Source organism: Ambystoma mexicanum, chromosome 4p, assembly GCF_040938575.1.
Source record: "Ambystoma mexicanum isolate Mex_15411 chromosome 4p, UKY_AmexF1_1, whole genome shotgun sequence".
NCBI classification, from domain to species: Eukaryota; Metazoa; Chordata; class Amphibia; order Caudata; family Ambystomatidae; genus Ambystoma; species Ambystoma mexicanum.
The window spans coordinates 1,191,321,581-1,191,393,669 of NC_090927.1; positions in this window are offsets into that span (position 1 = coordinate 1,191,321,581).

Here is a 72,089-nt window from a genome sequence, read left to right on the forward strand (position 1 = left end):
CAGTCACACTTCTACCGTTGTTTCCTTGCTTTGAGTTTAATGAGTTCTGTCTGGATATTCAGACTCTTGCCATGGCAATGTACTTTTTCACTAACTCACCAATTCCTCTGGACTGCCTCTGTTTGGCAGGCTTAACCGTACTCTACTTTGGACCTCCCTTATACTCAGCTGTGGCCTCCTTTGCCTCTTCTGTAGCGACACCACTGGTGCTGAAACAATCAATAGAGAGTCCACTATCATTCTTGTTTGGAGCACAAGGAGGGCACACTCTCACCTGACCGCAACCACTAGCATGAGTTTCATAGCTATGAATGATATTCCGTTGCTTAATGTAAAGATTTGGCCCATGGTTATGCTTCAGCCACATTTCCACACTATTTGTGGACTTCTCTTTCGCTTGATATTTTCTCACTGGCAGGGCAGCCACTTCCTTTCAATGGGTGCTTCCTTCATGAGATATTGAACACCGTTCGTGCTCATCCTTGCTGGTAGATCTTCTGGATGCTCTTTCACAATGAGTCGCATTGCCATCTTGTATAGCAATGTCAGTTATAGGATGCTTGAAAAATTGATAATCAGACGGTGACAACCTACAAAGCTGCGTTCATGATCAGAGGTGTTTCTGTTTGCTCTACAGTTATTTCGGTGTGAAATGTAGAGCTTTATGTCCTTCATTTGATGTGGCAAAGGATAACGTTGGGTGTGGTTCCACAGATAATGTTTGAATTGTAGTTGACATGACCAAATCTTTAATCTTATCTTCTGAATGATGTGGCTTTTTTTTAAATTACCCCTTTCTCATTTTACTTATAACACATTGCTTCTACCTTGAGTTAAATATAGCTATTCTCTATTAAAACCCATGTACTTCTCATTACCCTTCTCTGCTATCAAATCCATTTGTAGGTTATTATGTGTGATTATCCCATGTCCCTCTCCAAAAACCTGCTCCAAATGTCCTCAAATAGTTTGTTTCTTTTGCTGTTTCAGTATCACCGTCTCAATCTGGAACAGTCTATACAGTTCTTGAATCCAGACTTCTGAACAGGGGTATGTGTCAGATTTTCAATCCTTAAAATACATTTTTTAGCCATTAAAGTTGCTTGCAATGGCTCGTTTTGTTTGTTGGCGAGTCAGCTCCTCCAATTTAGCATTTTCACCCAGTATCAATGTTTCAAAGTTATACTCCATATCCAGCCTTTACACCTCATTTAGTAACTCTGCTACTTTGTCCCAAAACGAGCATAAACTACATTCTCATAACATAGGTTCTAATGTGCCTTCTCTGTTTCTACATCCCCAACATGCTCCAGAATCACTGAGTCCCTCCCTTTATATTATCCCAGGAGTCTAATAAACTCTATTTTCTGATTTAATTTTCCTAGCCCTTTCACTTCAATTAAAAGACATCAGCTGTATGTTCCTGCATATGGCCTCCCCTCTCTCTTCGGTCATTCCAGATCTAGAAATGTTAGTCCAAATCTCCAATAAGACAGCATTCCCCCTTTTAGCTCTCATCAGGGGATTGTATGCCACCAAGGCCATATGATCTTGCCAAAATAACTGAAATATAGTTTTCCCTATGATGGCTCAAATAGTCGGTCTTGTAGAGTTTATAGCATGTTTCAGTCCTCGGTATTCACTGTCTATAGAGTCCTTGAGGATCCTGACTACTTTAATTTTACTAAAGGGGATCCAGGTCCCATTTTCGATCAGATCACCCATCCATTTCACACTCTCTAAATACCTGGGAGACCAAAAAAGCATTTTCCTCTAACCTTTACCTCAGAATTAAGCAAACTAGAAGTATCTCTGTCACAAAATGAATCCTGTTCTAGTACCTTGGATATGGGCCATTCACATTTGTCACAGCTCTTGTCTATTCACCAGGAGAATTTTCCAGAAATGGTTGTAAATGTTGTGCCGTGAAAGCAAGATGTAAGTGGCGAAGTTAGGCAGATTCGCCACACCTATATAAAATGGTAGCTGTAGTTTCCAAAGTTTAATCCTTGGGAGTTTATGTTCAGATAAATTCCTGAATTAACTAGCCTATACCTTCAAATGAGCCTTCAACAGGAGTGAGGGGGAGAATGCTCAGTATTTAGTTATGACGTGGTACGGCTGCCGCTTCAGAGCATTAACTTTGACTGTAATGATAGCTTCAATTAATTACATTTTGTTTCCAAATGTAGTTTCAGACTCCCAACGGCTGTCTTCATGTTACCTTCAGTATTTGGCTCATGTCGCTGGTTAAACAATCTCCCAGCTATTTCATTTTAGATGGACACAATCATAATCCATGTGTCACAATTTCTGCTTTCATACAAGCTAATAAACATGGCACAGCTTCAGATTTTAGACAGTTTATTTTGAATATGGAAATCCTTCCAAAATCTTCAATCAGAACCGGGACATAACTAGACAAAACCCGAAAGGATCAATAACAAATCATCTGCATATAGCCATAATTTCCATTCTGCACCACTGAACGTGACCCCAAGGATCCTTTCATTATTCCTTATTGCAATTTCCAGGGTTCCAAAGTTGAAACAAATATTAGTGGTGAAAGAGGGCACCCCTGTCTGGCTCCTCATTCCAAATTGAAGCCTTCTGAACAGACTCCATTCGTCATTATAGATGACGTAGTGATTGAATAGAATAACTTGATCTAACAGAAAAAACAGACTCAAAATCCATCTCTTCAAGCGTCGGAAATAGGAACCTCCAAACAATATGGCCAAATGAATTTTCGGTGTCCAACGAAACGGCTGCAATCCCACTGACCAATTCTTTCGCCTTTCAACGATGTCAGCATAAATCTCCTCATGTTCACTCTTGAGTATTTATTATTTATTCACACTGGTAGAGTGCACAGCAGCCCTTGGGCATCGTGGCGCTTGTTACAGGAGGAGAGCTTTGCTTAGTAACAGTAGCAGAAGGTATACATTTTGACAGTTTTTGATATTTTGATAATATACAACATTTATACAATATATACAGCAATTAAGGGCGAGAGGTGGGGTAGATGGCAGGTTGTAGGTGAGGAGATATGAAGGAGAGTGTTAGTTGAAGAGTGAGGTTTTCAGATTTCTCCGAAAGGCATAAAGCGAAGTTTCAGCTCGGAGAGAAGTAGGGAGAGCGTTCCAGAGCTTTGGAGCTATGTAGGGGAAAACTAACCCTCCTGCTTTGGCCCTGTTGATGCGAGGCATAGTGAGTTGATTGGTGTAGCATGTTCTAGTTAGTCTTGCTGAGGTGGCTCTAAGGTGAGTTTCTGATAGATAGGAAGGTGCTGTGGATTTGATGCATTTGTGGGCTGTAGTAAGAATTTTAAATGTAATGCAGTATTTGACTGGAAGCCAGTGAGCTGACTATCTGGCTTGAAAGATGTGGTCTCTACTCGGGATGCTTAGTGCTGCTCTTTTAGCGCATTGTTCTGGGTGATCTGGAGTCTATTTACATTTTTGAGGAGGTGCCTGCTAAAAGTGAGTTACATTAGTCTAACTTAGCACCTACGATGGCTTTGGCAATTGCGAGGCAGACTTGGTTAGGAAGGGTTTGATGGCATTGATGAGTTTGCTGCTTAAGGCGGAAGCTGAGGCTATGGCATTGACTTGCTCATTCATGGATAGCGTGGCATCAATGTGAACACCTACAGTCTTGATGGATTTAAGGACGGGGATGATGGAGCTATCTACGTTAAAGTTAGAATAGAGACCATCTAGATTAGCTAAAGTAGTCTTTTGCCCCAAGATGAGAGTCTTGGTCTTATCTCCATTTAGGCATAGACCATTTTACGCCATTGAAGCCTGGATGGTGGCGTAGATTTGGCATAGTGCAACTGCATCAAGGTCGTATGAGCCAGTTAGCAGTAGAAGCACTTGGGTATCGTCCGCATAGTTGGTATATGCGATCTCAAGGGCATCAAGCTTATCAAAAAGGGGCTTTGTAAAAAGATTATACTGTATTGGCGCGGTACACGATCCCTGTGGGTCTCGACAGTGAATTGTGGTAGGTGCTGCACTGGCTGTGTTTGAAAAAACTTTCATTACTCTTCCTTCTAAGATTGAGGTAATCCACGAGGTTGCTTGTTTGGAGAATTGTGCTGCTTGAGTGAGGTGAGTGGTGAGAGTATTGTGGTCAACAAAGTCGAAGGTACTATCCTTTTCCGAAACCCTCCTTGTTTGGATTCACTAGCCTCAGCAAATCTTCCTCCAGTCGTCTTGCCATTATCTTTGCCAATATTTTGCAGTCTGAGTTAATAAGACTAATATGCCTAAAGCTCTTCAGCGCTGTCGGCATGTTGCCCTTCTTCAGCAGGACTCATACTGTTGTGTGTTGTAGCATTGTCGGGAGCAGACCCAAGTCACAGCAAGAGTTGTACATATCTGCTAGGAGGCTGAATACAAGATCAGCAAAGGTACTCCATTCTGGAATGCTGAAAAATCTCCATTATTGTGCATGTTCCCAGCCATGTATATGCCTTTGAAGTATGCCTGAAATTCTTTGTTGATCACATTAGAGCCATAGATTACTCCCCCAGACCGCTTCTCTATGGCACATATCTCTGTCTTTATTCATATTGAACAATTACATATTTCTCCCCCTTAAAAGTATTTATATTTTGTTCAAAATAGTGAATATTTTGCCTTTTCAGTTGACCATTTGTTTAGATCATATTTTTTCCAAAGCAGCTCTCTTCTTAATTCTTCATTAGGATGTTTAATCACGTCATTTTACAATTCTTTAAGTTTAACCTCCAAGGATTTCAACCCATGTTCTTGAGTCTTTCTTTATTTTCTACACAGGCACTTCAGTTGACCGCTGCATGGTACATTGACATGCTTCCCAAACCGTTCCGTCCTCAACTACGCCATTGCTGTTCATCTTCACAAACTGTTTTGCTTTTTGTACGTTTTGGTATGCATCCCTTCATCTTCCAGAATGGAGGTAACCATCTTCCAAGAGCAAGTCATTTTAATGGAGTAATTACAAGATAATTCTATCCTGATTGGAGCATGGCCTGACATGTGCATGGTGCCAATTTTGCACTTCAGAACATTTTGGGTGATTTCCTCTGTTAGTATAAAGTCCAACTCTGAGTAAGCGTCATGTGGCGAGAGTAGGAACTATAATCCCTATCAGTCGGATGCTCAAATCCCTAAACCTCTATCAAGTTAAATTCGTCCAATAATGCCTTGACAGCTTCACAGTGCCCACTCCTCTCTCCATGGATAATTCAATGAGTTCTGTCCAAAATTGGGTCTAGCGCCTGGTTAAAGTCTTCCCCTAATGAAAGGTCCTTCGCCCCATTGCCATGCAAGTGTTTTACAGTTTTGCTGAAAAATTTCCTATTTTGTGATGTGGGGTATAAATGTTTCCATTACCACAAAAATAATTCTTCCTTCTCTGTCCTTTCTATATAACACTAACCCCAGCAGGTTCTCCCTGATTAAAATAATTTCCCCCTAGATTTTGAGTTGTATGAGGAGTTAAATACCTCAGCCACCCAGCCTTTGCACATTTTTTGCAGCTGTGCATCTGTCAAGTGAGTCTCTTGTAATAACACCACATCAGCATGCCATTTCCTTAAATGGGATAATATATGTTTCCTTTTGGCTGGCATGTTAATACCATTCAAATTCCACGAGACAGGCTGTATTGTCCCTGTTGTAAATACGGTTTCATTCACATTGGTAACCATCATGTCATACGCATTCCCGTAAAGAGATAGGAGATGGAAATGAGAGATGAGAACAAAACGCCCCAAAAACACCCAATCGGTGTCCGATCTGACTTGCTGCAATAGTGAACATATCTTTTGACATTCCCAATGCCATCTTCCCCCTCCCTGATCCTTAGTGAACTTTGTAAATTATTATAATTCTAATCCTTTATTAATCCATTCTTATCCACATTGCTGTTATATATCATTACAAACGTGCCTAGTGTTATCACTATTGTTAATGTTAAGCATCCCCCATATTTGGTCCCTAGCCCCATATACTCCATACCCCTTTGTATTCTTATGCATCCCCCAGCTCATATTCTGTCCAGTCCGGCCCGCCTTCCTCTGTGCGCCATTGCCAGGGTGCCTTGGCTGCCAGGGACTGGATACCTGGCTTGCAGTACAGGGTTACGCAGCATATGCGGTGTAACTGGTGTAGAGGAAGCTGTATCTGCTTCCGGCTCTTTTGTGCTTCGTCGCGTGGCCCTGTGTTTGAGCTCTTGTGCGAATGTAATCCGTTTAACTGCCAATTTCTAAGGCGTACTATCAATATACTTTGTAAAATTCAAAATGTAAAAAAGGCTCAAAGCACAAAGAAGAAATCCAAAATAGAAAAGAAAGTCTGAAAAGAGGAATTGTTTGGGCACGAGAAGGGGGTTGGTTACCGCTTCTGATTGACGAAGCAGGTCCAGCCCTATCTGCCAGTCCAAGGCCAGGGTCATCAGTATTCATAACTCCATCAGACATGAACATTTTAATTATTGCTGATTTGGCCAGTATTACTCTGATGTTCTTTCCTGCAGCCAATGACTTGGCTTCTCCAAATGCTTTCCTTTTTTCTACTACATCTTTTGGAAAGTCCAGAAACAGTCAAAGGCTCCCTGACATATAGTACCAGCCCCTTTCCTCTGGCAGCCTTAAGTCCTTTTCGTTGGCGCTAATTCCTGTGAAAACTAATATGATTTGGTGAGGCTTGGTCAGATTCCCAGATCTGTAGGCGAAATCCACATCAGATGCTTGCACAAGCCCTTAACCGTACACCTCTCTCAAACCTCTTATCACATATTTGTTCCAGCTCAGTATTTCTGGCCGTAGTTCTTGCTAGTTCACATTGCATATCATTATAATTCCCGGCAGCCACCTGACATTTCGGGCACCAGTTGTCCGGTTTGGTTCTCCACCTAGTGACTCTGTTTTCAAAGTGGTTTGTCCTCATGGACTGGTTTGTCTGCATAGATTTCATATCCACCATGTCATGTGTCACTTTCAATAAAAGGCTGTGCATTTCTTTGGAGGCAGGTACCTCCTCCATGTATGGTTTAGGCTTCTTTGGGGTGCGATTCTCTGCCATTTCAATCTTTTTCTCACTAATGGAAGTGTTCATTATCTTTGTATTATCTGTAGGCTTGGAAGGGAAGGAGCTTTTGGCTTAAGCTGCCGCCTGGTCAGCTGAAATTCCGGAACCTCGTGTGACATGTGTCTTACAAGTGCACCAATTTCCAGTTAACCCTTTAAAGGTTGTATTTGGGTATAACCCCAAAAATCGCCCTTTGAAGTGATGTCAGCCAGTGCTACAGATAACCTGCTTTAACACCGGTCGACCTGCTAGCCATTTTTCAATAGTTTCATGGGATGCGATTCCTCTCTCATTCCCACAATCCTAACAGCCCTTCGCAGCTGCCACTCTCGACTCACATTGTGCAGACTTTACTTTTCTTTAAAATACATAATTTACAATTATATTTCTAAAAAACTTTTGAGAATAATTGTTGGGGTAATTAATGTACAGGAGCTTTTTATACAAGTGTGTCATGGTTTCAGTGTACATCAATGTAGCATTCAGTCAAACTTCAGAACATTCCAATTGTCCCTCCAAAATGTTTATGATGACACCAAATTAAAGGCAGCAAACAATCCCCGGTGCTGCAGTGTATGCTTTGTGAACAACTTAAGGATGGTTAAGGTACTACCTGGAAGTGCAAGAGAGGATTTCCTCAGTTTTTACCACACATTTTTCACTGCATTTTCTTACTTCATATTTTCTACTGATTTATTTTTGCAGCAAAATATGGGAGGAGGCCCCTATACCTCCCTTGTCCCCCACTTGCCCCTCAACCTCTGTTGCTTCTTTTAAACCTACCTCATTCCGTTTGCAGGAAAATGAAATTCGCGGTAAAAAGACTGGATCCCTTAGAGTGGGGGTTGGTATTTGTTAGCACACTGTACGTCATAATTGTTTTTCTCACAGCTCACATAACGATCTCTTGCTGTTTACTCTTCGTCTGGTCACGCGACTGTACAATACGTGGACCTGAATGGCACCTTTGACACCCTAACCTTCTAGTGTAAAGTGACCCTCAGACGCCTGTCAGTATCACATGAGTTGTTACATGAGCATTATCCAATTTTGTACTCCATTTGTTTTGTTTAGGTCATGAAGGATTTCATTACGGCCTGGCAGACTGGGCCATTGTTTATTCATGATGTGTTTACTCATTTGCTTCTTGTCGTTGGTCTCTGAAACGCTTAGCTTGTCTTTTGATTTTCTGGGCCGTGCAGTGTCATGTGACCAGAGAAGCCGTGTGTGTCTGGAAGGAAAGCTTGGCGTGACACTGCTTCTGTACGGAGTTTTACTAATCGATGAAACGGCTAATGACTCATTGGATCCCATGACCTTCAGCTGAGGAGTAGTTGTCACTGTTACATTCTTTCACGTTCATATAGTCCATGAGTTCACTGGTAGACGGTCTACATGAGAGACAGATATCCCTGTGGCGCACTGTGCAGCCTTATTGTTATATTACAACTCGGTGCACCCTGTAGGTCTTCCATTTCATTGTTGCTGGTTACTGGATGGCCTAGTCGAGTAAACAAACGTTACCCTTTGTCACTCTTCCTCGTCCCAGTCCTTACTTAATGTGGACTCCAGCATGCAGAGCAAGTGGTATTTGTATTTTATTAATTTATATAGCTCTTGCCTGAAAGCACTGAACATGGTACACATTACAAGATAAGCAGCTTTCTGGCATACTTAGCGAGCAGAAGAGAGGAGAATGTGTTTTAGATTCATGAGGAATTGTGAAAGAGTACCAGAGGATCTAATTTCAAGGGGTACAGAGCTTAAGTTCACCCTGTGCCAGGCAACCATCAGAATGGCTATGATTTCTAACAACTATTTACAGGGTGCCACAAGCCTCCTGAACCAAAGGCTGCCCTGGCACTTGGGGGTGTAGGATACTTTACACCCTCCAGATGTTACGGAGGACCACTGGTGAGAATGTAGAGGTTGTTATTGCAGGAACACGGGAAGACACTGGCAACTAACATTGCAGAGGCAACACCAGCTGTTCAAAAATGCTATTGTTGAACAGATGTTATTTTGCCTGTGACTCTACATTGTGGCACAAGTGCACAATGCCGTTCTTTGATTTGGTAATTATATTTTGTAAGCATGTCCCACAATGTCATGTTCCACAATGTGAAAGTACTTAGCTCAGACTGGAGCCTGAATTCATCAAGCTCCTCTTCTCTTCACTTGGGTTCATGTTTCCTAAAAGGGACGTAAACATTGTATATGTACAATGCGCTGCATCTGTGAATGCAGCAAACATTGTGTGTCCTTCCCTCTGTGAGTGCAGTAAAAATATTGTGGGTATAACCCCTTCCGTGTAGGAGTGCAACAATAATTGTGTATGTGTATCCCCTTCCCTGTGGGGAGTACTGCAAACAAATGTGTGTGTACACCTTTTCCCTGCAGGGGTGCAGCAATAATTGGTGTGTGCATCTCTGATGAAATGATTACTGCGCCATAATTAATACTAGGATGGGTAGGACTTCTAAGCTCTTACTCAACCCCACCCTACTACTAGAACAGCAGTGATCTCAATAATAAAGGTGAAACAGGCACAGCGTGAATGGTATACCTCCTTTGTCTCTTACAGTAGTATGGACCCATCGGTTATACTGTCCAGGAGGGCGTGAGGCAGCATGGAAGCATTCAAAACAACGATGCAATGGTAAAGTGCCAAAATAAAAGAAATGTCCAATGAAGGTTTTATAAAAAGTAAGACTTTTTTAAACTAATAGGACGGACACACTATTTAAATCACTAACAACCCTCCTGTGTAATCATAAACCCAGGCAATATAGACTTTGGGAGAAATGGGTACTCTGGGCATAGAAGAACAGGGGTCAGTAGGTAAAAAATCTATTCATATAAGTTCAAGAATATTTCTTAATAAGGCATAAAGTGGGAAACAAAACTTCCCTAGTATTCAAAAGACAAGGCCCGGTGGACAGAACCACTGATTAATAGCTGCTCCTTTTCTTTCAGTGTCTCAACAGATACAATCTGGGTATCTGGACGTTTTCAGTTCGGGTCGAATTGGGTTTCAGTTGGCAAGCTTGTTCAACGAAATTTCACAGTGTGGTGCAGTTCGACATGCTGCACAACTTCAGGTTTGAAGAAGGTTGGGACGGACAACCAGGCGATGTTTGAGTCGTCATAGCTTGAAGACCCGAATGAGATCTCAGTGCAAGGAAAGCAGAAATTCGGTTTTACATTGAGCTAGCGCGACAGGATTCAACAAAGCAGTGTGGTTTGCCAATTGGCATCTCTCATAGTGGATTGTCTGCAGGAAGTTTAGGAGTTCTTAGTGAAGTGGGAGAATGGGAGAAAAAGCTCCCCCCAGTGTCCTCGCGACCATGGCCTAGAGGATCGCGGCCCAGACACCCACCACAAGATGAATTTGTCTATCTACCAGACGACCAAATACCCTGGTTCAAGAAAATAAGGATATGCCCAACAGCCTGCCCTACTCAAGCCGACACCTGCGGCATGGATGAACTTGACTAATACCCAACAACAAGCACCCACATCGTTAGAGATGCCATAGCGACCTAGCTAACTGCCAAGAACACACGTGTCACCATGCACATTGGTCACTCACGCACCAACCCACACGAAGAATATATTCAGTGCTATGACGTAGGTGACGGATACACCCACTGACGCGCATCTTTATTATTTTTCACATAGGGTTTTCTAGTAATGCAGAAACGCAAGACGCATAAAGCACTCGCGTATACGCTTGCTGACGCTTCTCCCACCACTCGCATCGTGATGAGAATATAACGACGTAATACTGCCTATGAAGCCATGTCAAACCGCAACACAGGTGCCGTGCATTACACATCCAGGGTATTTGGTTGTCTGGTAGATAGACAAATTCATATCATGGTGGGTGTCTGGGCCGCTATCCTCTAGGCCATGGTTGCGAGGAGACTGGGGGGTGCTTTTTCTCCCATTCTCCCACTTCAGTCCCCCCTCTGGTCGACTTGTCGACCACAAACATATCTTTTTCTTTATCTCCTCTTACTCTCCATATTTTGGTCACTCCTCCCAGGTGTCCATAGTGGTTGACATGGTCTTCAAATGACCAGTACATATATACACAGCTCCCTCCTGGTTTGCAGTATACCCATCTTCCGATATAGCTCCTCGGGTTTCTTGGGTTCTCAAGCTTTACGGATGGTGGGTCTAATTGATTGGTGATAATCTGTTTGCGCAGTTTCTCTCTTTCCTTTATTATCATGTCGGTGTGCTGGTCATCGTCAGTTGGCATCAAGGGGTGCATGCCAACCATTTTCGATCATTTCGTCTGTAGTGCGTGCCTTCCTGGCCTTCCAAAACCTTATTACAATCAATACAGCTGCAGCCAGTATTATACATCCAACTATTATCTTCAGCCCGTCCGACAGCCATGATGGCATCCATGACCATAACAATGAAAACCAGATATCATCCTTCTTTACTCCTTTACTTTCTTCCATCATCTTGGAGTGCATCTGGGCCAGTTGTGATACTGCTTCAGTAAGTGTACCATTATCTGCATCGTTAGCAGGAATAAATGTGCAGCATGATTGTCCTATTTTTGCACAAACTCCTCCTTCCATTGCTGTGAGAAGATCCAGTACATATCTATTCTGTAGTGCTACCATTCTTACCGCTCGCAGCTCCTCTTTTATGGCATTGAATCCGTTTACTGTTGAATTAATCGTCATCATTAGTTCCCATCGGGTTATCTGGAGCCATTTAGCGTTTGCATAAGCTTGCAGTCCTGGGTGTATTATTGATGAGAAGAACATTGCAGCCCTGCTGAATAATCTATGTTCTGGTGGAATAGAAGTGAGTGCTGTTTCAGACCTTCCCCACAGGTAGTTTCCTGTCAGGGGTTCTCCTTGTCTCTTTATCCTTGTTAGGACATTATTGTTGTTGTGGTTCTCTCCCTCCTGTGATTGTACGGATCTCCTCTTCCTCTTGTTTCCTTCATCCATTTTGGGGAAATTGGCCATGTTCACATGTTTTTGGGGCACCACTAGTGATGGTACGTTGATGTGTACCATTGTGCATATACCATTCCACAACGGAGGCAGGGTGTGATATGCCTTATCACCGCAGGCCCAATAGTGATCCATTATCACTGCCGTTCCAGCACCCCCCTCTGGTAATTCTAACACACTTCCACAGTTGGTGTTATATCCCACCTCCACATCTCCTCTGTGTTGGTAGCATAACTTGGGCGCGGTCATCGGTAATATGCTTATTGGGTCTTCATCCTTCTCCATCCATGTCAGCATGGGTACGTATTTGCCCCATGTCGTCCAACATCTGTCGTTGTGTTCCTGTATGGTGGTAATATTTTCTCTTGTTATCATGTTGCTACCGACCACTCCTATTTCCCATTCATTGTTCATGTATACCTTCCCTGTTATTGTTATCAGTGGCCTTTCCCAACATCCTTGTATACCAGGAACTTCAGTGGCATACCAATCACATGGTAGGTATTGTAGTGTTATTTTCTTCGTTTCTCCCTTTTCAGGGCCACTCGTCATGTATCTAAACGCTTCAGCGTGTAAACTGCTCTTATGGTAACTCAAATATGACTTGAGGAAATTGTTTTCGTATGGGTATGTGTCTCTTGTTTCCCACTGCATTCTCACCACCGTTCCTTGAAAACGTCCTCTCGTTTGAAATAGCGCCAGATATACTATACATTGCGCCGTTTTTTCCTGTATTTCTGTGGCGAAAAATGTCTGTGATGCGCTCATGGCGTATGGGATCAATGAGCACACATAACAGCTATCTTCTATTGTCTGCTTACCAATTTGGGTCATGTGCTGGTACCACATGTTGTTTGAGACGTGTGCTGAATCTGTTATGTAATTATCAATACCCTTGTTATCAGTATAGGTGCTGCGTTTAACTCAACTTCCCTTATCCGCAGGGTTGCTAGTACCACCTGACGTCATACCTGTTGCAGCCGTGGGAGGGGGCATGTTAGTTTTGGGTGCAGCCATAATATTGATAGCATAACTTTTCTGCCATACAGAGGCAGCCAGCAGACCAGTGATGACCAATGCTCCTATCATTTTTATTACAAGAGCTAGTCTCACCGGCATTTTGCTCTTACCTTGCTGCAGTCCAGCAGCTTATTCTTGCGACGTTAAAGGTGCCCACCTGAAAATCCTCAATACGCTTATTATTATTGTTAGTCGTTGTTATTAAGCTCTCCCTATCAAGTAATTGTTCAGTGCCCAGGCGAAGAGCTGTTCCCACACTAATCTTAGTGATCTATCTCTTAGAGCCGGTAAGTGCTCGTGGAGATGGGGAAATGATTGTTCTATGGCCAAAACAAATGCGGTGTAATATACGCGTACCCTCCTTCTTTTTAGGTACTTTGGTCTTCTTATATGATATACAAATTGGTGTGATAGGGCTTCAGGGGTGTTATCATCCGTGGGCAGCATCTACTCCTGGGCAGAGTACACTGTTAGTTACTTATAGTCTTGACAATACAATTATACACAGTACCTGCATGTGCGAGAGAAGAAAAAAGAGAAAACATACAAGTGTTTTATATGTGTGTGTGTGTGCACTACCCAAGTTTGTTATACAACGTCCTTCAATCGGGGGTGACCTTAGAGGGGAGGGGGCTGGGGCTCAATTGGGCGGAAGTTTGTTTACTTTGTGATCTCGTGACCATGGAATGGGCTGTGGGCAAGCGTCCAATGTCTATCTCAGTAGTTGCCTCTGGGGAATCTGGGGGGTGATCAGGCGTAGTGACACTACTGTCATCAGCTGTGGTCGATGTCACCTTCTCTGTAGCCGATGCTGTTGATGTTGTTGCTCTTCCAATGGCCCTGTCGTTAACGCTAGGGCGGGTCTGGAGTTTGTAGATCTTTACGTCATGTAGGTGATTCCAGGCACGCTTATCCTGCAATTTCACCGCTCTGGTAGCTACCTCCTCCACCAAATGAGGACCAGTAAAGCGTGGGCCGTTCCACTTTCTATTAAAGTTGCGGAGTAGCACATGGTCACCTTTAGCAATAGTGCATAGTCCTTCCTTTTCCAGTTCCTTGTTGGTGTCTTCTTGTTGAGAACTCTTCGACCCGCCCCGCGTGCGCTCGAGCTGTTGAGATACAAACGCTACACTCGATCCACCTGGAGAATGGGCAATCCAATACAATCATATACCTATGTCCTTGACATACATTGATCATATCAACGTAGTCAATATGAATGTGTAGGAAGGGTCCCTCGGGCCGGGGTATAGTACCTTTTATCACTTGCAGCGTGTGACCGGCCGTGAACTGTTGGCATGTGAGGCAATTGCTGATGGAATTTGTTACATGATAATTTAACTCGGGGCAGAACCAATCTTCCCTAATTCGTGCTTCAATTACTTCCTTTCCTGTATGTGCTGGATGATGGAGCTGGGCCAGGGCGGTGTTCAACAGTGCCAACGGCATGACCACCTTTCCAGTGTTATTTTGACGCCACAGTGCGTCAGTTGGGGACATCGTACATCCTCTTTTTACCCATAGTTCCTTTTCTGTCATCTCCCTCCCCCTCCCTCTCTCTGACTCTGGGGGGTTCCATGTTTCACCAAAGTATGCCGCATGCTTGGCATGTGCGTCTGCTGTTTCATTCCCTTTCGAGATATGGTCGTCTCCATTAGTGTGTGCCGGGCATTTAACCAAAGCTATCTCTTGGGGATCATTAATCACTTCAATTAATTCTGCTAATAAAAGAGCATGTTGCACTGGGGTGCCATCAGCTCTCCTAAACCCTCTCCTCTGCCATTTTATCAGCCCCGAGTGGACGGTTGACGTGACATTTGCACTATCAGAATATATAATAACTCTTTTGTCAACGCTTTCCTTCAACGCCAAAATCAGTGCAACCAATTCCGCTGCTTGAGCCGAATAATGCTGTGGTAACTGTACGCATTTCACCGGGACATACATCAAATCTTCTGTCATTTTTACGACTGCTGCCCCAGTTCTTCTTATCCCATCACTTTGGTCTATTGTCGATGACCCATCAATGTACAAAATCTCCCCACCCTTAACTGCATCCTCTTCAACTTTTCTAGAGCATGAGTACGTTTCGATAGTCTGTGTACAATCGTGAGCATAATCACCTTCCTCAATAACTTCCGCTATAAATCTGACTGGGTTAACTGTACTGCATCTGACAATTGACAATTCGGGTCTAGACAAGATGATCTCATAATCTGACACCCTCTGGGTGGTTAGTGTGGACTTAGGCTTATTCAATATTGCAAATAGCGCATGCTCCACAAATAGTGTGGTTGGGCACCCCATTGTAATCGATGATGATTTCTCCACCGCAAATGCAGCTGCGGCGAGACTCTGTTCACAAGGGAAATGTCCTAGCATGACAGGGTCTAAGTGACCGCTGTAGAACGCTATTGGCTTGTGTCCCATGCTGGTTTTCTGAGTCAATACTGCTTTCATTACTGCTCAGTCACAATGCGAAAAGATAAAGAACTGTCGTTCATAATCTGGGGTGGCTAGTACCGGAGCAGTGGATATGGCGTGCTTCAACTCGTCAAATGCCTCCTTCATCTCCCTTGTCCATCCCAATGTTTTGTCCCCTTTGTGTGCTTCTCTCAATGCCTCAAGTAGGGGTCCTATGTATGAGCTGTAGTCAAAAACCCATGCTCTACAGTAGTTGCATAATCCCAGGAACTGCTGCAGTTCCCTCACCGTTTGTGGTTGTGGTGTGTTGGATATAGCTTGTGCTCTTTGTGGTGCAATCTTTCTTCCATGCTGGGATATTAGTTGACCAATATATAGTACCTGTTCGTGACAGTACTGTAACTTTTCTTTGTCTACCTTGTAACCCTTTTCAGCCAACACTGTCAGCATTGTCATTGAGTCCTCCCTGCACCTTTTCTCGGTTGTGCTGCAAATTATTATATCGTCAACATATTTCAGCACCGGACTTTCTAATTCAATGTTTCCCAAGTCCATCTGTGTTACTCTGTTGAAAATTGAGGGTGACTCGCAGTACCCTTGTGGTAACCTGGTGTGTTTCCATTTTGTGTTCCTGTATGTGAAGCTTGTCAAGTCTTGTGAATCTGGGTGCAGGGGTATTGAGAAAAAAACATTTTTGAGGTCAATCACGGTGAACCGTGAGGCCTCTGCCGGAATTCCACATAATATTGTAGCTGGGTTTGCTACTATGGGGTATTCTGCCTCTATGATGTTATTCAAGGGTCTAAGGTCCTGGATAAAACGCCAAGACCCTCCTTTAGCTTTGCGCACTGGGTACACGGCCGTGTTACATGGTGATTCTGATGGTACCAATATGCCATTATTTATCAGGGCCATTATGGTTTCGCATATGCCCTCATCTGTCTCTTTTGATAGTGGGTATTGTTTCACTCTAGGTAGTATTGCACCCTTTTTCAGCTTTATTCTTACTCCTCCGATACTCTTTATGCAGCCCACGTCATAGGGACTGGTGGTCCACAGTGATGCTGGAACCTTAGCCATATATTCTTCGTAGAAGGGAACTGAGGTAGATGCGGGTGTCTCAAGTGCCATGGGCATTTTCTGTGCCACTTGCTTATACGTCACTCTTAGCCATATATCTACACTCATCATAAATACCATCTCACCCTCTTCCCTGTCTTCTGAAAAGAGCTCTTCATCCGACACCTGGGTGAGCCTGCATCCCTCAGCCAGTGCTATCACTGCCCTCCACGCTCTCCCTTCCCGGTCTTGGGCATGTACTGCGATGTAATCAGCAGTTGCTATAATACTCTCGATGCTCACCGAAATCACCTTCCCTTCTGGTTCATTGGCTGGTGTCTCAGGCCTGAACAAATATGCTGCTGGCCTCCTCCAGATCTTTCCTTCTATTCCTGGCATCCAGGCGAATGCCATGTCTGTTCCGTACTGGAACAGTTCGCCATCCACTGGCTCAGCCCGAGCTACTGTCTGGCCACAGTACGCTTGCAGTATTTGTCGTGCAGTAAGCATGTTTATTCCTGGTGTGGAGTAAATTATGCCATCCTCAGTGAAGGAGATTGTCATATTTAATCTGCTCATTATGTCCCTCCCAAGTATTTTCACTGGATACTCCCTTGAATAGAGGAGCGGGACAGACATGTCATAATCTCCAATAGATAATGAGATGTTATCAGTAAAGGGAACCAACCCCGTAGCCCCAGAAAATCCTTGGGTGTTCATGGCCTCACCTGACATTTTAAATCTACCCTCCCTTATACAAGACCTGGTTGCCCCAGTGTCTACAAGGAATGATAATTTTTTGTCACCTATTGTTACCTCAATGCGTGGTTCCTCCACACTATTAGGTGTTATCGACAGGATGGGACACACCAAGGACGTCTGTGGGGTTCCTATTGTGGGTATAACGACTGACCGCTTCCTGTGTAAGGGTTGTGTCCCAGGATAGTCACCCTTCCCAACTGTGTTTGTTGTAGCTGTGTATCAGTGGGGGTTAATTTATGCTCCTGTATTTGAGTGGGCTGCTGCACTGGCTGCACTTGGTGTTGTTGTGTTATTGCCACCTGTTGTTGCGGTAGTGAATATGTCTGCAGCTGTTGTTGTGTTGCTAATTGCTGCTGTGTGCTGCTCTGTTGTAGCCCCTGTGGTTGTTGGTAACCCTGCTGCTCCTTCATAGGCCCTTGTTGTCCTTGTTCCCCCCATGCTGGTGGGGAGGGTCTCATTCTACACGTACTTGACATGTGTCCTAACATCCCACAAACCCAACATACAGGTGGTTCCCTGGTCTGCCATGGGAAACCTCCTGCATTATCTTGGTACCCTGGTTGCCCAATGGGGTGGAAACTTCGAAATCCTCCCCCTTGCTGTTGTGCAGGTTGGCCATATCCCCTCCCCCTCATCATTCCTCCCCTTCCACTGGGGTTGTTATAATATCCATTTCCTGGTATCATATACCCTCCTCCTATGTTAGCCGTGTATGGTGGGGGTGGTGGCAGCTGTTGTGTTATAAGTCGTGGTGATTGTGGTAGTGGTGCTATTTGTAGTTGTGAGGGATCCTGTGCGGCCACTACTTGCGTGGGGTTTGGTGTCATTGTTGTTGGTGTAGTTATTAGTGCTCCTTCCATTGTGTATTTAGTCAGTTTTCTCTGCACTAATTTAGCCTCTTCCTCTTTTCTATCTTCTTCCTTTTGTTTCATCTTTTCTTGCCACATCCTACAATGGTGTACTATTGTCAATTGTATTTCTGGCCAGGCCTTTGCTTCCATCCCCACTATTTTCTTCAATTGTTTTTGTACTGTCTCTGGAAGCCCTTGTATTAGTATGTGGTAAAATATTGCCGGTGTCTTGTCCCATTGCTCTCTAGTTTCCACACGGCACTTCTCCTGAATCTCCTGGATATAATCAACAGGATCTTCATTCTCACGCATCTTGCGTGACGTAATTGCTCCTATATCTGAGGTGTCTGGGTATTGTACCCTCAGAGCTTGCCATAATGCATGCCTGCAATTCGCGAATGGCGCCCCGTCATGTGACGTGTTCGTTATTGTGACCCTGGGGAAACCCGCTCTCTTCCAGATGTCATCTGCTGCATCCCCTAATATTGATATTAATAGGCCCTTCACGTCTCCTACTGCTAGTTTCTGTCCTGCAGTGTGCTTTTCCATCTCGTATATCCATTTTCCCGCTCCTCCACTTAGTGATGGGAGCCTACACTTTATATTTTCCTTATCGGCATGCTTCCAAGGGACGTATTGTGGTCTTACCCCCCTCTCCAATAGCGGCATCAGATTGTGTCCCATCTGTCCCCTCAGTTGTCGCGGTGTGGAGTCCGTATACCCCTCTTCTTCTTCTGTGTCAACTATATCATCTGTCATGTCCATATTACCGCTGCTCGTTGTAGCTTCCCCTTCAATTCTCCCCCTTCTCTTATTATTTTCTTTATTTAATGCGGGTGTGTGTGTCCGTTCCTCCTGCCTACGTCCGGGGAGATCTCTAAGCCTGCCGGCATAGGGGGTGTGTTCATGTGCGGGTGGGGGCGAACATGTTGGGCGGAATGATGCGGGTGTAACTGCACGTGTTTTCCCTTCTGCCTCTTCTCGTTCTTTCTCCTCACTTCCCTCCACTTCTTCCTTCTTTCTGCATGCCCATGGTGATTTCCGGTTGGTGCGGGTGATGTACAATTTGTCTAAGCTTTCCCTATCGCCGTTTCTTCCTTCTCCCCCATTCCTTCTTTTTCTTCGCTGCAGAATTAATCCAGGAGCGACAATCCCCAATCTGTCCTTTTCCCCCTAATCGTCACTGTTTTTAAGTCTATTAAATACTTTCCTTCCTCTTCTCCTTTACCAATTGCTCCCCTTTGTGCTGATGTTGTGGCTACTTCTGCATCCCGACGTACATAGGTCCTTAGCCCACTCTCCCCTTTCCTCTCTCTTCTTTCCCCTTCCCTCTTCTCCACTATTTCACCACCTATTTCCTCTCTTTTCTTTTTCAATTCCTCCATCACCTCACTACTCACCTTTTCTAATATCCTTTCTTCCTCTCTCCTCCTTTCCCATCTCTCTCTCTACCTTTCTAATATACTTTCTATTACTTTACCTTCCTCATATTTCCTGGTGCTCTCGGATAGTATTTTCTTCTTCCATATTTCCATTTCCTTTTCTTTCTCTTCTTCCTCTCTTTTCCTGTCACACTGCGCTGCTCGAGATACCCTTTCTGCTATCGCCTTCATCCTTTCAGCTTCCCTCTTCTGTTCTTCAGTTCGTTCCCTCATTCTTTCTAACTCATCCTTACTTTCCTTCCTTTCCCTCCTTCTCCCTCGTTCCTCTTTCTCAAGCTGTTTGATCAGGGCGTTTTGCTCATTCCTTAAGTCTGCCAATCGTTCCTCCAACATCTCCTCCTCTGCTCGTAACAGCTCCTTTTATCTTCCTCCCCTCTTATTTCACCGCTACCCTCATTGTCCTGGTTCAGTCTCTGTACTACCTCCTTTTCTTCTCCCGTTAGTGTCCCTCGCAATTTTAACAGCACCTGCGCTGCTACCCACTCGTCGTGTCCTATGGTTGTGACTGGTTCTTCACTATTCTTCCCTTCCTTTGCGTCCATCTTCGTACAAGTTGGGCCTACCGTACTTGTCACCTCCTCCCCCCCTGTGTAGCTACCTGTAGCTGTATATGGTGGTGGGCTGTATGCGGGGTTCGAATATCCCTCAGCCGCCGTTAGTTGTTGCCTTACTGCTTCTCGTAGTTCCGTCACAGGATATAACCTCCCTTGTTCCTTCTTCACTACTTTTGCTAAGGGCATGTCGTCGGTCCTTTCCTTCTTCACTTCTATTTCATTTGCAATGCTAAGCTTTTTGTCCCCCTCTCGGTCTCTTCCCGTGCACTGTGCGCTGTCAACCTCCTTTTCTCCATTTCCCTCTTCCTCCTTAATCTTCTTCCCTTCCTTCGTTTCCTCCACAGTGAACATCCCGGTTGATCCTGGTCGGGACCCCTGGAACATCCTCCATAGGTTAAACACCTCCACGTGATGCGCCAACTTCTTCCCCTTGTATGTGTTGTGTATGTGTGTCAGTAGTGAGTGTTGGACGCACGGGTTGAAACTGCCATTAGGCGGCCAGGGTGTCGTCATTTTGTTGTCTGTCCCTTGTGTCCATTCTATGCTGTATTTGATCAGTTTTTCCCTATGGGGCGATAGTGTTTTACACATATGCTGGAGTGGGGTAGTGAGGGTATTCCCCCACCCTCCCGATCCTAACCCGTATGACATAGTTACACTGTGTTTTTAGCTCCCTTCAGTGTAGTTGTCGTTACCTGGCCCCGTAGTTTGGGGACCTTCGACCGTCCGCTAAAAGAAAAACAGTGAAATATAACAATTGCAAATATGCTGTCTTTTCCTGTGTTTGTTTTTCTTCCTTAATACCGTTACGGCTCCCTGCGGCCACGGCGCACAAAGCCCCCTGCGGCTGCGTGCCCTGTGTGACGTGCTTATACAGTCGTCCCACTTTTCTCCTCCCCTCCTCCTCCTACCTCACTCGGCGTGGCCGGCGTTCTCCGTGCACGGTCACTTCCCCCTCTCCACCTGTCCCGTGTTTTGGGGTGGCCAACAACCTCCGTGCGCACCCCCTGCCCTCTATTCACTTCCCCACCACCCTTCAACAACGCTGTGTGGTCAAGGTATCCTATGAAAGGCCTATGGGTGACGTCACCAACCTCTTCCAAACTACCGGTAAGATCTTTTACACTTCAGAAAGCTTGCAATAAGTTTTTACTGTTTGTCCCTGTTAACCCCACAGCTGTCCTCTTGTTACACCTGGAACAAGGTAACCAACAATATACTCGTATAATCGGACTGCGCACGCTGCGTCGCCTCGCGTGTGATACGCCCCTCAACGGGAGGGCTTAACCAGCCAATTATCTTCCGTACTAGGCAACAAGTTAGCTACCACCTACAGGAAAACGTCATCTATCTATCGAGTTTCACTGCTCGATCAATAGGGATCCTCGTCTACTCATTGATCAATAACCGCCAATTTGTAGGAAAGCCACACACACACACCCCTCTTACAGGTGGCCACGACCTAGGCCAATAAGTGTCTACGAGCAACCGCACGTGGTGTTTTCTTGCTCCACCCACCCTTTTCCGTGACGTGGTAGCGGACGGCTCTCGCGCCTGTCCTGCTACCATTCACTTCACCGTCAACACTAATTCATCAAATCTTCGCCGCACACCTTAGTAACACCTCCCACCTCCCTTATTTCACTCCTCCCCCCTCCCTCACAATCTCACATTGCTTGTTGGGTGTGACATACTCACCAAGTTCTCTTGATGCGGGGCCGTTCGACTGCGTGCACCCCTCCAAGCGGCTCGCCACCTCCCCTCGTCTGGACCACGTCTGGACACTCGCCAACCGCGGGCGGGATACTTCTGAACCGGCTCCCGAGGGCCAATATCCGGATTGCGCGGTCCGGTCTTCTCGCAGTTCCGCAATGGTCCTGTAGTCCTCAAAAAGTGGGCAGCGGCAGAGGGGGCCCGCGCCACCGTGCCTCCTCGCAATGAGAGGCCTTGGAAAAAATGAAAAGGTAGATCGTAAACAGATCTCAGCAGTGCCTCCAACTTGTCGGGGTGATTAACCCGGGGTCGGCTGAGCCGTCCGCGGACCTCTGGGCTGGGAGGCCCCAACTCCTCCCGTGTTCCCAAAGAAAAAACAAAAATGAGTATGAGACACACACAAGAAGCAAGGCGGTTCTGCTGTTTATTAAAACGACGGCAGGGATGGGTCTAGGATCGTACGTGTCCGTCCAGACTCTCAAAATTCGTGGGGCTCGCAGGCCCTTTTTGCCGCAGTATGACGCGCTACTTGCGTCACCTGGGAAAGTTAGCGAAAAACCTATTGCCACTCCGGATTGGTTCCTCGAGTGGTAGGGTTAGTATAGTATACATATAGAGAGCGATATTAGTGGTTGAGGATGAGACAGGTGGTATACTTGGGTTGTCCCTTCTATTAGATAGTTGAAAATTGTTACACGAAGACCCCTGATGATTGGCTAATGTTAGTGGCGTCAGTGATGAGTTCCCCCATGTTCTGATTGGTCCTCCCGCGGGCCCCCCAGTCTGGGACCATCTTTGTTCCTAGCTCGCGGTGTACCTGTCACTAGCAACAATGTGTAACTATGTGTTCGTGCAGACAATGTGCGGGTTTGCTCAAAGGCTTGAGAGCAGGCCATTCCCATCGCTGTAGGTGTCCATCTGGTCATTTCATTGTTGCAACCTGTGTCCCAGACGTGGGACCCAGGCAACTTCTTCCCCGTGGGTCTGGCACCTTGTTAGGTTGGCTTGGTCACGTGTGGAGAGACCGTAGCTGAGGTGGAATTCTGCACATTTGAAGTTGTATTTTGCTTCTGTGTGCTTGGCTTTACTTACAGGTGTGACCTTGGCGCCGGCTGGTAGCATACGAGTTGCAATATCGCTCCCTTGGCTGTGAGCTCTCGCTGGGCTCGTTCTGCGTGATCAGCACTTGTACTCTCGCTCATTCAGTGTTCATGGCGGTTCCTGCTTGCGGCCTACTTGGGCCTGATTGATGGGTGGGGATGTGTAATGCACAGCATCTGTGTTGCGGTTTGACATGGCTTCATAGGCAGTATTACGTCGTTATATTCTCATCACGATGCGAGGGGTGGGAGAAGCGTCAGCAAGCGTATACGCAAGTGCTTTATGCGTCTTGCGTTTCTGCATTACTAGAAAACCCTATGTGAAAAATAATAAAGATGCGCGTCAGTGGGTGTATCCGTCACCTACGTCATAGCACTGAATATATTCTTCGTGTGGGTTGGTGCGTGAGTGAGCAGTGTGCATGGTGGCACGTGTGATCTTGGCAGTTAGCTAGGTCGTTATGGCATCTCTAACGATGTGGGTGCTTGTTGTTGGGTATTAGTCGAGTTCATCCATGCCGCAGGTGTCGGCTTGAGTAGGGCAGGCTGGTGGGCATATCCTTATGTTCTTGAACCAGGGTATTTGGTCGTCTGGTAGATAAACAAATTCATCTCGTGGTGGGTGTCTGGGCCGCGATCCTCTAGGCCATGGTCGCGAGGAGACTAGGGGGAGCTTTTTCTCCCATTCTCCCACTTCAATGGTTTGCCTTTGACAGTTTCTGCTCCACAGCGTGCATCTCCAATGGACCATGCAAGGCCAGTGGTTGTTTGCTACCCCAGTGTGGACGGTTGGGAAAACAGGCTACGAAACTGCATCTCTGAATGTGTGTAGGGGGCCCTCCCGCACCTCCTTGCACATTCTGACAATCAGGATCAGTGCCTTAGAAGTGCTCTGGTTCCTACGCTCATGCACAGGAACCAGGAAGTGATCTTTTCTTCCTGGTTCCTGTTAATGTTGTGCAGGAGCCAGAGGGCTTCCGTGTTCCCTGGGAGGCAACGTGCTGTCAGGAGCATTTTGGTGCAGCCAGTCTAGCCATTTCATACTGGGAAATAATGCATAAGTGTTACTGCGATGCTCTAATAGTCCCATGGCTTACCTACATCAAAAAGATACTAGTTAACTTGGGTATGTCCAAGTTAACTTGGATCAGACCTGTCAGGCACAGCAGCCATGGCAGGCAGACATGTAGTTTGCCGGTCCGGAAACAAGGGTGCCGGTGAGTTTACCTAAACCCTTGTTTCGGGTCCAGCAAATGTATAATGAGGCCCATTGCTATAATAGAAATAAAGTCTGGGGGAAGGAAACCCTGAGACTTGAAGAGCTACATGGCGTGGTCTTGGGAACAAAGACTCGTGCTCTTTTTTTTCTGTGAACATTGATGCTTGAAACTTTGGTAAGGGAACCCCAAGGATTGGTTTTGAATTATATTGAACTATATCACCGTGAACTGGAGAAAGGTAATCTTGAGACTTTTTCATGGAACTTTGTTATACTTGCTGAAGGGGAGCTGAGAGAAAGCTGTGAGCTGGAAGGGGCTCAGGACTTTGAGTTGAACACTATTCCTGTTGGTTTTGACATCCATCCCTACACATTGGTTAACTTTAGTTGTGAGGGCAAGCATAGGATTTGGACACACTTCTAAGTTGAACTCTTTGACTCAGACGTTCCTTAGTTTAGTTCAGGTAGGGGAATCACACCTTAGTATAGGGTAAGTTAGGCCTTCTACCATCCTGACATTTGATTTCATAAAGTATTTTACTTTGAACTTTAAGTCTGTTGTCAGAGTCCGACTTCACTTTCTGTGTGATGGTGTCAGGGTCCCTCACATGGAAGGCACAGTAGGTGATGCATAGAGATTTGAAGTGAATTTCCATTTTGATCTGGTGCAAGTGAGGTGCACCAAGTGCTTGGTGGTAGTTGTTTGTATCTTTTAGATAAAGGCTGTTGGTGCAATCTAGACTTGATAGTACAAGTGAGTAAACTGCCATGGTTCTTTGTGTGGATGTCAGGTAGGGCATGATGTGTCGGATAGTACAGAGTGGAATAAGCATTTCCTTACAATGGCTTTAACTGTGGTTCTAGGGCAAGGTCCATTGTGATTCCAAGGTTCCTCACAGTGGAAGTGGGCAGTTGATGAGTGACAAATCTGACCAGGACACTGATGTAGGGTTTGGTACTATTGTAACGCAGATGGTAAGCTCTGTTTTAATTGAGTTGAGCTTTAGTCTGTTTGAAGTCATCCAAGATTTCACGTGCACAAGGAATGTGCTGAGGTTCAGTGTTGTTCGTTGTTGGGTTTTTTGCAAGTTTGCAAATGATTTGTGTGTCATCTCCATAGTCGAAGCATGTGAGGCCTCAGTTGTTAATAAGATCCAGTAGTATAAGTTCATGCAAATGTTCATGATAAGAGCTCAAAAAGTGCATCCTTGTTGTATTCCGCAAGTTAGGTTGCAAGGATAGGACCTACCTCAAAGGGACCACAAGTGTTGTTTCCATTCTCTCGGTCAGGAATGAGGCCATCCAGTGTAGTGCGATTCTCTTTATCCCTATATCCCCATGTAATTTGTTAGGATCTTGTGACTGGTGGTGTTATAGTCGGCTAAAATGTCACTAGGATGAGTACACTGGGGGCTGCAATTTTCTTAAGGATGTCCTATATACTGTATTTCTTTCGTTGCCCTAATTCTGTCATGTGACTCACGAAGGAAGCGGTTGTTTTCAATGTATTCATGTAGTTTTTGGCAGATTAATTTCTCATGGATTTGGGTCATGAAAAGTGTGTTGGAGATTGGATAGTAATTTGCTGGGTCATTTTGGTCAGCCATGGGTTTTTAAGGAGATGTTTGAAGGCTATTTCGAAGGCAAAGTGGATGACCCCTTGCTCAGTGGAGGGGATGAACAGGGGGGCTAGAAATGCAGGTGCCAGTCTCAGTTGCTTATGGAGCCCATGATTTTTGGCCTTTGTACAAGCAAGGGTATCCACCTCCCTGACCACGGACTAGGGACAGACCCCATGGGAACCACAAGGCCGGCGAGGTAGAGAGAGGCTCTGCACCTGTAAAATAAAATTGCTGTAAACGGGATATGGGCAATGCTCTGAGTTCTTACCTTACGACTTCATCAGACACATACACCCAGGTGGATTTCATAGGGATCCCAACGGGGACCCCTCTATATTTATTTAAATCTTTAAAAATAACATTCCTAAATCCTAGTTCCCTTTAAATGCCCCAAGCTTGAGTTCTTCGTAAAAGGGAACTGCTCCGTCACTCCACCCTTCTTTGGAGGGGTGACAGGGAGACCCATAGGGTGGCAGCGATGCAAATGTTGCCCTACCTAATACCTGGTACCACCGACTGATGCGTGAGGCCACAGGATGGCCTCGATGGGTGGCCCCACCCTTAGGTGGCCTCAGGCAGGCCATCAATTCCTTTTGCTACCTCACACCATGGTCTTTCCCCCTCTACGATCTGTCCGCCCAACTCCCTTATATATACTACCAACCTAACCTACTTAACATACCTCTATAATATCCCCCTTCTACTTAACATTTCTACTCTATACATAATCTTAACTATAAACATATATGTACAAATAAACATGAATATACAAATAACATACAAAACATACATAACTTATAATACATTATGTCACAATAGGAGTGACTGCTGCAGTCAGCCAACCCTTTATAGTACCTTTGTGGGTGTGTCCTTGTGTGGCTAGGTGAGGAGCCTGCCCTGATGGGGTTGGGGCCCAGCCCCACTGTTCTTTCTTCAATTGGCACCGTCCGCCATGTGGGGTCACCCAAACACATAGTGCATGACCCGCTCATTTAAATAGTCTTTAGGCGGCCCGTCACCATCGTGGGTCAGCAGCACAGTTATCATCTTCTTGGGATCCCCATGCCCTATGGGGCCACCCACAGTCACCGCTACACCAAGCAGTCAATTTATGTCTTGAGGGTTGCCACATAGCCTGGGGGTCCACCCGAACTCACTGCCACTGCCTGCAGCACCCTTTATCTTTGTGGTGGCCCCTGTGGCCTGGGGGGGCTGCTCGACATCACCAGCGCAGACACTATCAAATCTTCTGGGTGTCCCGTATCACTGCGGTGGCCCGCTGCGCAATCCTGGATCCAGGCGGCATCCCCGTTGCCATGCAAATGCTGCCATGTATATCGCCATGCCCCGGCGTGCACATGGGCTGCGTAGTCTTCACCCTGGTTAGAATGACAGAGTGGTCTGGGACTTCTCTCTTTACCTGTGTTGCTGCATTAGCCCAGGGCTTTGCCTCACCTGGGCCATGACCCAGGACCATGGTTACTAAGCCAGATCACCCAGCCCATGCCGCCTGGCTGGGAAAGCTCCTGAGGTCTGGGGGAGTGCTCTAGGCCACAGCCCTCCCAAGGGAGTTGTTTCTTCTTTCTTTCTTCGACTTCCCTTCCTTTTCTCACACTCGCTCCTGCTCTAATGATTTTTCTCCCTTCAATGGTTTTAATTTGTTTCTTCTAGACTGCTCCCCTGCCAAGAACATTCTAGGGAAGGGGAGTTCTTCCCCTTTGTTTTCCTCTTATCTTTTCACTTCAACATTTCATCCACTCCCAAGGCTACACTTAGCTGTCACTTTGTAGGTGTTGGGTAGAGGGTGTCTTTGAAGAGTGTGATGGAGTTGACAGTAGAGTTGAAATCCAGGATGCTGAAAAGGCGGAAAGCTGTTAATGGTGAGGTAGGTGCTCTGTCAGAAGAGTTTCCCTAGTTGGGTATAGTGCAGTTGGTCCTTTCCTGTCCAGGTAGTCTTGGAGTTGTAGTATTGTGTCACGATGGAGTTGCAGAGATCCTGCATGGGTGTTGGAGTAATGTTGCAGACTGAAGAGCTTTTGAATTCTTGAATTTGAGGGCTTCCTTCGATCTGTGCTGCATTGATTTGATTCAATTTAAATAACAGCCTTTTTTTTAGCTTTGATGGTTTCTTCCTTGTAGAACTGCAGTTGCTGATAGTAGGTCAGTGCATCTGTAGGCAGGTAGCTTCTTCTTCATATTTTCTTGAGCTTTCTAGTTTCCTTTTTTGATGCGATTACGCTTGGGAGTAAACCATATGTTGACTTTTTTGTGATAGTTTGAAGGGCTTTTTTGGTGCTGTGCTGTTAAGGATGGTGTTTATCTAGTTGTGGTTTTCATTTGCTTGCTCATTCCAGTGTTCTAGCATGGATTTTGGTTATTTGATAGGGTTTGCAGGACTTACATTTCTTTCAGGATGTTATTTGGTTGGATCGCTTTCTTGGTCTAGTTGACATTGGGTTGCTGATGATTTTGTGAGTCCTGGAGCCTCAAACATGAGGTTAAAAAGGATAAATAGGTGGTCTTGCCTTCTTTTTAAGCCTAGTCGTCTGTGTCTAGATATCTGTTCTGGTTGGTACCAGCGATAAATATGATTCCTGTGTTGTAAATTATGAATAAAATCCAGCCAGTGCTGCTGCCCATTTCATTCGCAAATCGTCAGCTCCTTTCAAGTCTCCTTTTACACTCTTTTAATGGCAGTGGTGCAGAGTTCACTTCTTCATGCTTTTTCCATTTCTCACTTCTACTTGCATAGCTCTTGGTGGCCCCATTCGGTGGAGATGGTGATCTCTCTCCCTGTTGTTCCTATTTCCATTTCCACTTGTAAGATCTGCGGGTTGTCCTATGCGGTCATCCATTAGTCATCATCATCATCGTTCTTTATTCCTTCATTGCCATTAAGATTTCATCAAAATACAATAATTAGCATGTATAACATTACAACATAAAATGTTGTTGAATAAAAAAGAATAATACAACTTTAAAAAATATCTAACAAATTTACATTCAATAGATGTACACTACATTGGGAATCAATAACAATCGGGGGAGGAGAATGGAGAGGGAGGACTAAAATCGGGAGAGAATATTCACAGCCCTGCATATATGTACATTATTTAAAGAAATAGCTCAAAACACCAATTTACACCATTTGAAAACTTTCGCAAATGCACTCCCATGGATAGTCGAAACCACCACTAACATCTAAGTCTCAGCAGCCAGGCACGATGCATATATATATGGCCACATTACTGACAGCAGATGGATACTTCGTGTTGGCCAGGAAAAACATTGCTTCCGCGATGGTCGATGCTCCCACCGCTCTGAAGGTAGGCTTTAGATACAGAGATCTTAATGCACTAAACACCGTTCAGAAGAATAGAAAGTGGCAAGTAGTTTCCATACTGGAAGTGCACAATGGGCAAAAACCGTTCCTTCCCGACTGCCAGATTTCATAAAGGAGGCCAATTTCAAAGTCCCTATATGAAAAGCGGAGTGTAAGGCACACGCATATGAGGAGTCAAGATAATCCAAATATCCTTCAAAGCCAAAATCAAGTTTACAATCAAGATAGCTTGGGCCCAGCTTCAGTTGTAGGCTGTTCTGACTTGAGTGTCGTGTAGACCGATGAGACCTCCGTCCCCAAGTGACGCACAGGGGAAAAAATAGAAACCCACTATGCGACCCTTGAGGCCACAGGTGAGAGATGTCTTCCCAGATCCACGGAGCCTCTGGAACACCGATGCTGCTGTCAAGAAGGAAGGAGGTTAAGCACCAGGCAATCACAATACAGGCAGGTAAACAAAATAATCTAAAGTCTCTTACCTATCTGGTGTAAGGGAGACCCAGGTAACCTAGCAGGGAGGTTTGAGGCTCATTAGATGCGGCGGTCCCTGGAATTGTAGAACCGCAGGTTAGCGTGGATGAAGGGTAGCCACCTGTGGGAGTCAGGGCTAGACTTGAATCCCCCGTAGGGAGAAGGCGTAGAAGATCAGCAAGGTACCAAGGGATGATCCAAAGACAAGTCGAGGTGTAGTCCAAATATCCGGCAACAGGTAAACAGTTCCAAGCAAAAGTACCAAGGGGTGTCCGAGGGAGTCCGAGATAGAGTTCCGAGATCCAGGTCACAAGGAGCAAGATGTAACGCCAAACAGTGTCCGAAGCCAGCTGAGAAGCAATGAGCGTTCTGTCTCTCAGAACTTTATACTAATCGCCGCTGGGTCACGTGACTTCTCTGGATCATGTGACGTTCACCAAGATCACACGGGGAACGCCATAGCATATCACGTGACCGGCGTGGAGACGTAAGGCCGCCCTTTCTGCTATACGTTCTCCAAGGCAGTTGCCAATGCAGAAAGGGTTGCAATCGAGCCCGTACAACGGTACGGAGTCTTCGGTTCTGTGGCTTCACCGAATCACTTGAGCCTCGAAGCTTGGGAGGAGATGTTGGGGGAATATGAGCAGTGTTCTGATGTGTCGTGGCCTGGTGTGCAGGGGATCGCCTAACATAGGCAGTGTGTTATCATAATTATCCTACGGCAATCTATTATTGCTTCCTTTACTCTAAGAGTTGCACCTTTATTGATATTCATGGGGTCTGTCCATAGCACTTGTTCATTAAGTTCTATCAAGATTTTCCTCACATGCCTGACCCACAACAGACTCTTACCCCATCCAAATTAATCAGATGCAACAAGGCTTTGCAATACAGATATAGGATAGGCATACACCATAGTCTTAACCAATATAATACTGGTTTTATTTGGAGCTCAATGCTGATGGGGTACACGTAGACCTCCATGTGCATAGGGGCATTGGTGTACCTTGAGCTAGCATAATTATACATTTAAAAAATGTATTTTCGACTCTATCTAGCTCAGAGACATTAGCATGGACCCAAATTCCTGCTCCATAGGAAACAGATATAACCGCCTGTTTCTTGTACACATTTAGCATGGGGGAGATAGCTCTTCTACCATGTTTATTGAAGAAACCCCTGACTTCACCTCTGTATTTTCCAGGTAATTCAAGCTTTTGCAACCTGCGAGGTCCATGAGGCATTCTCATGAAACCTGACCCCCAGGTAGTCGTAAAATGTAACCTGTTCTAGAGCAAGGCCTTCAACTTTAGCTATTAGTCTTTGGTGTTTAGCAAAATTAGGCTTAAACACCATAGACTTTGTTTTTCCTATTTTTAGTGTAAGCTTAAGTTCCCTGCATTTCCTCACGAACGACTTCAGTGTTGCTTGCCTTCCCTGCTGCCTTGTTGATAGCAACACAGCGTTGTTGTGAAAAAAAGTGCTGGATATCCCTTGGTGCCGAGTTTAGGTGGATCCTGACACTCCTCGAACAGGGTGATAATAACTTCCCCAATGTATATACAGAGCAAAAGGGGGGTGAGGATGCATCCCTGCCTCACCCCTTTAGTCTTGTCAAACAAAGGCGTCACCTCCCCTGCCAAACTGTAGCGAACAACAGCTTTATTGCCAGTCTAGAGTGATTGAACAATCGATAGGAGGTTGGATGGAATCTTTCGGCCTTGCAATACCTGCCAGAGTATGTGGAGTGGGACACCATCAAAAGCGTCCTCAGGTTGAAGAAAATTGCATACAAATTCGCCTTCCTCAATACGGTATATTTTTGCATAATCATAAACAGGTGGAAAATTAGGTCCACCCTGCCTCTGTCCATCTGGAACCCCGCCTGGATAGTGTGGATAAAATTATGTTCATCTACCCACTAATGTATATGTTTTCAAATGGCTTTGGTGAAGATTTTACCAGTGTTCTGAACTAGGGAGATTGACCAGTAATTGGCTGGGTTTTCACTCCCCACCTTTTTATATATTGAGATGATTTCAGCATTTCGACAAGAAACAGGGACAGAGTTCGAGTTAATACATGCTGTAAAAACTTTCCATAGGATGGATGCCCAAATTACTGACTCATCTTTAAATAAGTCAGGGTGAACTCTATCAGGGCAAGGGGCCTTTTCACATTTTTGGGAATTGATTGCAGTCATGATTTCCTCTTGACCAAGTAGTAGGGGGGCACTGTCCCTTGACCCACCCAAACTGAATTCAACCTCAGCTTTGACCAATTTTCCAGTTACCAATCACCCTTCATAGAGTTCTGCAAAGTGATGAGACCATTCATCAGGGGTAATGCTACTTTGGAGAACATCTTTCCCTTTGACCTCCATACTAGAAACCAGTTTCCAAAAAGTCTGAGTATCCCCCTCTCTTGGGCACTGACAAGAGTTTTAAAAACTCATCATTTTTGGCTTGATTAGATTCTTGTAGTCCGACCTGCTTGCCCGTAGGTGCACCCTGTCAACCTGTTTGATGGACAGAAAAATGGCAAGCAGGCGTTGTTTCTCTTGGGAGCATTCCTCATCATGCTGATGAGGAATAATTCCTCCCCCTCTCTGGTAATAGACAGGCAGAATTGTCATTCAAGGGCATGTTTCCTGCCCTCCTGTCCAACATTCTAAACGTCAGCAGCATTGTACATTGAGGCATCCAGGCTGCCCTTATTATAGGCAGCTACATTAGAAAATAGGTGCAAATAGGCACATTTATTTAGGACAAACATAAAACATAAAGGCATCCCTACATTGGGCACAACATAATTAACACAGAATACAGATTTCTGATATAGAATATAGGTCAGCAAAAGGCAGCCATTGCACTATAGATGGCTACAGTCCTCAAAGCCCCATGGAGATTTAGAAGTGTTGAGCAAACAGAAAATATAGTGTTGTGTGAAAAAAAGGGAGTGCATTGGGAAGAAGCCAGTATGCAGTGATTCAGCTGTTTAAATGGTAGGAATGTACAGTTTCTAACGGTGGTGTTCAAAGGTTTTTTATTAATAAAATGAGGCAGTGGGCTGAAGCAGATAAGCAAGGTGGGATGACCTTGGACAGAATGTGCTAGAAGTCTGGAAATGTGCGTAATTTTCAAAGCTTGCTTTTTCCAGTTTTAAGGTTGTGAACTATATCTTGTGGTTTAGTGAAATTTGGAAAACACCTATTCATGAAGATTAGCATAAATTAGGTAATTATGACAGAAAATGATCATTGTTTCAGGAAGTGTTTATGTCCAATGGAAGCTAAGTGATGTATTTTACCTTTAAGTCAATTGGCCTATCAAAATAGAAGGTTCATATTACATAACATTATTGTGTCATTTTTGCCACACTATAAGTGTTGTCTAAAATGTAAGAAAAGCTGAGATATTCTTTTGTTAGCCTGTAAAATGGGTGATTAGAACAACATACTCCCGGCTAGTCATTATTTGTGTCTGTCTTGTGCACTTTGTGGGTTCCCTCCCAGGGAGGCTGGCAACAGGAGATTATCCTAAGAAATTGACTCTTTAACAATGCAATTTAAGCCTGACTACTGCATGCTTTTTTACCACCATCCAGGAACTTGTTAAGAAAGAGAAAATGTCCCTCACCAGGTTCATGAACACCCCAAGGACAGATGCATTCAAGGTCCTATCACTACAGATGCTTTCCATATATGGTGCTATACCTTCATCAAGGCTAAATTTGTTATCATGCTCCAAAGGTTTGATCCATTTAACTTTTCTGCAGGCATGGCACGGTCCAGAGATTGGCTGGCAGGGTATTTGATCTCTATCGACACTAGAAGAAATACGCGGGTAACAAAAGGTAGCTGTAAAAGGTCTGTGATCGCTTTCTTATCTCTCAATACTTCGAACTTGGTGGCCCGATCCCAGTCCTTAGCAGAGATAAAAATATAGTCCCTGCTTGGTCTTCCCTTTGAGCCTTTTAGTGCTGGGATATGGAACTACTGGAGCCCTTGTAGGCCTGCCATATCTGTCACCCAGGTTTCTTGCAGAAGAATGATTTGAAATTCCCTAACAACCTTACACCAACTCGGTTCTTGCAGGTGAGCATAGGGCCCTTTGAGTTGCGTGCATACAATGGATGGGGATGCAGAATAACTCTGACACCAAATAATCGAAGCAACTCAGGAAGATGGCAACGGTGCTGTTTTATTAACAATTATCTAAAACAGGGAGTTACAACAGACATCAACGGACGTTCGCTGGAGCGCTCAGTGCATTTCTTGTAAAAACATCCTTGTTTACAAAAAATACGTCAGAGGTGACGTCATACTACGTGGCAAATAACTAGAAGGCCCTTCATTATACGGCCCTCTATAATTGGTTGGCACGCTCATGCCATGTTTGGAACATTCGGTTCACTTAGCAGCACGTAAGCTAAGATCCAGGTGCCAGGAGGTGTACTTGACTTTACCTCCCAACCGAATTAGCCCAACATTTCTCATCAACCATGCCTTCTGCCATGAAGATTATCTTTGAACTTGGCCTTGCAAAGTATTCTTCTCTCTGGGAATATATGGGAGTGCAAGCACTCACTATCGTTGTTCTAGGACTCCACGCTCAGCTATATTTCCATCCTTGGCTCACGTAACAGGAGACCACGATTTGGTTAATTATGCAGCATTTAAATGTCTTAAATGAATCAAACTTGGTGTTCTTTCTTTGCACCTTAACAAGGGATGATTCAGCTTTGCATGTTCACTGCCTTCAAGAATAGATAACCAACTTTGGCTGCTTCAGCTTTGGTACCAGGCCAGACAGCCTGCTATGTGCTTTCATGATCTCAGCTTATTCTTGCTGCAACACAATTCTCGCCTTTTCTCTCCATGGGTCCTGGCTTACTAAATGTATGACAATGATGTCCAGCTTCTATACAATGGCGGCTTCGCCTGCGGTCTATTCACTACATATAACCAGCTTCTAAGATTATTTAATTCCCTTGCGTTACAGCATCTGTACAGTTATTGAACGGTTTGCAATTTCTGCACTGCTTTGCACACGTGTAATCTTCTTTTTGCATATGAAAGTTTACTAGATCCTAAACTTTGTCATTAGTTCCTATAAGATCCATGCCTTCTCTTTAGCCAGTATTCTCAAGGCGTCACTCTCGTCTTTTGTGACATCACCAGCTTCTCTTTTTGCTCCTTTTCCTATTCCTTCCAAGAGTTCCTTCCTCAGATTATCATCTTTTCAGGAATGCATTTGATAGGGATGTCTCAATGGGTACCTTCTTTCGAATATTCTCTGTGTTATGGTCTCACCTGCTGGTGTTAAGCATGGCACGATCTCAGGCTTCCAACAAATAGGAGATGGGGGTGGGATTTCCTGCAGAGGCATGTAACCGCTCCTCTACACAGGTGTTTGGAGACACCTGCAATATTCCATGAGAGTAACCTGCATGCAATGCATTGGGGAGCTAAGCGAGTCAATCGACTCCCGCGAGGCCCTAGTCAGAACTTGCTGTGGGACCCTCTGTGTTGGTGTTTAGGGCTACTTCTAGCATGGAATTGGTACCTGCAGCAGATATGTCCTGATTCTGACCATGGTCGCAATTGTAACTGATGTTATGCTGCTGCGGTTGATACGCTTTCAAGATTATGTTAGAGCACTTGGGAGGGTATGTCCTGATATCGATTGCCAAAAGTCCATCCACCAGGAATTTTTAAACAAAGAAAATGTGGATGGATCAAAATGGATGTTTAGCTTTTTCATCCGATTGCACCTAACAATATCCTCTCTGATGATGGAGGCACACTCCTTCACTGTCTTTATTGAGTGAATACATTTATTAGATAATAATGCCTGGAACTCAATGGCTGTCGGGTGCAACCTGGGCACATTACACATGGTAACTGATGGTGCAAGGAACCCTGGTTGTGCACTAGATCTATTAACTTCTATGTTTGTCCCTCTTCTACCAAACACAGGAATGCCTGAAGGTGGGTCTTCTGAGTATTACTGAAGGATGGTTCTTCACATAACGATTGATGGTATTAATTATAGGTCCAGCGCCAGCTAATGGATCTCTGAGAAGAAGTCACTCCTTTATTGCATGTAAGGGAGTCCTAGTTTTCCAGGGTGCCGAACAGGGGACCGCCGGGTGAGTTGATGTATTGGAACACGCAGCCCCATTTCTGCCTCCATTTGGTGTTAGAACCCCTCTTAGATTGCTCTTTTTTCCTGCTAGTGGCCTTGCACTGGGAAATATTGAATCTGGCGTACTTCTCTCCCGTTGTGCCAAGAACTGTGTTAGAGATTGGATAGAGTTCCTCAGGGCCCCTATTTGCGTAACTAAGTCTGACAGGGTGTTGGCCGAAAGGGAGTCCCAGAGGGATTTGACCTAATTTGCCAAATCAGTAGTAGTAGCTTCACAACAGCAGGCTTGGGATTTGATGGATTTAATGCCTCTGAAACCCACTATAGCTTTCGGCTTAGTGTGATGCTGGAAATGGATTGGCGGGATAGGGCCTCCATGTCCTTCTCCGGTACTCCTCGACCGAGGTTCAGAGGACCGCTGTAGCCTCGTCGACCGGAGCCACAACTCTCCATTGCCTTAGACACATTGAAATCAAGGACTTCCTTGCTCATCACCGTCGACCTCTTTGTCCTGCCGGAGAAAGTCGAGGTTGCTGACGAACCAAGGAGAATCCGCCATTGGGTTTCCTGTCACCTGAAGTCCACAAAGACGTCGATGAAGATCTGAAAGCCAGCCGTGGTCGAGTAGCGATCACCGATGCCAAATGCCGACAATCCCATGCCCTTGCTGGGCCTATGTTCTTCATTAAGTACTCTTTGCGGCAACAAACTCTTGTCATCAAGGTGCATCGCATGCCTCATCTTCACAGGACATCCACGGCCGATCCTCGACGAGCACCGCGAAGGTCGAAGCTGCACCCTCGACGACAGTGTTCACCTTTTCCTCAAGGAGTCTCGACGACCCGTGGCTCCTGCCTTAAAAGGAGTTCACTCAAGAAGAATCCGTTGATGATCCATCGAAGAACTCTGCTAAACCAGGTACATTGGGGTAGTAGAACCTTTTTAGAAAAAGACTCTGCTAAACAATATATGGACTGGACTTGTCAGTATACTTTATTTACAGGTTGCCCAGGTGGGGGGATCCTCACACAGAACTGTATCTTGGGTAGGGACAAAGTATTCTGCCAATTGTTTAACCCAACTTGCTTTCCTCCCATATCTGGTGTTGGTTCACATTGCTATTAGACTTGTATGTCATTTACAATTGTCAGCAGTTGGTGCATTGTAAAGGAGTCAAGAGTGAATTGTGATACCACATAGATATTTTACAGATTTATCATTATATTATTACCTGAGCACAAAGTGTGTTATTGTGTGTATATAACTTGAACCTTATTTGTTTAAAGAACTGTGTTATCACCAACATAATGTGTGGACATTCCTTTGTGGGGGCTTAGGGACTACAAGAACTAGCCTGCATCCCCTCATAAGAGCTTAAGCCTTGATTGCTCGTCCAACGTTACCATGTAGAGAATCTTGGCTGGCGTGCCCTGTGCTTCTTCTCTGCCATATAGAGGGTAGGAGTACAGATACCCCTCTCCATGCTTTACACTTAGCACTTGTCAGTGTAATTTGGGGGGTTTTGGTACACCCTTTTCTTTTAGCCAGGCCCCATAATGGGATTCTCGCTACTATTAGAGGGGAAAACATATTAGGGGAATAGTAGGTTCGATTACAACACATCCACCTCCAGCACATCCTCCACATCATGGGGGATTTCACTAGGTGCCACACTAGAGCCCTGGATTTCAGCAGCCTCTGCATTAGATTCTGCCAACAGGGGAGGGTAGATCTCTACAAATTCCCAAAAGGCTTAATTCGCAATGATTAGGTCAGCAAAGCACACCGGCAGTAAAAAAGTTCTCCCCCCCCCCCGCTTGGCCTTCTTTTTTGTCACCATCATGGACCAACAATGGGTCCTCAGCCCTTTTAGCCAAGAAAGAGGTAGAACAAAGTGCTGCAGGTGCCTGGACAGACCCTCTCGGCTATATGGCCTCATCACCACCACCCGCCAATACACAATTAGCCCCTGCACCCACATCAAAAACCATACTGTTGCACTCAGCCACTTTCACATGCGGGACCATGAACTACCCCTCTCTCCCCTCCCATTTGAACCATTAACACCCAAGCAGTCAATGTCTTGTATCAGGTCTTGGATTTGGATTTCAGAGATCAATACGTTCACCTCACTAATGAGTTTCCACATCTTGTAAAATGTCTGCTTTTGTTCATCTTCTGGGGTGGTTGAGATCATTGCCATTCGCTTCAACATAACAGCAATCTAGCTCAGATAGCAACTGCCATTAAGGGTAAAGGACAATACACTAGGAAGCAGGAAAGAGCAGGAGCAGGGCACGCCCTACTGGCTTAGGCCACCTGATCTCCCCCGCTCCACAATCATGCTACAATGTAAAATAAAAATCCAACCACAACCAGCTGGATGGAGCAATGAACACAAGTTAGCCAGTAGACGGCGCACATTAATCAAGTTAATGGGGACATGCCAGAATACACAACGTATGATGCTTCTGTTAGCCAATGTCGTAGTATGGCAGGATGGTCAACAAAAACTAGGACAGCGGGTACAGAAGACTCAGAAGGTTAGAAATAAGGAGGTACAACAGTATGGTTGTGCAGCAGGGGACTAAGCGTCACTGTAATTACCATTAACCACCAGGGAACGTGCGCAACAATACCTGGAGACAGTTTGCTCTGGTGTGTTTTTCGACTCTGCTTTCCACTCAGTGGTGAGCTTCTCGCGATGCCAAACACCTTGTGCGCTTGCATGTGTCCTTCACCCCGCGGGCTTCCCCGAGCCCTTTTGACTCTAAGGGGTGTGGCTTGAGGGCAGCCGGGCTTCCGTGAAAACAGGAAGAGTTCTGATGGATTTCCTCGTGGCACACAACACAGTGTACCTCAGGGGTCTGAAACCATTGGCTCTCCCAATGTTTTTGACTACCACCTTACAATCCATCTTACCTTTGCTCCTCAAAGTTGTAATTCTCTCTTAATTCCTCCCTGGCTTGGCATCTAATCAGAAGGTCCCATGCTACATGTGACTCTTCCTTGCTTTTATTTAATGGGAGTGTCAATATTTTAGATTTGCCTTATCATGGGAACTGTGCTCAAGAGGGAAAAACATAAAAGAAAATAGGAGTTGATCATGGTGATATGGCAGGTATATTGAGAAAAGGTCAATTTGAAACATGCATAAGCAGGCTTCCCTTTCAACTCCAAAAAGATTTCTACTTAGGATTTTGAAATGCCCTGCAAAAATGAGCCGAATTATATATTCGGCTAGCGAAAAATAAGTACAAGAGATGAATAATGATAAGAAAATTGTCTTAATACCAAGATTCGCAGCCTATGGTGGCCACAAGCTAATACATTTATATAAGATTGATTCTTTTATCTGTCACATTTTATTGACATATTTATCACATTTTTAAAACTGGCCAAGTGTACTATAAACCACAACTGTTCTGAAATGCAAGTTAGTACAAATAGAGTTTATTATCTTTTCAATACCATCCATTAAATTATGGGCCAGCCATTAAATTGTGATCTATAGAGCAACCTTATATGATATGGATCGGCCAAGTGATCACTTTGCTCTATGGGCCTACACCAGTACACAAGGCTCACTGGTGTGTTCTGTTAATATTAAAAGATGGAAATCCTTATCTGTTGTAATATATTTTGTTATGGAGGGGGAATTCGGCCGATGGGTCGTAAAAGAGCACCCTGTAGTGACACTGCCAATTACCAAGATCATTTAACAGAGCGTGCCACGGAGAGAGGTGTGGCTACGATGGCCCTTTGCATTTCTGCAGTACAAGGCTCGTGCAGATGTGCATGCATACTCTTGTTGTATACGTAGCCTGTGTGACCAGGACTGATTAGACTGATCCATGTGCTCTGTTGAATTCCCCTTCCAGATCTCACACAGTTTGAAGGCAGAATATCTGCTTGTGTGGTTTGAGCTCCCATAGCGCCTGAATGGTAGGTTTTCACGCTTCAGTGATTGTCCTCTCTCTCGAAACAATGTCTGTGCCATCTTCCTTTCACGCGACCAGACTGAAAAAAGAATCCCAGGTCTGGATGTTACTTTCACCTGCTCTGTTTGGCTAGACTGGGCATGTAACATTCATCCCCTGAGATCGCGTTCGCTGCCTGGGCATATTGGTTTAGAGGTGTTGGATTTCAACCTGGTGTGTGTGACTTAATTTCGGTCACTGCTGCACATTCTGGCGCATCTTGAGTGACACTTGATTTCCTCTATGGAAACTGCCCCATCCCTCCCCACTCCACCTCCCCACCCCCCTGCCCCCGTCCCGCCCTGTCTAGGTTGCCCGTGGTTTATGTCTTTTTATAGATGTGTCAAAGTCAACATCATCCCTATCAGATAAACAGCAAGTAACATGATGGTAATTAGTGCTCACGGAACTAACCGTGGAGTTTTTCTTGAGAGAAGGCTCTCAGCAAAGAGGTTGGCATCGTGTGGGTTTTAGTGCTTTCAATGACAGAGAAATGAGAAGCATTGGCTCAGTGATAGGAGACTAGTGTGCACTGTTTTAAGCATAGGGAGCTATGGAGAGAATAACAAGCCTCTTTTCACAACATATCCATGTGCATGTTATCTCCTGTGATGTGATTAGATTAAACATTTTTTCAAGAAATACACACGAAAATGTCTGGAAATAAAAGCATTTTATAAAGTAATGTTTTATATCAAATTCATCGTAAGCAAAAAGAAGAGGCATACACTAGTAACATTTAGTAAATCAACAAAGAGACAGTGCGTGAATGTATTCGATTAACTTGTAATGCTGGTGTGATCCTAGATGAGTCAGACAAGAAGAAAAAGCCTGGAAAAAGGTAGTCTGTGACGTTCTCTGTGTCCGCTGCACTGTGCATGATATGTTATCTTAAAGGATATTTATACCGCGCACTATCAGCACCGGAGTGGTCCCCTGGCGCTCTGGCGGATCTGAAAGGTAAGAGGCTAGGAATGTTTAGTAGGGTGTAGCGGGATAAAGGTGGAGTGAGATTTCTGGTGTCCTGTTGGCAGCTTCAGTTCGGTTGCCACCGCTCGCTGAGCATGGGTGCGGTTTACAGATCTGTGAGCTCCCATATGCTCTTGTGCGGGACTGTGGGCCTCATTACGACCCTGGCATTAACCAATGGCGCTATTAGCGCCATGGTTTACGCTGGCAACTTAAAGAATCCGCCATGGTGAAATGGAGAATTACCACCCCATTCCAAGGTTGGCGGGGCGGTAATTCCCCATTTACCATTGGCCCTTCCCCATTCCCATTTTTGCCCCATAGGGCTCAATGGAAATGGGGAAGGCGGTAATTACGGTACCGCAAATTGCGGTACAGTAATTACCTTCTAGGTCCCTTTGCGGGTCCCTACCTTAACGACTGGTACTGTCAAGGGTTTTGACCCATGTTGAATCAATACACTGGGTAGATGTGGGGATGAGCTGTCGCCGCCCATTATTCTATCCCAGAACAAACTAAATCAATAGACTGGGTGGATGTGGGGATGAGCTATCGCCGCCCACATTCATGCCAGAATAGGAGAACCGCGCAGTTTGTGCGCACACCAAAATGGTCGCCTAACCTTCCACCCACCAGTGCGAGCGTGATGGGCCAGGGGTGCCATGAGTGGAATGTGTGCCAAAGGAAAAACAGCAGTGCCTGTTAACTTAAAAGCCCTTTGAAATCACCTTGGTTTCTCTGAATGCAAGCTTTCAAACATTACAGGATATTCAAAAATCTCACTGAGCACCAGCAGACATTTGGCAGAATGAAGTTTTGTGTACATATAAAATCTGGAAAGAAAAAGAGCATAAAACCATGTTCATAACATAACAAAACTGGCTGAGCTGTGGAGGTCAGCAGCTTAAGTTAAACTGAACTGAAAACCACTAAAATCGAAATGTTTAAATTAAATGAGGGATCTACTTTTGAGTGTCACATAGTTTGTAACTGTTGAAATGTCATAGTTTTGAACTTAGAATCAGCATTCTAGCTGCATGTGTAAACATTGTCAGTTTGATTTGAATGTAGAAAACTGGGAACAAAAAGTGACATTTAGCTGAAACCTGGCTTAATGAAACTGGATTCTGCCTGACAACTACCCCCGACAGGAGTTGAAACTTGATCAAACTGCATTCCCAGGCCTGGCTGCCTCCCGCTTCCCCGCCAAAAGGAGATCACACCTCCCTGATTGAATTAAGGGAGGGGACCTGCAGACTGCAGGAGGTTGAACAAAGCCTTGTCCTGGACTCAGGCAAATGTTATATTGGGGGGGCTGTAAAGTGGCTTCCTCTTGGGAGAACTGGGAGGGGCAGTGCCTCTGCTAGCAGCTGAGCTTGGGGGAAGTGGATAAACCAGTTATTCCACCCTGTGATGTGGGAAGCCACACTCCTTTTTGACCAGGGCATAATTTAAGAAAATAAGGATAATTCATAGTACGGACTTGTCAGAATTATATAAGTGATATCATTATTCTTGTGATTTTTCTGTGCACGTTTTAAGAGGTGTTAGGACCCTGTGGTGTATTCTGGGGGGTTGCTAGCGGAAAATAGGGTCTTACTCCAAATGTCTGCATGTTAAAAATCTGACACTTTATCATCTGAAACCCATCTCCCTGGTGCACATTTGTGTAAAATCTGGAAAGGTTTAGAGGTTGGTATCTGGATGAAAAGGGGAGAATTCTGTCATCAGTGGACATGACATCGTACAAAGACAGGGATCGGATGGTTTGGTGCTACAGAAATTATGTAAACTGGACCTATAATATGAGGAAAATGGTACATAGATAAATATGTATTTGGATCGGAAATAGATTTGTGTGCAATTTGACAAGGGGAGGTTCCTCTGACCATAAAACCTACAGCATCACTCTGACACATTTCCGTCCCCCAATCGAGGGAGAGGGGAGAATTGGGCCAATGACAAGTAGAGAGGGGCAGGCTCAGTTATGCCACGCACACACCCACTTCCAAAACACATAAAAAGAGACTGCTGGGACAGGTAGAAACATTCAATTCCATTTTCTGCGGGACGCTCTGCCGGGAGACTCCAGACTTCACATCCATCAATCTTCAGAGACCAGAAATTTACTTCAGAACTTAAAGCAAGGGCCTAAACCCACAAACTGAGAACTCTTCTTAGCAGGCCTCAGCATCCTTAAAATCATTTGCCAACTATTCCACAGCCGGGGGAGCTGTCTGAACTCTGTGCCAAGAACTTTTGCCAGTACCCAGAAAGCAGTGTTACATCCAGAATCCACTTGATCCGGACCGGAAGCAGACCAGAGATCCAGAGAACTACAGGCCGCTGTATCCAGAGAGCTGACCCAGATCGCTGTGAAGTGCCGAGACCAGAACCGGAGTCCAGTCCAAAACCTGACCAGATCCATGGCGAGGCCCATTCCTGCCCAAAATATATTGTGAGTACCGCCAGAACTGTGCAGAACCCAATCTCTTAGTTAAAATAATCTAATTCAAGCTATTTTAACCTAATTAGAACAGCCTCCTAGAAATCATGTCATCTATCATTTTTAAAGCTGCACAACTGTCACCTGTCAATTCTGCAGCTGCAAGCTGTCACCTGTCATTTTGAGTTTTACTTTAAATCCGAAAATCTACCTTTATTAAATCATCTGTATCTTTGGAACCGTTTGGGCTAGGAAAGCTTAGAATCTAATCTTTCCAACGAACCTAGAACCGACTTCCTACTCCCTATACTTTTTCTGTAATCGCGAGACACGTACTCGCGAAATTTACCGCGATTTGCGATTTGGCCCAGTTTCTTCATCTGTAGAAATCAGCAGCTTTTTGCTTCTCTTTGCTAAAATTCGTTTTCAATCCGCTAATCATTCATAGAGTATTGTTAAAGTGAGCCTGAACTAATATAAAGTAGCCATCACCTACCCTGAACCTCTAGAGGGAATTAAAAGCAATTTTAGCACCTTTTCACTTCCTTGCAAACCACATTAAAGTAATTCGCCTGTGTTTAAAACTCATCCCTGTTTTCCCTAAGCTTGCTGGGAGAACTGGAACTGTGTATTGCATTATAAAGTGTGATTTGTTGGGATTCTTGAAGACTGTGTGCTCTCCTTCCATTTCTTGTATTGCATAGGGGGGGAGTGAATTGTCAAAAGAAAAAGTGATCATATTACCTTTTGCTAAAATCATAACAAGTTATTTCTGTACTGCATTTTATTCCACCTTGCGTTTCCTTGAACCATATAAAGCATTCTTTCCCACCATTTTCTTCTGTTCCTATTCATAAATTACCTCTTACAGACTACTGCTCATATTCACAAGTGTAATATCCATTATCAATTTATTTATAGAAGTGTGATATATATATATATATATATTGTTTAAATTTTCAAATAAACCTGTTAATTTGCAAAACAAACCTACTTCTTGGCTCAGTGGGGTCAGGGGGATTCTAAGAGGGGGTGTTATACAAGGGTTGTCATCCAGAGTACTGAACTGGATATAAAAATACATCAATTAGGGTTTTCCTCAGCATCCCAGACTAGGCATTGACTTAGCTGTAGTGTTGATTGAGTATCGCTTACAGTACAGACCAGCCGTTAAGGTCGGGAGCCGCGAAGGGACCTCGTAATAAGGTGTTAAGGGGTTAACAGCGCCGCAACCTTTTACGGCGCCGTTAACCCCTTAATGCCTGGGTCGTAATGAGGCCCTATCTATGGTTTGTTTTGTTGTTGAAGTGAAGTGCCTGCGGTTTGCAGTGCAGGAGAGTGGTTGTGTTTGTTTAGCATTTGAGAGGCATTTGTCAAGAGTTCAGGTTTTAGCGGATGGATTAGTGGGGTTATCTCGTTTTTTCTGGCATCTGTCTTGCGTGTCTTTGGCCTTGCTGTCTGCTGGAGCATTCCTCTGAGGTTCGTTCACCTGCTCCTGCATGTGGCGGTGGCCTACCTCCGAGGCTGTCTAGTGATCCATGGGAGGGACAGGAGGTGAGGGCCTCGCCCACCCAGGGTTAAGATTGCTAAGGTTATCCGTTTTTTTTCTTTTGGTTATAAAAAGGGCTCTGCCTAGCATCGTCTCCCTGAGCTCCTAGTGGGTGGTCCCATGCCTATAACTTCTAAGCGCTACCTGTCCTAACTGGTGTTAGTGTTTAATACTCCTTCGTTTCTAGCAATGGTCTCTGTCCCTTGGGTTTAGCCTACCGCAGGGGTTTGGCTTTGGCGGCAACAGATTCATTCTGGTTCTGTGACAAAGAGGCATGTTTTGAGTAGTTTCCTGAATTTTAGGTTGTCCTTTGTATTTCTTATGTCTTTCGGGAGGGTGCTTCAAGTTTTTGCTGCCAGGTGAGAGAAGGAGGACCCCCCTAGTTTTTTCCTTGTGTAAAGTTTTGTCTCTAGGCAGATGTCATTGCTTGATCTGAGTGTTATTGTCGTTTGGTAAATTGTTATTTTCTTTTTTAGGAATTCTGCTCCTTGGCCGTGGATTGCTCTGTGTGTTATGAACGGTTGTATACGAATTGTTTGTTTTACAACTGTTCGAATTACAATTGACCATTTCACAATTGACCGAATTGTGAAGGTCAATTGTAACATATGTGGGGTGAAACCCCTACAACCCCCCACCTAATGCCAAACCCCCCAAAACCCCTATATATATATATATATATATATATATATATACATATATATATATACGGTCAATTGTGAAAAGGTCAATTGTGACCCTTTAAATTCGGTCAATTGTTCATTCGAACAATTGTAAACAAACAATTTGGGTAATACCATTATGAACATTGGGTTGAGTGTGATTAATTGTTTGAATGGAAGCCAGTGTAACATTTTTAGCACTGGGGTGATGTGGTCTCTTCGTGATAGTTTGAGGAGGAGTCTGGCAACTGCATTTTGGATATTTTTCAGTTTCTTCAGTATGTGACCTGGCATTCTGAGGTAGAGGCTGTTGGTGTAGTCAATTCTTGACATGATGAGGGCGATGATTGTCATTGTCTTATGGATGAAGGACAGGAATGGTAGGATTCTTTTTACTCAGTGTAGGAGGAAAAAACATGTCTTGATTATTGTGTTTACTTGTGGTTCTAATGTTAGCTCGTTGTTCATTAGGATTCCAAGGTTTTTTTGAACTATTTTTGATGGTGTGGGTGCTGTTCCTAGTTCGGTGGGCCATGGGATATACATGTTATTTTCTTGCTTTTTGGATATAATCATGATTTCTGTCTTGCCTGGGTTGAGTTTTAGGCTGTTTGTGTTCATCCAGTCGTAGAGTTCATTGAAAGATGCTCCAAGCATTGTGTTCTCTTCTTGTCTATCTTCGATTTTATAGATGATTTGTGAGTCATCTGCGTAGTTGTAGCACGTGAGATTGTGTTTTTGATGATCTTGATTAGCGGAGCCAGGTAGATGTAGAAGAACAGTGGGGATAGGGATGATCCTTGTTTTACTCCACAATCAGTGTTCCGTGGAGCGGATTTGAAGGGTTTTATCCAGACAGTTTCTGTTCTATGGCTAGGAATGATTTTATCCAGAGTAGGGCAAAGTCTGTTATTCCTTTTTCTTCTATTCTCTTGATGAGAATGTCATGGCTGACTGTGTCGAACGCTGCAGAGAGGTTGAGTAGTATTAGGGCAGAGTTTGTGTCAGGTACCCTGCAAAGAAAATCCAAAGGGGAGCCACACACAGCTTCCTGCCCTGACAATTCCATAGCCGATTCCTGTGGAAAAGATTCATTCCAGCAGACTGAGTTTAGTTTCTTTACACTGGGAGAAAGCAGGCACGATTCATAGAAATCTATGCTACACAGGTACGGGCGTTCTGATTGTCTTGCCACTCCTGACCAAACACGCAAGGAATAGTAAATTATGGATTCACCTCATGCTGCTTTGTAAGCACTGCCAAATTATTCATTAGGGCAAGTAGGCACCGGACTATGGGCCCCACTCCTTTTAGGGGCCCTGCAACAATGGACTAAAATAAAGCAGTGTAGAAAAAACATATTAGGATATAATTTGCGTGGGGTGGACTTGACATTTTGACTGCTTAAGGGCCTCCGCAGGGTTTAATCCAACACTGTTTGTTAGGCACCAGAACCTGAGAAACACTGGACGCTTTTAATGCGATTTGGATTCGAAACATATCTTAAGAAAGTTTTATGCCTCAGAAGACAATGGACCTCATTATAAGTATGGCATAAGACAACAATGGTGCCGGTATTTCTGCCGGCACCGTTGCTACCGTACCACCATACTAGGGGTTCTGCTTGCGGGTGCCCTTGCCCGGCACCTGCGAGTAGAACAGGATGGTAGCACCGGTGCCGTTATTAATGGTACCGGTGCTACAACCCTCCCCATTCCCTCCCTATTCTCTCCCCATTCCCTACCACCCTCCCCATTCCCATTCAGCCCTATGGGGCCGAATGGGGATGGGCAGTCCCTTATTACCAGCACCCGCGAATGGGCAATTACCGGGTCCACCAAACTCGGCATGACCCGGTAATTGGCCATTCTCGGGTGTCAGCCTCGTAATGAGGTCCAATGTGTTGAATTATTAACCATTATTTGGGGTTATGACACAGATGTTACCTTGATTTGAAGACATGTCTAGACTTCCGGGACTCCCTAATGGACGTTTAGTTCCTTTAGAACCTTGTCACTTTTGATTTCTGATGGAAATGTCTATCCTATTTGAACTAGTTAATAGTTGATGTCACCTTGGTTTAAAGGGCTCTTTAGCATCTATCATCGAAGATTGAAATTTTGAACTGGGTGACATGGTTTTGTTATGTATATTTGGCTGAATTTAGGATACATAAATGTTTTATTAATTGATATTCCTACGTTGTTCTACATGAGCAAGTTGGTATTTTGTGGTGTGTTGTAAATGAAAAGGTGGATGTGCAACTGCAGCTGCCAACATGAGGAAAATTGTATGTATTATTGTGATGTATAAACATATATCTGATCTGATCGCTGCATGGAATAAATCCTAAGTAAATTGTTAGATTTTTTCCATTCTATTATTTAAGTTTAGACACCCCCTATCTGGGCTCTAACATAACTTTTTAATGTTTGCACTGCACAAGTCACACAATTGAATGTAAGGGAGTATATGCCATCATCTGTGATATTGCCATTCGCCTCAGAAAGAAATTAATCTAACACCATGAGGGAATGGAATTTGTCAGGTTAGGCGGCAAGACTGAGATACTCATCCCAGGACAGATTACAAACCACAGATTATAAGCAACCTATTAATTGACATTCTGCATGTGGCATGGAATGGAAATAAGCAGATAAGAAGCTGTGTTTCAATATGTTTGAATGTTCATTGGGATTCTTCAGTGTGTAAACGCTAGGGTTTCTAAGGTCGGAAGCATGTGTACAATAATATGATTTTAACATATGTGTGTGTTGATAATAATAATACATTTGTTTTAACAGCTGTCACTGAGTTTCATTTGTAGAGCATATGAATCCGAATGTGGTTTTGCCCCCCTAAATTTGCACACCTAAATCCAACATGTAATTTATGATATCCGTCCTTCAGTTTCATAGGGATATCTCAAAATATCAATCATTGATTTGATGGGCTGTCAGAGCAGTATACCGGAAGTGAATGCTAACCTAATAATGAATATCAAAGATTAAAGAGCTAGGGCTTTGATGCCTCGCGCTCACTTTTCATAGAAGAATTGTATTGGTTGTGGATTTTAACATTCACCCACAGGGCCATCGACATCACTTCTCAAATACTATCATAACTAGACTGTGCAAATAGCCTCTATCTCGCACTCCCTGATTACCTAATGAGGAAACTTGAAAGAGTTCAAAATGCAGCAGCAAGACTACTACTCAGAATGAAGTGATTTGAACATTTCACGCCAGAATTAGGATTCTCCACTCGCTACCCATCACAAAAAGGATTCATTTCAAAACCTTGTGCATTGCCAATTGTTAATACCAGGGAAGAGCCCTTGCTCCTTCAGAAGTAAGTTTCAACAGTACATTCCTTTCAGAACATTTAGGTCCAGCAATGCTGCACTAGTACTGGCACAGTATATTACAACGGTCACACTCAACTCAGGGAGCTCCTTTCCCCCCCCCCAATGAATATGGTGCACAATAAAGCAATATTAGTTTTGTTAAGGTTCAGTTTGGTAATGCCTCCAACCCGTCTCGCACCCAACCAGGCTGGCGTGTAGTAAGAATATATATGTATTAATTTAGTTAAACCACATTTGACAAATAGATTGACATCAGCCACCATTGCTGTGCAACACAAGAACAAAAATGGCTTCCGTAAAGGCACCAACACAGAAATAACACTGAGATACGAAGGCACCAACACAGAAATAACACTGAGATACAAAATCACCCACCAATATGGAAAAAGAACAATATCATACAATGATCATACTTTTCTCCCAGCAACCCTCATCCTCCAAACATCAATTGGATTTGACCCCTCCGAATTGAAGGCCAGTAGCAGAGAGTGGGAACACAATGGGGAAATCGTTTTGGGGATTCTACTCACAGATGCAATATGAGAGAAAGAAAAGCAATGGAAAAATGTGTTTTGCCACACCTAAAAGAAACAGGCAGGGCTTTGTGGTTTTGGTCAGAGCACAATGGGAACAAGGGGAAAGTTTTGTTTGGCACCCTGCACATGCAAATGCACTACCAGGCTTCGCACTACTGATTTAAAATGAAGGAGATCAATGGGGAATTTCGTTTTGCAACCTGCACACTCGCATGCAAACAGGGTTTTGGGATTAATTCTTTTGGCAGATATTTATGTCTATAATGGCTCGAAACACACTGAGAAGAGCTTGTTGGTTTCGAATGCCAACAAAATACATCCCGTTATTTCTATAGGGGAATTAATTGATTTACTTTAAGTACATATGCTAAAGATCTACACAGATACACAGGATATTTTGCTATGGGGAAATAACTAAAACAATGCTTCAAAAATACAGGGCCTACACAATCTATGGCTTTGGGGATAGTTTTAGTTACAGGAGAGGCCTTGGAATGGGCATCAAGGAACAGCAGGGCACCTCTGGGACAGCAATAGTCTCAGTCAGGGAGAGTCTCCTCTAAATCCTCCAAGGGGTCCCAGTTAGATTCTATGTCTCCTGGTTCCTGTCTCCAATGCAAGATTAGGGCCTCTCTGCTGGGATGTTTCTCACAAGGTTTCAGCAGCAGGTTGCCTTCCGGAATAAGTGGAAAAATCCCAGTTCTAATGCAAACGGTTTTACTTATAGGGCAAATGACACCACAAACTTGTCATGATTCCCACGAAAGGGATTGATTAGTTTTCTCTACCCACCTCCCACCTGTGTGCTAATAGCACAATGAGATGCAGGAAGTGAGTCAGCACAGCTGTGGGAGGAGAAAGCTTTGTCATCCAAATTTGAAGGTGGGCTCGGCAAGGACAAAAATGTAAAAATGTATCAACATGGCAAGTACCCAAAATTTTCAAATCTTTACATGTATGAATATATTTTTCAGAATTACATTTTAAGGCAAATGCTAATCTGAAGTTGGCACGCCCTTCCTATGCAGGGATATGTTTTTTCTTTATTTACTCAGGAGCCGTAGCAGTGAAAAATATACCACTTCATAGTTTTCATGTTACTTATTTTCTTCACCCCCACACCAACTTTCAAATCTCTCGGAATGAAGGGAAGGCCCAAATCAAATTTTCATTTATAACTTTATTTATGTTTATCACACAAAAATCATTTTTGCATGGTTCAAATGGGGTTACTGTCACCTTTAATACAAGCCCGGAATGACCGTAGTGGCATCTATGCTGCCCTTTTTCTGCAATAATATGTATTTTTCCATTCACTTAAACTGCAGTTTTTTCTTTATTCGCTTTCAGTTTAATTTTCCCTTAAGCATATGACAGTCAGAGCCTGGCTCCTGTTTATGTTCGCCTTTCCCTTTAAAGCCTGGTAGCAACTCTAATGGACATTTTGTGGGAATTGTGACCTCAAGGTCCCTTCTGCTGAAAGAACAGACATGGCCTTATCTGTCTTTACCGTGGTTTACATCTAGGCTGTGTATTTCTTTCTATATTTTTAAGTAATGGCCCTGATTGTTGGTTGACACCCAGGCCCCTGTTTGGAGAAATGACCGGCTCATGTACCCTGCAAGCAATGGCCTGTTAAAATCCCACTTAATGCAATTTACATGACTTCTTGAAAGGTACCTGGGCCTTATCCATATGTACTAAGTTTCTTTAATGTTTCAAAATACATGAGTATCACTTCTGAATTGTCCATATGTATAGGGCAGTTCTATGAGAAAACCATGTTCAGACTTTGAAAGTCTAGGAGCATTTCTCTTAGCATACTGTGTTTTGGATGAGGGAAAAATGATAAGGACATTATTTTATTTCTTGTAAATGCAACAAGCTCGGTTTCACTTTGGTTGCCTGGAGCACAATCTGGTATTACACTGAAGATAATGTACGCACTGCTGTCCTTTTAAGTATAAGTGCAGCTCTCCAAGGGTTGAGTAAAATGGCATTATCAGCCACATGTCTTTCTTTTCCTTGTTGAAATGCATTTCGCATATCTTTGCACTTTTGATTCCAGCCCACTTTCTTTCCTTGGTGATTTAGGCCTGTTTCAGGTTCAGCAGGCCTCATGTCGGACATCACCATTTCTGTGCTGGCCTTATATTTCAATGGGCATTTATAAATCACTTTGGCCTCTTTATTTCTGGCATTCAGGGGCTATATTTCACCCCACAGTACTAGTCCCTTAGCTCAAAAAGAAACAGCATTTTTTTAAACACTTTGCACCACCATCTGTGGGAAACCAATTTGATTCATAGAACCTCTGATGCGTGAAACTGGTCTGTAACTTAATCTCCGTGAAATCTACCACCAAGAGCCAGGAAGCGACAACAGCCTCACCCCACCTCTCCTCATCCCTCACCTCCCCACTACTGAAATCTTGCATTTCCACACCTCCCACACTCTTTCAGATAACCTGCAGGTCTAGTGCACTTAACAGACTCATACCCTATTCATCTTCTTGCAACAACCATTCTGTCAATGTTTGTACTCCACAATCCAGGGGCTGCCCATATGGCTAACCTGCTTGATCCGTACCAACCACAAACATCAGAGATTTTCATATCAGGACACAGGTTATGGATACTGCCTACATGCATCCCTCAACACCAAAGGTTTCTGCATCTGCCTTGCAGCTATCTGACTTGCACCCCCTGCCCTCCTTTCTTACAGAGCCATTCACAGCGAGGCCAACATTATTGGCAGAAGGGTGCTATATAAGAGCACTTTACATTACATTTTTTAAATGACTAACATATACAACTAGACTTGAAATGTATTTTTGAAAATAAGATTGGGTCTGCGCTTTGAACAGTCAGATGCGCATAGTTTAGGAAAAAATATATGTATATGAGAAGAGGATTCTCAGACTAGTTGATAGTGTCAGCAGGGGGAGTAAGGATAAAATTGATATGGAAAGTCAAGTACCTGTTTTCCCCCATCCCTGCTCAAGCATGTAAACACTAATCCATAATCCAGGAAATGCAAGAACCTACTCTCCCTTCAGCAGGTCTGCTGTGGGGCCGCTCTAACGGCTCTCCGCAGGTTTGCTGTACTTTGTGTTACTGTATCCCAACTTCTCAAAAGAGGTACTATACATTTAAGGGTATAGTTCCAAAAAAATCTTTTGAAGGGCTGGGACAGTTTTAATAGTTCATCATGGCCACATCATGGCAATTTCAGCAGAGAGGTCAATTATTGAATGGCATGATGTCTGCTCTCCCACTGAGCAAACCTGAGGAGGTTGCTATGCATTTTGTGTGCTCTGTACACCACTGACTGATCTCTTCCATGCCCAATGCAACTGCTGACATGGCCCCAGCCATACCATCCGTTGGCACATGTTTGGTATGGAAGGGTGCAGGCACGCACAGTGCTGTGTAGATGCACTCCATGCTAGCCCCTACATAAACCTCTAATTTCACCCCCCAATGAAATATATTAAAATAGTCATCCTCGAGATATAAAACAAATAAAGAACCAGCATAACTAACGATACCCAGACAAAAAACGTATTGTGGGCAAAACCATGGGTAGGAGAGGGATCCTGCACAGCCAGGGGTGGACTGGGAACCAAAAGAGGCCCTGGAAATAATCCTCAAAGTGGCCCCACATTACACATTTTCAGCGAGCCCAACACTTTTCCTATGAGAAAATTTGGAAATGAAACAGATGACCACACAAAGAGGCCCAGAGTGCAGAAGCCTACTGGGAAATCTCCAGAGTGCCCTGGAGGCCAGTCCACCCCTGTGCACAGCTGTGCGGAACAGATTCAATTATGGCATGTGAGGAGCCTAATGTGCACAGCAACAGAGCAGGTTTAGTGCAGGCTTCACTAATACACAAAACAGATGCAGCCCACCCTTTAAGCAAAGGTTCAAAGAGGCCTCAAACACGTTAGGTAAAGGCCACCTTTGCTTGTATGCTGAAAAGTATTTTGCTGGTCTCCAGCAGTGGATTATCTCTGCTCAGGATTTTGAGGGGGACATGATATCTAAATGAAAGGACCCAATGAGTGGGACAAAATGGTGTGCCGGTGACAAACACCTTGTCTCCCGCACACCCTCTAAAATTACGCCCAGAACAAAGGAAGCAGACAACTGGATCTATTCCCCCTCGAGCCCCATTCTACTGGGGCATCGTCTGCACCTCTGCCCTTCTGTTTCTTCTACTGGGTCGACTGGCCTGTGGTGCTCCATATGCATAGGGCTGCTATGTCGCTAACAGACAGCTCTCCGTGGGAACCTGGGGGCGTCTCCCAATGTGCCACTGTTCTATTTTCAAATTAAACGATGATTGTAAATCCATTTGCGGAAAAGCTCTTTAATAGTGCGTATGGCACCTTTAACGTTCCGGTTCAACTTCCATAGCTTGGAATTCCAAGGCAGACACCCACCCACCCACAAATGTCTCAGATGCCACACAACAAGAAAGAAAAAATCAAGTGCTGTAATATTCTCCTACGCGGACCGCCTCACGCTGTCGTGTCATTCATGCAACACCTCGATTAAAATGAGCCGACACATAGCTGGGGTGCAACACGTCTTTATTCAACAACTGCTTGTCTCAAACTAACGGTCTGGCGGTAACCCCGCCCCTTAACTCCCGTGGGTCACAGCCCACTAATTAATGGCAACAAACAGAGGACTCATCCTCCAAACACAATGAGAATGGCGACACCACACCCTTCCGCTACTAAACATTTAGTCCTGCCCTCAGTTCATCTCTTCAATGAGGCGATGGGGTTTCTTTCTTGTTCTCTGGGGTCGACATTCCATTCTGGCTGGTGGACCGGTCGTGGTTCCTAACGTCGTGTCACCTTCAGAGTCTTGTCTGTCTCATAGGGAGCGTCCCATTGAGAGAAAGTGTCATCCAGGTTTATGTCACCTGAGGATGGGGTTCCGGGCATTTGCCTGAAATGAGATGAGTTTCGTGTTACAGATCTGTGGTCTCCTTCTGCGGTAATGAGTGATCCCTTCCTCTTGACAATGATGAGGGGTTCTTCGCTGAATGGGGCCATGTTTTTGCGCTGTTGGGGTTGGTGGACCACGACCAGGTCTCCTGGTGTCAGGTCATTCTCCTTGGCCCTGCGGGTGGCGTCAGCAGTCCTCTTCATGTTCTCTTTCATGAGTTTGTCTCTATGTCTCATTTCGGTGTCCTTTTCATATTGATCTTCATCAACCGCTATGTGTGGTAATCGTGTTCTAATCGTTCGCCCAAACATCACCTCTGATGGTGTTTTCCCGGTGGTGCTATGTGGGGTGTTTCTGTAATCTCGTATGAGTTGGTATAACAGATTCTCGACAGGTTCTCCCGTGATGCGTGCAAATTGGGTCATGCATTTAACATTGCTCATGAACCTTTTGACTGTTCCGTTTGCCTGTGGCCACAAGGGTGTCACTTTTCTGTGGCGAAAACCCATGTATTCAGCAAATCTTTGAAAGTCTTGTCCGGTGAACGGAGGTCCATTGTCGGACTTTACTACCTTGGGTACTCCATATGTTGCGAACATTCGATCTAGGGCTGGGATGGTGTGATGCGCCGATGTGGACGGGACGTTCTGCAGGTCAGGATATCTCGAGTATTCGTCCACTGCCACCAATATGTATTCTCCCCCTTCCATGGGTCCAAAGTGGTCGTCAGCTATTTCCTCCCAGGTTCCTTCTGGCAGTGCGGTCATGCTCAAGGGTTCAGGTGACGTGTGTGGCTTTAGGAGGGCACACGTAGGGCAGTCTTGCAGTAGTTCTTCCACTGAGGTGTCTAATTGGGGGAACCATAGATTTTCACTTAGCATTCTTTTGGTGGATACTATCCCTCAGTGTCCTTCATGGGCCAGCTCTAGTACTTTCCATCGCAGGCTCTGCGGAATTACGAGCTTGGCGCCCTTTAACAGTAGCCCTTCTTCTGATTTTGCGAGTTCTTCCTTCATGGCCAGAAAACAGGTGATGTCTTGTTTAGTGTCATCATTCAATGATTCTCAGATTTGTTTAGCGTGTTTCCATCGCCCTGTTTCTAGGCATCGCGGTATGGTTTGTATTCCTTGGTCGATGTTGGATTCCCGAGTTATCTGATCCATGTCAAGTCCGTGTGGTGTGTTGCTGTGAATGACATACTTTATGTACTGGTCAGCTGTGGAGGGTTCTGGCCCGCATGTTTCTTTTGGGTGCCGCGAGAGGAAGTCTGCAGGGTTTTATTCTTTCCCTGGTCTGTGTGTGATGGTAAATTGGTAGTCTTGTAGTCGAAGTGCCCATCGGGCTATCCTGGGTGGCATTTTTGCCTGAGGGTTGCCATAGAGGAAGGTGAGGGCCTGATGGTCCGTTACAACTACGAAAGGTTTTCCATACAGGAACAAGTGAAAGTGTTCGCAGGCCCAGACCACTGCCAGACTTTCCTTCTCTGCCTGAGAGTAGGCTTGCTCAGTTTTGGAGAGGCTTCGACTGGCGTTTGACATTATGTGCTTTTCGCTTTCTTCTTTGTCGCCCAGTTGTGTAAAAATGGCACCTAGGCCAACTGGACTGGCATCAACGATGAGTTCCGTGGTCTTCTTGGGGTCGAAGTATGCCATGTTCCGGGCGTCGGAAATGCGGTCCTTGATTATCTGAAATGCCTCTTGGCATTGGGGTGACCAGACGAATTCTGTGTTGAGCATGGTGAGGGCTCTGAGAGGTTCACTGATGGAGGCGAAGTCTCGTATGTATCTTGTGCAGTAACTTGCAAGTCCTAAGAATGATCTGAGGTCTGAGGTGGTGGCAGGTGGCTCAGCTTCTCGGAGCGTGCTGACTTTCTCCGGGTCTGATGTCATGCCCTTCTCAGAAAATATGTGTCCAAAGAAGCAAAGTGTTCTCTTGCGGAACTCACATTTCTCCTTGTTTAGGGTGAGCTGTGCGTCTTCTAACGCCATGCGTACTCTCATTAGCGTGTCATTGTGTTGTTCTTGATTCCGGCCGAAGACCAGGATGTCATCGCTGTAGTTCAAGCAATTTGGCACGTGCTTGATGACGTCGTGAATTTCTGCTTGAAAAATTTCCGCCGCGGAGGACACTCCGAAACTTAACCACTTGTATCGGAAGAGCCCTATGTGGGTTGCGAACGTTGTAATGTAGCAGGAGCTCTTGCAGAGTTCCAACTGGTGATAACCTTTGTTTAGGTCGAGTTTGGAGAACACGGTCGCCCCGTTCAGGAGGTGTACCATGTCTGTTATTCGGGGGGCTTGGTGACGTTCCCTCAGAATGGCTTTGTTCGGTCTCCTCATGTCTACACATATTAGAATGTCAGAGGAGTCTCTTTTGGGCACGGGTACTATGGGGGAGACCCATGGGGTGGGGCCTTCCGCTGGCTCAATGATGTCTGCCTCCAGTAGCTTGGTCAGTTCGTTTTCAACCTGCTTTTGAATGTTGATGGGGATTCCCCGGTAGTGTTGGGCTATAGGTGGGACACTGGTGTCGATGTGGAGCTCGATCTGTTTGTCCTTCAATTTGCCAAGGCCTTTGAATAGTGACGGGAAGACTTGGTCAATGGTTGCCGTGGGACAGAGTCCCATTTCTGTGGCTGCCTGATAGCTCAATATGCATTCGCTCTCGTGGCCGCTTCTAACACGTGCATGGGGATGTTTTTCTCATGTTCTTTGTATCGGTACGATGCCATGAAGAATCCTTTGCATGCCAGGGGGGTCTTTGAGCCATATGGGTAGATGAGTGCATGTGCTGGTTGGAGGTGAGGGGCGTTTGGTATGCTTTCATAGACTTCCTCGCTGATTACATTTACGGTTGCCCCTGTGTCTATTAGAAATTCGGCTGCCGTTTGATTGACTTGTATTCTGAGTATTGGGCTGTGTTCTTTTGCCGTGTTGTTTCAGAGTGCATATAGATATCCCTTTTCCCGAGGTGTTTCCTGTTGTTTTTCTGGTCGGCGGGCTCTCTCGTCCGATGATGCGCTTGACACACTGTCAGACTGTGACTGCTCAATGAGGCATCGTACAGACCTCCGGGGTCTTCTCCTTGTTTTGGAAGGCGGGGTCTTGCTCTCCCTCCAGTCCTTTTTGTCTTGTCTTCTTACCAGTTGCTCGTCGTAGTGTCTGTGGCGCACTTGATCGTGGGGCTGGTGCGCTGCCCGGTGTTGATGTGGCAGCGGGTTTTGTTCTGGTTCTGTTGTGGGTTTGCTGTTTCTTCCTGCCCCTCTCATTTTGCTGGGGAAGATTAAGCATACGGCCTTATAGTGGTTTTCACCGCCACACGCGGAGCAGGTCTGACCCATTGCTGGGCATGTTCCTTCGTGGGGGTATTCGTGTCCACACCGGTAACAGAAGGGGTCACTGTTGTTTCTTGCAGTCCCTTCTAGTCTGTTGAGGCTCTCGTGTTTTCCATGGGTGATCCTTATGTCGTCCAGGCCTTCTACTTGAGCCGCAAGAGCAGCATCTGACTGCGCCAGGCGTAGAATTTCGTCTAGGTTGAGTGGCTGTTGCAGTAGTCGTTTGCGGAAGTCAGCGCTTTCGCAGCCCACTATAATTTGTGACCCGAGGGCCTCGTCGTTGGAGTAATTGTTGAAATCACAGTGTTTCATTTTTGATCGTAGTCTCATGATGAATGCATCCATTGTTTCCCCTTTGTTTTATTTTGTGGTGTGGAAAATATGTCGTTCGTAGTCCACGTTGGTGTGGGGTGTGAAGTATTCTGTGAGCGTTGTCTTCAATTTGGTGTATGTGTCTATGTTGTTCTCCGGTATTTCTTCTAGGATGTCTTGCACGTTTGACCCTACCGCATGGTTTAGGAGGTTGAGCTTCTGTTCGTCTTCCAGTGGACCAGCCACTTTTAGGCACACTTCAAAATCCCTCAACCACCTTTTCCATCTTGATCCGAGGGTGCCGGTGTCGGTGAGGTCGAAATTTGCTGGCAGTTGAGCTAGAAGGCTGTCCGTCATTTTCCGGTGTTCTGGTCTGGCTGGAGTCACTGGAACGGTTAGTGACTCTCCTTCCGAGCTGCTCATGAGCTGTCGCCTCTCGTATCCTTCTCTTTGTTAGATGTACTGGAGAGAAATTTCCTTGGGTTTTGGTGAAGTGGTGCCGGTTGAGGGCGCTGCGCTAGATACTGGTGGCTCGTAAACTTTTCCCCGCTTGGTGACTTGTGAAGTTTCCGTGCCAAAGTGGGGCGCTGTGCTGCGTGTTGGCGGGCCTGTGAGGCCTTGTGGGTAGTGCGGCCTTAGGCGCTTGTGTCAGGTGAGGTTGGGCCTTGCGGGGGGGGCACTTGTGCCTATTCTTGTGAGTGTTCGCGTTGGAGCGGGAGGGCCACACCTCCACCGCTCGTCTCCTGGTCGTTTCTTTTACCGTTGCCGTCGGCGGGAGGCCTGTGCTCCTCAACCGCCCGGAATATGTGAGCAGGGAGTCGCTGCTTCACCTGTCGGTGTTCCGCATGTGCGCAGGTCAGGTTTCTCTGCTTCGTTGCCGTTGGTGGGACTTTGTGTCCGCCTTCGTCGCCAATGTGATATTCTCCTATGCGGACCGCCTCACGCTGTCGTGTCATTCATGCAACACCTCCATTAAGATGAGCCGACACAGAGCTGGGGTGCAACACGTCTTTATTCAACAACTGCTTGTCTCGAACTAATGGTCTGATGGTAACCCTGCCCCTTAACTCCCGTGGGTCACAGCCCACTAATTAATGGCAACAGACAGAGGACTCATCCTCCAAACACAATGAGAGTGGCGACACCACAATTGCGTCGTGGGCTATTGGACCCATTGCACGAGACTGAGCTACGAGCCTAATATAAGTTTTATATATGTTTTCTGGCAGTGCGGACATGAGCGTGACACCCTCTTCAATAGGTGGCAGGTTACTCACTACACTACACTGCGCAAGTTTTTTTTTCTTCTGGCGGTTTTTGTGCAAATTGTAAATGTTTGGAGAAGGAATAGAGAGCCACGAGCCACCATTGTTTGGAGAGTGGGCCAATCGCACACCACTCTCTGTGAAGAACAACATCTGGGAAGCACTGTTGACCAAAGTGAATGTGTGCTTGTGAATGCTCTTGATTTGGAAGACATTAAGCAAATGGCGTGATCTCTGGCGTCACGTCTGGGAGAAACCACTGTAGGCCGCTCAGGGATGTAATTCCACCAAAATGCCAGGGGTAGAGAAAGTGACATCACACGACCCTTAACCTCTGATGACATCACAGGAGGCAATGTCATTTGACCCCACCCTGAAGAGATCTCACAGGAAGCGATGGAAAACAACCTTTCACCCCTTGACAAAACAGGAAGTGGGATCACATAGTATTGTTGCTAAGCACACTACGAAAAATAGGAATACAATATCACTATAATGTGATTTACATTTCATACAAGAATGGATCGCCATATGTATCGTTAAGATCAGTGTGTATTGGCCGATAGTACCAAATTACTGTGAATGCAAGCAGACATCCATGGCCAAATGATAATGAAGTGCTATTATATAGCACTTACGTTTAAGCACTTTATATAGAACAAATATACATCTAATATCACCCAACTTGTGTTGGTACTCATTTATCGACTTCAGAAGGATGAAAGACTGAGTTGAGGAGTTTAAAAACAGACTAATTCAGTGCCTCATCCCCTGAAGTATGCCTGAAATAAAACTTTAACGAGTCTAGCAATTATTGTAAAGAATTCTAGAAAAGACAATTAGTATTCCCATTCTTTCTTATTTAGGGTCACTGCTGAAAGTGGAAGACTTGTGGAACTACTGTTCTTTAAAAAAACATTTTTTTAAGAGGCCTGAACAAAAAAGCCTGCCACTCCAGAAGCAAAGAGCCATATGCCGCTGGCCACAGCCCAGGACCTTGCATTTAAAAAAAATGTATGGGGGTCATTACAAGGTTGGAGGTAACCATTCCGCAATTTGCGGCATGATTACCCCTTTACCGGGTACCGGGTCTGGGTTCCTCAAATGAGGAATCTGGACCCGGTACATCCCCATTCAAGCCCCCAGAGAGCTCAAAGGGAATGGGGAGGGAGCTAACAACGGGCCCGTTAATAAGATATTAATAGCTCCCTGGTCTGCTAGCGGGATCCGCAAAGGGCTCCTGGTAAAACCGGGTCCCACGAGCAGACTCATAATAAGGTGGGAAGGGGTTAACGGCGCCGGCACCTTTACCGGTGCCGTTAACCCCTTACCGCCCACCTCGTAATGACCCCCTATGTGTTTAAAAAAAGGGGTAGCAAGGGAGACCACGGGGTAGCAAGAGAGACCTTAGGGGTCGCAGGTGCAACCCCTGGTGACACCTAAATGACATCTCTGGTGCCATTGAACACGCTTCTGGCATGGCACTGGAGTGGGCCAAGGGGGCCAGCTGCCCTGACGTGACTGCACGAGTGTGTTTATGCCTTCTATACGTATTCACCCGCATAAGGTGTTGTGCCCCAGTTGTCAGTGTTCACGTACGAGGAAAGAGCAGGGGTATGCATCCTTGCACTCAGCAGATGCTTGGGACCATAAACCACATCAGCCTTAGCAAGGATGGTTAGTGGTGAGCATAAATGGGCCTTGCAGAACATCTGGAACTCCTCAGGTTATAGACCACTGACCAAAGTATTACTTGATGAGAACCCTCACACCAGTGGTGTTGCTAGTCTCGAAAAGAAGGTGGCTATGCTAATCTAGGGACTGTTGGGACTCGGGGCTAACTAGCCTTTTGGTTGTAGCCCCTGAGCTTCTATCCGGGCTGCAACCAAAAAGACCATTGGCTATAGCCCCCTCATACGACCCCCCCCCCCCCCAACTCCCTAGCAAAGCCTCTGACTCACACATTCCGGTTATTGTGCTCTGATAAAGTATAGTGCAGTAAAGAGGTCTTCCATAGATGTGTCCATGCGCAGGGTTGCGTGTATGGTGCATGATGGATTGCAAGGTGCACGGAGCAGTATTGTGATACCCAATGCTTACATTCAAGTAGTGCCTGCTCATATTTACCGTGGCATTCGTAAGTAATGCATGTGAAAGTGTATAACAGCTTTTCCCCCCTCGTTGGTAATTTGTGCATGTTCTTCGCCTTTTTCAGAAAGCTTTGCTGCGGCCTCCCAAGATAATGCAAGCAGTGGAATCTTGACCCAGGTTCCACAGATTTCAAAGATTTAGAGCACAATTGCCGCCAATCTCGTATCCTGGACATCCCCCTTTGGAAGACGTTGGTCATGGTCATGATTTCTTTTTTTTAAAAACTTTTGTTTATTGGCATAAACGTTAAGACAGGTACAGCACAACCTACATAGCAATGAACTGATAACATAACCGCACATTTGGCAGCCCACCATGGTTAAGATGACCATCAGAAAATAACATCGAGTGGTAACGCAGAGAGGTGTCCATAAGCACACACAGGAAAGGAGAGACCAATAGGAAAAGTTAGACTTCACATGGCATATCGGGCTGACCTGGTGGGGGAGTTGGAGTCAATTCCATCTCATCTCTACTATTCAAGTAGCAACAAAATTCTGACAAAACATTTTTGGGTCGTGATGTCGAAGGCAGGGATCCAATGTATTCTTCCTCGCACGTTTGTGTCCAGGTAAGGGCCTTTAGCCACATCGTGAAAGTGGGAGGATTGCGGCGCTTCCAACATTGCAATATACATCTTTTGGCCACAATAGCACTTACATTCAAAATTTTTGACATTTTCCTTACATTCTCACCTTCCCAAGCACCAAACAGTAGGGCAAGTGGCTCCCTATTCACCGGCGAACCAACTATTTCGGAGAGTGCCTCTGTTACAGCCGCCCAGAATGTGTTGAGTGCGGGGCAGGACCAGAACATGTGTATGTGATCTGCTTCGTGGGATTTACATTTAGGGCACACGGGAGTTGGGGTTCCTTTAAATGATGCAACTCTGTACGGTGTGTAGTAGAGCCTATTAAGGAGCTTAAATTGAATGCAGCGGAATCTAGCGCTAAGGGAGACCCTACATGTGTGTGCGCACATTGTGCCCCAGAGATCGTCTGTAATTTCCATTTCGAGTTCCCTAGCCCACGCTTCGCGTGGTTTGAGAGAGGTATCCGCAGATTTGCTAAGCTGCATTTTGTACAGATGGGATATTATACCCTTGGTGCCTCCGGAGTTTGCTATGTATTGTATTTCAGGAGAGTCTGGGGGTTCAATAGGGCATGAGGGCCACAGAGTCCGCACAGTAGCTCTAAGCCTATAATACTGCAGCATTTTGAGTGGAGAGCCGGAATGTTCAGGGTGCCATGTCTGAGGGGTGATAAAACCACCATCAGGAAAGAGGTCAGTAAGGGCACGGTAGCCCAGGTTTTCCCAGTGGTGTACGAGATGTTGGTCATGCATGGGAGGGAGACCGGGAAACTGCCACAGGGGAAGCCACTTATAGTAAGGGTGCTGTTATTGGTCAGAGCCTAGGATGCTCCTCCATGCCCTGAGCGTGGTGGCCACCGGGTCTGCATGGGCGTCAGTTTGAAATGCTCGGTGCAGTAGCAGGGTCATGATATTAGTCCCCCCTCCCGCCAGTTTCTTAAGTTTTACATGTATGGGCGGATTCTGGAGCGTGTACCAATGGGAGGCATGCTGGGCCTGTGCCGCATTCCAGTACAAGCGAAGATCTGGGGCTATGAAACCCCCTTTGTCATAGGGCAGCGTCATGTGTTGCCACTTTTTCCGGACCGAACCTGGGTGCCAGAGGAATTATGCACACTCCGAGTGGAGCCTTTTAAAGTATTGTATCCCAGGCCAGATCGGTACGTTAACAAAGACGTACAGGAGCTTGGGGACCACTATCATCTTTATTAGAGAGAGCCTGCCCGCCAGGGATAAGGGTAAATTGCGCCATTTGGAAAACCTGGAGATGACAAGTTGTGCCGCGGCCTCGTAATTGTCTTTCAATAGGGAGGACTTGGTTAGTGATATCTGCACTCCGAGATACTTAACCCCACCCGGGGACCATCGTAGAGGGTACTCACAAGACGGTTGTTGAGTTGCCACAGTTAGGGGGAACATTTCGGATTTAGAGTAGTTGATTGTGAAACCTGAGAACGTACCTATTTTAGTAATAGCACGGATGATCGGGTCCAGGTTCGTGGAGGGATTTCTGACATATAGGAGCACATCATCTGCGTATAGAGAGATGATCTCTGGTGCATCCCGTAGTCGAATGCCTTTATTGCTTTGGTGTCCTCTAACGTGGTCAGCCATGGGTTCGATAGCGAACGCAAAGAGGAGGGGAGAGAATGGGCATCCCTGACGAGTGCCCCTGTGTAGTGTGAAGGGAGAGGAGGGAACAGAGTTAACAAGGACCCTAGCACGTGGGTCCGTGTATAAAAGTTTTATGTAAGAGGTCATATTTGGACTCACCCCCATTTTCTCCAGCACGGCCCACAGATATTGCCATGAGACCATATCAAAAGCTTTTTGGGCATCCAGCGTAACCGCCACCGCATCGGCGCCTGGGTCAATTCTGGATACCACATTAAACAGGCAGCGGATGTTAAGCGCCGTGGAACGACCAGGGATGAAACCACACTGGTCCGCGTGAATCATATGGGACATGAAAGGGAGAAACCTGTTTGCAATTATCTTAGCAAAGATTTTCCTGTCAGTATTAATAAGGGATAGGGGCCTGTAGGACCCACATTCATCCGGAGGTTTTCCAGGTTTGGGAAGGACTGTTATTAAAGCTTCCCTAGGGGAGTGGGGGAGGCATTTCAAACGAAGTGACTCGGACCAGACCCCATGTAAAACAGGCGCCAATATAGCCACATGTTCCTGGTAAAACTCGGACGTGAGCCCGTCCGGGCCAGGCACTTTGTTTTTGGGAAGGTCTGATATTACCTGAATGATTTCCTCCAGAGTAAACGGGGCGTCTAATATTTCCCGTGTGTCCTGGGAGATAAGGGTCATAGGGATGCTCTCTAGTAGGTCGTCTAGGTCTAGGGCCGAATGTTCCGGTTGGGGACCGTACAGATTGGCGTAAAAGCTAGTGAAGGTGTCTAGTATGGACTTATCCGCCCAGTGTCTCACTCCGCCCCCGTCTATGATGTTATCAATGCGGGCCCCACCAGTCTCGGCGCGCACTAACCTGGCCAGGGTTCTGCCCGGTCTGTCCTCCTCCCCATATTTACGGGCCGCGACAGGGCATGTATAGTATAGCACCGCACGCATAGCCTGTGACTCAAACCTTTCCAGCTCTGCTCTGATCGCAGCTAGGGTCAGTGCGGACTGAGTGGTCAGGTACTCCCGTTCGAGTTCTTTAAGTTTGGTTTCAGAAATGGTTAGGGCTTGCCTTATAGCTTTCAGGACTCCGGCTTCCCTGGAGATGCACATTCCTCTGATATAAACCTTAAAGGCTTCCCATCTAGTCCCTTCAGATGTGTCGGTTGTGTTGTTCTCTTCCAAGAATGTGGTTATATCTGCCAGTATCTCGGCTTTAAAGACAATGTCAGCTAAGGCGGTGGATTTGAAGCGCCAGGCAGGTCTCAGCGGCGATGCATCGCCGAGTTGTATCCGCAGGAGCACAGGGGAATGATCAGAGAGTGTGCGTGACAGTATCGTGACATCCGAGACCCTCCCCACCAGTCTGCCAGATAAGAGGAATAAATCTATTCTTGAGGAACTGTCATGTACAGTTGAATAGAAAGTGTAATCTCTGTCATGGGGATGAAGCGTTCTCCATACATCATGTAAATTGAGAGTCCATGTGTGAGAGGAGACGTTTGGTCGCTTGTGGTGTGGGTCTGCGTGTGGTCGTCGTCCTGTCTAGTACATTGTCCAGTACGGCCGCCACTCCGTCAAAAAACTCGGGGGAGTCAGTATTGGGCGCATATACATTGACCAGTAAGCATTCTTCGTGAGCCAGGGTGCAGTGCAGGATCACCTATCTGCCTTCTGCATCAATGTAGAATGAGTGCAGAGTGAAATGGATTGACTTGTGGATGAGGGTCAGGACTCCTCTAGCTTGGGTGGAGTATTGGGTGTAATATCTATTAAGACCCCAAGTTAGTGCAATGTTTGATGATAGGTGTTTAAGAGCATGTGTCTCTTGTAGTAGGAGTACCTTGACCCCATGCCTTTGTGCGTAGGCCACAATCCTACGAGACTTCGTGAAATTCGTCAGGCCACGAACATTCCATGACATCATTGTGATCGCCATGTATGGAGCCTACGGGACATCCCAAGCAAAGGACCTGCCTCTGCAAAACGCCATGAGTGCTGCCACATCATAATTGTGCCACCCTTTGTAACCCGTCTCAACCCCTGCGCCATTTTGATTGTAACCTACCCCAACTTTCCACCCCCCCACCCTCACTGCCCTGACCCAACTAGCGGTGTGTGGATACCCACCCTTAGAGTGACCTAATGTGTGCCATCCCCAACTTGGCAATGCCTGGAAAAGCGCCCTACAGGGGCAAAAACACAAACATTTAGACTCTACAGGAATTGCAGCTGCAGTGGGGGCCACCGCTGCCGTTCCGCCCACCAGTAGTAATACAAATTACTATTAAACAACCTAATTTGAAGATCGGCTGATGTAAGTGAGGTTACAAAGCAAGGATGTATGTATTGAAGGGCACCAGGACATAATCATAGGGGGAGAGCAAGCGGCCGGTTCTAGTCGTTGTCCATTGGCACCTCGGGGGGCCCCGCCAGCGGGATCTGCGCCTCTATGAATTTTACAGCCTCGTCCGGGACCGTGAAAAAGTAGAGCCTGTTTCGATGGGTGAATTTAAGGCGTGCAGGGAAAAGCATTGTGTACTCGATCTTCCTATCCCGTAGCATTTTTTTCACCCCGTCGAATCTGCGTCTCTCCAGCTGCACCCCCACTGAGAAATCGGGGAAGATCCTGATTATTTGTGAGTCCAGCCTCAATTCCCCCTTTTCCCTGGCCAAACGGAGTATGTGGTCCCTGTCTTTATAGCTGAACAGTTTAGCTATGATAGGCCTGGGGAAATCTCCCGGCCGCGGCCGAGGTGCCAAAGAGCGGTGGGCCCTTTCAACCGTGAAGAATGGCGAAAGGTCGGGGTGATACAGGAGATCTTTGATGAGTTTTTCTACCGCTAGCTCCATGCGCCCTTTGAGTGCAGATTCAGGGACCCCAATTATGCGGATATTATTCCTTCGCGACCGTGATTCGAGGTCGTCGCATTTAGATTTGACCTGTTTCATGTCAGGGTCCAGCTCTTACACTGTGTTTTGTAGATCATGCACATTGTCCTCAGTGGTGCCAGTCCTCTGCTCCACTTCGGTAATCCTAGCTCCGTGTTGGTCAAGCTTAGCCCTTAATGACGCCACATTCGCATTAATGTCATCTAGCTTTTCATGAAAGGCTGCAAAGTTTTTGGCCATAGATTCCATCATAGTGGCCCAGTCCGGTTGCAGAGGGTCCGGCAGGAGGTCGCCCCCCTCCTGAGCTAATGCGGATGATGCCTGGTCTCCCTTGGGCGTCGCCTTGGCGAACTTGTCCATAGCGCCCATCTTGCCAGCACCACGCGATCTGTTAGACATTGTTCCAGGTACGAATCGAGGCTGACACAGAGATATAGGTGTTGGTGGAGGAAGGGTTCACACCGCCGGGAAGATAGATGAGCAGTCACAGGGGGAACAGGCCAGGGGGAGAAGTCCGAGGGAACGTCGCAGGTAGCGGCACCAGAGTACGGCTGGTTACAACAGACAGTGTGCCCCCAGCAAGGGTTCCCCTCCGGGCGTATGCAGGTGATGCTGTCCCCCTCTGAATGTAATAGGGAAGAGGCTGCCCCCCCTTATCTTTAATGCTTTAAGTTAAATATGTGCGCGGCATGGGCGTTCCAACAAGTGCGAGCATGCAGCCATCAAGACGTCCAAGAGCTGATATATGAATCAGCCCCCGCACAAGAGGGGTCAGCCACGCACTCACTGTCAAAGAATATCAGGGGGAGGCAGGGCAGGCTGACCCCCAAGCAGCAACACTGGGAGAAGGCAGGTAGAGGGGAAGGGGGGGCACAACCAAGAACACCCACCTCTCCGCTGTATCGGGTAGCTAACTCGCGTGTCTCCAACGCAGCACAGTCCGTGTGACAACGAGGGCGCCACCGCCGGAGTCCAGGCCTGCCCCAATCCTGGCAAAGCTTGTGAGGGCCCCTCACAGCCGCAGTGACCATAAACTGAGCGGAGTAGGTGGTATCCGATGGGTCCCTGCAGGTCCGTATGAGCAGATCGATTCAGCCAGGCGGCCGCAGTAGGCCCGATGGCAAGCCCCCGAGGCGAGCTGGGAAGGACCCGCACCCCCAGCGGGCCGCGGGCCGGCGAATATGACAAGCGCGGCTCGGCGCTCCACCCCGGCAATCCAGGCCACACGAGCGGGGGGGGCAGCGCACCCGCACACACGAGCGCCGATCTTCAGCCCCCGCACCTCGGGGCAGGCCGCTCCCACACACGGCCCACCGGCCTCTGAGTAGGCGCTCCGCGGAGGCCCGGGGCCCGCCCGATGCAAGGAGGGCACTCCCGCTGAGCGGGGCGCAACAGGTAGCGGGCAGGCGACAGCGCCTGGGACGCCAGCACTGCGCCCTGCGCCAGGGGGAGCACCCGCACCCGGAGCGCCCCCACAGGCCGAGAGGCTGCAGCGGGCCCAGGCGCCCGATCTTCTGGATGCAAGCCGCGTTTTCTCCCCAAACTCCGTCCAAAGCCTCAGAAGAGCCCCAGCAATAAACTCGTGGCACCAGCTTGGCAGAATGTCGCGGATGAGCGCCGATGCAGCGGATAATCTTGTGGGCGATAACGGAGCTCCCAGGCTAGGCGGCCATCTTCCTTGGCTGCTCAACAGTGCCCCCGGTCATGATTTCAATGGTCGTGACCATAATAATGTCACTGATGAAATGGGCCTCCATTCATTTTGAAATAAAGTCAGTCAGCACTAGGGAATAGCACTGGCTATGGTGAAAGTAGTCCATGCCACCAGTGAAATCAATGTCCACCTTGTCCCATAAAGTGCCCAACCAGTCAAAGATTTGCCATGAGCAGTGTATGTTTAATGAGGCAAGTGTTTCCTTCTTGACAGGGTGTTATTTTTACATTTTTTAATGCGCCAACTCGTAGGGGTGCCACTTCAAAGCACCTTGGCAAAACAAACAGGACATGGACTAGAATTCAAAAGTGTGAACTATATACAATAAATAGGAAGGATGGGATGAGGTTACAGGGCCATGTAGTTGATATCAGAGATCTGAGCTGACAGCTGCGTTACATAGTGACTTTGGCCCATTTTCTAAGTCACTACTGGTTCAGAAAGGCTTCTCCTACAGGTTATGCATAATACAACGTAAAACAAGTGGATGTAGGAACAAATCAGGCAACTTTCGCAGAGACAGGTCAGGCCAATTCGAGGTTATCAGTTAATGGCTAAATGTGGCCGTGGGGCAGAAGTGCTAGTCATAAGGTGTACGTGCTGAAAAGTCAAGTATGGGAATCATTGGGGAGGAGGTTATTTAACTAATGGACGGAGCATATCTGAGTTAGATCTTGTGTTCATGGAGCCAGACTTTCACATTCCTTTTAAACCTCCTGAGGATATATTCTATTTTTTGGGAACGTTGGATCAGAATTTCGTTCCTCTGTGATTCGGAGTTTTGAACCTGGGAGTCTTGTAGGCGCATATTGCTTTATTTTAGAGTTCATGTATTTTGGAGCCATGTTATGGAGGATTTGGGAAGTAATGCACTTGATTTTGTTTGTCTGTTTTCTTTGCAATTGGCAGCTGGTTGATGATTTTTCAAGGCTGGTGAGATATGCCCATGGCTTGAGACCCAAAATAATTCTAGCAGCTTTATTTTGGAAACGTTGCAGTGGGTTTAGTTGTTTCTGGATAGTCCTAGATGGAGACTATTACAATGGTCTAGAAAGAAGAGGAGAAGAGCTCTGGTCACCTCAATTTCCTGTGTCATTCCCAAATAGGGGATAATTCTCGTGGGGATGTGGTGCTGGATGGGTGCTTTTTGGGCTAGCAGGTCTATTTGTTTATGTAGTGAGAATTTAGTATTGAAAATGATACATACATTCTTTGCCTGGTCCGACGCTGTGGGTGCCGTCCCCATGAGGGGTGGCTATTTGCAAGGCAGTTTTGCTGAGGCTGGGATCCCAAGGAAAATAATCTCTGTTTTAGAAGCATTAAGGTAGAGATTATCATCTATGGTCCAATCCAGGATTCGCTTCACCAATGAACCTCAGCTTCATTGTCCCTGGCCAGCCAGAAGTGCTTTTCAGACATCTCTTGGTGAGGATGAACCCAGAAGGGACTTTTGTGAGCCATCAGATGTTGGGCCTTATGTAATAATATTGATTCTTCTAGTTTGTCTCTCACTGATGGTGAAGGAGCCTCATGATGCTCAGTTAGGACCTTCTTCTACAGTTGCAGGCCTGTGACCAGGTTCTTCTCTGAAGGCCAATTCCACCATTTTGCACTTTTTAATGGCTGTAGCTGTTGGGTCTTAAACAAAGGAAAGCGCCCACGCTACTGACAGCGCAGTGTGTTGTCACCATTTATGCTTATTCTCCAGCAAATCATTATGTGCACAGAGATTGTATTTCATTAGTGCTGTTTAACTAAGGAAATAAAACAAATCACTTGTTCAACACCAAACAAATCTGACTCATCCATTACCTGACAAAGTGGCTTAACTAACGAACACCGGACTATCTAATCCAACCAGCGTCTATAGGTCCACAGTTTGTCAAACCCCACAATCTGTCTTCACAATCAGGAACCCTGGAGTTGGTTCCTTGACAAACCAGGATTTAGGCTGCAGGCTGACATAGTAATCCAACGAAGAAGGAGTGTGCAGGAGAGAGGGAGTTCCGCTTTTCAAAAACTCCATCCATGCTCAAACTAAAACAATTTAACAATGATGTGAATTGCTACGAGTTGGACTGAATGCTACTCTGGAACTGCTGCAGGGTATTTAGAATGTTACCCTGGAGAGTTTTTATCTTATTGACATGATTAATAAATAGTTATGCCTTCTGTCTGTAGGTGTTTACCTGGCCTATCCACAATGAATCTGTGAGGGCTATATTTACACAATGACGGAATCTTGAACTGAGGTTACGACATACCTGTGCTTCACCTGCAGACTGCAGTCCTGGCAACCTGCAATGGCATGGTTCTATGTTAAAATAGCGAACATAAAACAACAATGCCTCAAATAAAGAGTTTTTTTAGTCGCATTCTGAAAAAATAAATTTGTTTTAAAAAATAAAAATAAAAAGTAACTTGCGGGACGAGACCCACCTAGCCCCTATCTATTTATTTGAAAAGGGTACCAAAATCCTGCAAAAACTCGACTTTTAAAACTCATTTTTTTTGGCCTCATTGTTTGGTTTTCGTTTTTTGGGTGGAAGACCGAATGACAGACCATCTGTTTGCTGCACTATTCCAAAGTGCACTCAATATGGAAATCAAATGTCTGCAACTTTGCTGCGAGTCATGCCAATCTGGAGAAGAATGTGATTGAGTAGTTTGAGGTGGCTTCTCAAGTGGAATTGTCTTCCCAGATTGAATGCAGAAATACTGGGGGGTGCCAGGTGCTGGAACGCATCCTCCTTTAATAACAAAATACTGCGATCGGGGAGGACATTTCAGAACATGTTTTCGAACGTGTATGTCCGCCTCATCACTACTCTCAGGACAGATGTTCTGGCATCCACTGAGACAATGGCGAGAGTTTGAGGATGAAATGTGCACAAACAAGGGTCATTGACAATGTTCCATTTGTGTTAGATGCCCGCTGGCACGCAAACGGACCAATGGAAAACGGTTCCATGTAATAATGTCCCCGCAAAAACTTCTCCTGACAAAAAAGTCTCTGTTTTTTGCAGAGACATTATTACATTGAACATGCGGGGGACATCGCCACAACCCCATTTTTTCTTTTTTACAAGGGGAGCAGGGAACAATCCTGCAACCCGTCCCCATACATAATGTCACCATACATAATGTTGCCAATGGCTTTTCCCAGCGACATTATGTATGGGGACGTTAAGTATGGGGACATTATTACCTTATACCTGGACAGCACAATCTTTCTTCAACCGATGAATTCATTTATAGGTATTCATTTACACCCACGAATGAATGCACTGGGTCCTTGTTTACCAATGCTGGGGTGTCCTCGGGCACCTCCACCACTGCCACATTTGGCATCACACCAGCCTCTAAAGGCTCATGCAGAAGGAACTTGAGAACCCTTGAAGGAACTGGCATTTATCTGCAGGCAGTGATGCTGCTGGCTGAAATCCTTTCTTGGACATTGTCAAGGATGTCATTGTGGAATTCCTCAGTAAACACAGTTTTTATCCTAGAAGTAAATCACCTTGGGGAAGCCGGCCAAGAGATGGCGAGAAGGCACTGCAGAATGGAAGCAGTGGATGAGAGTCTAAAGGGCGTGCTCAGGCCTGACATGCTGAATCAGAGGTTACACTACTGCTAAAGCCTTCGAACAGGTGCAGGTGGGCCTGGCCCTAAGTTGTCTTTAAGTTGACTTGGCATTGTCGAGTATCAACACTAATTCAGAAATGTTGGGGATGGGGAAGCTGCTTGGGACCACATTCATATTCTTGTTGTAAAGGTCCACAAGACCCTTACCATTTTCCTTCTGAATTACCACATTAGGACTAAGCGTGTCCTTCTGAATTACCACATTAGGACTAAGCGTGTCCTACTGAATTACCACATTAGGACTAAGCCACTTTGGCTTCTACGGGTTGAATGATTTGGTCCTTAAC